A 68985-nucleotide genomic window follows, 5' to 3' on the forward strand; every position below is an offset into this window, starting at 1 on the left:
TACAGAGATTTTTTTTTAAAGATTACTTTCCTAGTCCTAACAAGTAGCCCCACTACCCAGGACTTTGTGTCTCAAGTGATTAAATCCTGTTCCTTCTTTGCTTTGTCTCCAGGAGGCCTCCCGCTTTCTGGTTGGTTGGGAAAACTGGCCAGTCTGGTCCGGGTCCAACCCCTCCCAACCCCAACGCCCAGGGGGCTGGCCGAGGACTGCTGACGCCAGCAGTCGCTCACGTGACCACCACAGCTCTCAGTTCCGCTCCCTGTCCCAGACCTCTGGGTGGGCACTTCCAGGGACTCCTTCTGTTGGGGGGGCACCAGGTAGGCACCCCTACCCTGCCTGTCCACCGCTGGAACAGTGAGGGGGCGACCACGCAGGCGCAGGTGAACAGACGTGGGCAGATCAGATGTCAGGCCCTCTGTGCCTGCCCAGCGCTCTGTAGGCAGCGGGGACTGAATGTGGCTGGCCTCAAGACGTCTCACAGCATTCCTATTTGTCCGCCCCACCCCCGGCTCCCTTCCTCCCGGAAAACGACTCTGCCCTTCCTTCCTCTGTTCTTTGGCCTTGCTTTCACCTCAGCTACAGATCTTTTTCCCTTCTCTCTGCTGATTTAGCAGCATCCTGCTGGGGGTGTGGAGGGATTAATCAGTGACAGGAAGCTGCCTCTTTCAGAGCAGTGACCAGCTGTGCAAGACCAGCCCTAGGAGTCTGTGGTGCTTCCTACCCGCTGCTCACCCATCCGCTCCTGCCATGGGGCACCTTGGGGCCCTCCTCTTCCTCCTTGGGGGCCTGGGGGCTCTCGCTGATATATGCGGTGAGTAACCAGATCTACCCTGTGCCTCTTTCCTCCTGGGGCCTTACGGGGGAGGACTGTCTTGTCCAAACCCCTCATTATGTAGCTGGAGAAACTGAGGCTCGAATGTTTGGGAGGGTACGATTTATCTGCCCCTTTGGACTTCCACAGCAGCTGGGACTTAGCTGGACCTCAGTGTTTGACACACTGTGTTGAGATTGACCCTGAGTTGACCCTCGAACAAGGTGGGTTAGGGCTGCCGGCCTTCCATACAGTCCAAAATCCATCTATAACTTTTGACTCCCCAGAAACTTAACTACTAATAGCCTACTGTTGACTGGAAGCCTTACTAATAAGATAAACAACACATATTTTGTATGTTATATGTATTATATACTGTATTCTTATGATAAAGTCAGCTAAAAAAAAGAAAATGTTATTGAGGAAATCACAAAGAAAAGAAAATAGATTTGGGACACCTGGGTGGATCAGTCTGTTCAGTGTCTGCCTTCGGCTCAGGTCATGATCCCCGGGTCCTGGGATCCAGCCCCGGAGCCTGGCGTCCGGGGAGAAGCAGGGAGTCTGCTTCTCCCTCTGCCCCTCGCCCTGCTTGTGCTCTCTCTCAAATAAATAAATAAAATCTTAAAAAAAAAATAGATTTAAAGTATTGTACTATATCAAGAAAAATTCACATATAAGCGGACCCACGTAGTTCGAACACACGTTGTTCAAGGGTCAACTGTATACATCTGACAGGCCACCAGACAGAAATGCTCCCATTAATCCAGTCATGGATTTATTTACTCATTCAACATGCATTGACTGAGGCTTCTCTGAGCCAGTGCAGTGTTGGGCTTTGGGCAAAGAACAAAGAGAAGACCGGTCCCATCCCTGTCCTCCGAATGCATCTGTTATAGTAAAGGGGACAGACAAAAAAGTCAAGACGCAAATCAGTGCTGTGTTTGGGGGCTGCAGGGAGTGCCAAAGGAAGCGAACCAGGCACGGAGGTAGAGAGCTGGGGGCCACTCTCCACAGGGAGAGAGTTCAGGGAAGGATTTCCAAGGACCAGGCATGACAGGGGGATTGAGACCCAGAGGAGGAAAAGGAGCTGACATGAAAAGGAGTGGGGGGCATCCCAGGCAGAGGGAAGTGAGTACGCGGGCACCCTTAACGGAGACGAGACGAGTCTGAGAGAAGCGTAGGTGGCAGGTCATGGCAAGGCATTTGTGGTATACTGCACGCACAGGAGCCTGGCTGCTTCGGCTCTGTGTCCCAGTGTCCCCAGGGGCCTCTTGGGACCGGTCTTGGAGTCTGAATGCAGCCTGGGGCTATTTGTGCACTGGAGATAGGCAGAAAGCAGGAGGCAGGCAGGGAAGCCTCTGTGCTCTGGGATTACCCACCTCTCTTCCCTCCTTGTATGGTCTCTTGTTATCTTTGGACAAACTGAGAGGCAGGTTCAGGTGACAGATGAGTCAGTCAAAGGTTGGAGAAGCCAGGTGACCTGCCAAGGCACTCCAGCTTTCCAGGGCTTTGATGGACTCGGTTCTCAGAACTCCAGGCCACGGTCTTCCCTGGGTACCAGGAGCTTCCAACCTGTGTTCCATAAGTGCAACCAGACCCCTCAGCCCTTGGCTCTTGGTTCCCGTCCAGACAGTCCCCAGGGGAGACCTGGGACCCAGACCTCACTGGGCATGAACCATTCAGTAGTTGGCCCATAGACCCGACAGAAGCCCTGGATCAGGTTTGGGGGTGCAGCCCCCTACAGCTGAGCCACTTAGCTGCTCAGGCCTCATTCCCTCCACTGCAAAATGGGCTAAGAATTCTTCCCTGCCTTCCTCCTTGGTGTGGTGCGGAGGATCCCACCGCTCAAACTTTACCAGCTCGAAGCTCTGTGTGGTTGTAAAATTGACAAGAATGCTGCACTAATGCTTTTGCCCAGGGTGGGCTCCTGTGCTTGGGAATGTCAAGGCCGGTCAGCTGGCAGAGCTGCGTGGCCCTGTGAGCAAGAGGCCCCATGGGAGGGAGCTCGCCCTGGGCCACTTTTATGACCAAGGTGAATTTGCCCGGCTCCTTCCTTTTAAGGAGGCTGAATTGTGGTTATGAGCCTCTCTTTATAGCTCTGGCTCTTCTTCTTATCACTTCTAATCCCAGGGCTGACTCACCTGCTAGAGGGCAGAGCCTGGGGTTGGGGTGAGGCTCCCCTACCAGTTTGAAGGAAAGGGAGAGGGAAAGAGAGGTACAGGGGGACAGATGACCAGAAGGATAGGCTGAAAGAGGTAGAGACTGAGACATACAGAGAGGGGGAAATGCCTATAGAAATGGGAGGCAGCCCCAGAAAGGCACTGAGGATGTGAAAGGAAAAGAAAAGCAACCCCTGTCCCTGACCCCCACCCCCTCTAGCCCCTTTAGCAACAGATACCTGTGACTTTTGGGAAAACGGGCATAAGATGGTGAGACCTATAGGGGCGCCTGGCTGGCTCAGTCTGCAGAGCATGCCGACTCTAGATCTCAGGGTCATGAGTTTGAACCCCACATTGGGCATAGAGATTACTTACAAAAAAAAAAAAAAATGATGGTGGGACCCAAACCAAGAGGGATGGGCCTGTTACGAGAGGAACCCTGGTCCTTGAGCAGGTGAAGAGCTCTAGCGGCAGTTCCTGGGCTCAGTTCCCTGGGAGGGGCAGCCTGCCCAGCATCCTGGGACGAGGCACAGCCACAGTGGAGGCAGCTGGAGCCCTGCAGATAACTGGGAGGCAGTAAATGGGGGAGAGTCCAAAGTGCCTCCCAGGCCACCCACTGAGCTCAGGTTCCTTCCCTAAAGGAAGCAGGCAGGGTCAGCTGGGGCTGGGAAATGCCCCTGAGACTTCAGCTTCCCCAGTTTTTCAGCATTTTCATGATTCAGTTTCAGGCAAACCCCAAAGCACACAGAGAAATGGTTGCCAACGATGATGGCTTTTTACGGATGCACCCTTCAGTCTCCTCTTCACCTACAAAGATGTGGCAAAAAAAGCTTTATTTTGAGATCTGCACAGAGGAAGCTCACCAGACAGCCCCAGTTAGCCATGGGCAGCCTACAGTGGGGTTTGTTTGTTTGTTTTGTTTTTTAAAGATTTATTTTATTTATTTTAGAGAGAGTTGGGGGAGAGGCAGAGGGAGAGAGAGAATCCTCAAGCAGACTCCCTGCTGAGTGGGGACAATCCCCACCCCCCACCCCCAGTGCGGGGCTCGATCCCAGGATCCTGAGATGATGACCTGAGCCGAAGGCAGAAACTTAACAGACTGAGCCACCCAGGTGTCCCAGCCTGCAGTATTTTAAAATTGGGTGTGTAACACGTTCTGTGTGGGTTGCAGTCTTGGTACATGGATTCGGCAGAGCACCAAAGAACAGGGGCTTTGCAGGCAGGTTCATCCCTGGCTCTGCAGCCTGTGGAAGACACAACATGACTTTGAACGTCTGCTTCCTCTTTTGCACAAGGCAGTGATGACAGTATCGATGCCACAGGGCTGGCGTGAGGGCCAGGTGAGGTCAGGTGCAGTGCCTGGGGCACATTGCGAGGCTGAGCTCCACTCTCTGTTACTCCTGGCGGCAGAGTGGTCGCCTGGTACTGGCTTCCTCTGCCCTCGGCCCACCACCTCTCCCTAGCCCACTCCAACTGCTCTTTTGGGATACCTGCTTTCCCCTATTCACCTGCCGCCTTTCATTACAGCCTTACTTTCCCATACAAGTAGGATATGTGCTAGGTGGAGACGGAGTAGAGATGTTTATTCCCTGGAGAAGGCTCCGGTAAGGTAAAAGCAGTTCCTTGCTGGTGGCCTGGCTCTGCAACCTCACTTGACCTATTGTTCTCTTTCCTAAGAAATACCAGAGGTGGATAGCAAGCTGGTGGAGAGGCTGGGCCAGCGCCTCTTGCCCTGGATGGACTGGCTCTCCGTGGAGTACCTGAACCCCAGTATCTACGTGGGCCTACGCCTCTCCAGCCTGCAGGCCGGGGCCAGGGAGGCCTTCTATCTGCACATCCTCAAGCTCAACTACCAGCAGAGCGTCCTGGGGTATCGCTGTTCCACTTTCTTCTCCTTTCTCTATGTCTTGCTCTACCTCCTAAGGGAAAGGAGACCTGTGTTCTGGTTTGGGCTGCCACTGCTTTGTTGGGGAGACTTTGGGCAAGTTTTGTCTCCTTTGGCACTTTCTCCATCTGTAGAATGGGGTTGGCTTGACTAGACTGGAGGCAGATATCACTGATCCATGATCACAGTCTACGCACCCCCCCCCCCCCCACTACTGAGCCCAGAAGCAGCATCTAGCAGCATCTAACTTTGTGCTCCCTTTCCAGGGGGCATTAAGGGGAGGCCTGTTCTGAGGCTCAGTGTGGGAGTTTGAATGAGAGGTAAAGGATCAGGACCACCCTGAAGCATCTCCTGCTTGGACTCCCTCTCAAGAAGCAGACACAGAGCAGGGAAAGGGAAGAAAGGGAGGGCTGTGTGGACAAAGGGTGATCAAAATCGTGGGGGCAAGCATAGGTCACGGACGTCAGAGCCCTTGGGACTTGTCCTTGAGTCTAATTTTTTTATCTTTATGAAATATGTATGGCATGCACCTTACAACATGCAAAGCTGACTCATCTACTTTTAGTAGTTCTAGCAAAGTTTCTAATTATTAGGATTCTTTTCACTTTATGATGTTGGGGGGAGGTGTCCCAACCCAGGCTTACCAAAGGTGGCATTTTCTTACAGAAGTGTTGTTTACTGGCTTTGTCCTAGGCTTGCCATCAATGATGACAACACTAACAACCAGGCCAAGCCCTCCATGGGTCAGGTGGCCCTCTACCTGCTGGCTCTCAGGGGTAACTGTGAGTTTGTTGGAGGCCACAAGGGGGACAGGCTGGTCTCACAGCTGAAGCGGTTCCTGGAGGACGAGAAGAGGGCCATTGGTGAGAGGACATGGTCTGCCAAGTGTGGGGGGGCCCTCATCAGATAACATTCTCTGGGGAAGCATCTAAGTCAGAACTTTGGGTTTTTCCCCCCCAGGCTTCTTTCCCACCCTCCACTCTGCCTGTCTCACTACCCACCTAGAGGCTTGGGCCTGCTGCAGTCACCATCCTTGACCAAGCCTTTCCTGTACCCCACATGCACTCTGTTGGCAAGTTCTGCTCAGCCACCACGACTGAACTGACTGTCTACCTCTGGGACAACTGCATGGCCTCCATACTGCTTACTCCTCAGCCTCTCTCTGCTAACTCTCCTGCTGCCTGATTTGCCCCAGCACATGACAGCCAGGGCAAGCATTTGAAATCTAAATTTGATCTGGTTAGCCCTGCTCAAACCCTGCACAGGCTACTCACTGCTGTGTCCACAGCCCCTCAGCCTTGTCTGTCTGCCCCTTTCTCCTCTTCAGGACCTGCTGGCCCACTCCCTGGCTCACCCATGCACCTGCCTTTCTGGCTCTGGCCACGCTGATTTCTCAGCTTGCAGATCAGGGTCTTTGTATATGTTCTCTCTATCTGGAAGGTTTCCTTCCCCTTCTAGCTTCCTGCTCCCCCTTAGCTCCTCCTCACCCCCACCTCCCCAGTATCACTGCCTTTTAGAGAATCCTGCCCTGATTCCCAGCTACTCAAAGACCTCTACTCTTTGGCCCCAGAGACCTTGGTCCACATTTCAGTTCTAATCATGCTGACGTGGGTGCAGGTTGTGTTACTGTTGGAGGGCTGGCCGATCACCACTCTGAGCACAGTACCTGACACGGAGTGGATCCTCAGCAAGAATGGGTTGAGGGAATGAAGGAATGAAGGATCCCATGACCCAGAGGAGGGTGTTGGGAAGTGTGGGCAGTGGGGTCCCATGTGCTGACTGGTCTGGTTGCTGGGAGGGGGGCAGAGAGGCAACCCCTCAGGCCCAGCATGAAGCCCCTGCCCCATGGTCTTCTTCCTCCCAGGGTCCAATCACAAGGGCCAGCCCCTCACCAGCTACTACCAGTATGGCCTGGGCATCCTGGCCCTGTGTGTCCACCAGAAGCGGCTCCATGACAGCGTGGTGGGCAAGCTCCTGTACGCCGTGGAACACGACCAACATCTGCCCCGGGGCCCCCTCTCTGTGGGTGAGTGGGCGAGGCCCTGCGAAAGCCAGGCTGGCACTCCGCCAGTCCCCAGCTCCAACTGAAGGCCTCCACCCCCTGCCCCATGCTCACCTTTCCTTGGGACCCCTTCCTTATGAGTTCCTTAGGAGTGAAATGGTGAGGGCTCGTGTGTGGGGTATGGTGGTCGTGAGCCAGTGTTGAAGCAGGCCTGGGACCCTGACCCCAGCTCTGTCACACAATTATTGTAGGCTACCCTGGGCAAGTCAGCTGGTCTTTTTGGCTCAGCTTCTGCTGTAAAATAACCTCCCAGCAGTATCTTGATAGAAGATACCTTATAAGTCAAGGGCTTGTCATGGTGCCTGGCATGGAGAAAGTTCTGGATACAAAGCTATGGTCTTGTCCTCATATGAGCTGGGAAGCCTGAGACCTGGATTCTGGAGCTGCTACCTCACTGTGTTACCTTGGGCCTCCAGTGCTCTTTCTTGTCGTCGTGATTCAGGGTCTCTTGTAGGTGGGCGTTCTGTGAGAGTGTGCCTCGCCTAGGGTGGGGGTAGGATGGAGTAGGTTGGGAGGGTGAGGAGATACTGCAGAGAGCTTGCTCTTGCCTGAGGCTTGTAGAAAAACCACTGTGGGCCCAGTAAATCACCTCTGGGCGGGGGCAGGGGCTGGTGGGGTTTAAAGCCTGAAGGGCCCAGGCAGCACCCGGGACCTATGATATCAGATCACCTTGGGGTGGACCCAGCTATCGGTCTGTTCCAAACTTCCCTGGTGATTATAAAGTGCAGGCAGATTTGGGAATGAGGGGTGTAGGATAAAGCCTCTTGGGCCTCCCTCCTCCAGGCTCTCTCCCTAATCTCTAACCCCTAAACAGTAGATAGGGGAAGGGTGACCAACCATTGTTTGCCTGGAACTAAGGGGCTTCCCAGGACAGCAGACTTACAGTGGCCAAACTGGGAAAGTTCTGGACAAACTGGGCTGAGTTGGTCCCCCTTGCTGGTGAAAACGTTCTAAAATGCTGATCTGACCATGCCCCTTCTTCAAGCCTCTGGTGGCAGCCCATTGCCCCAGGGCCCTGCCTAGACTGACCCCAATTGGCTCTGTCCCTTGCAGACACAGTGGCCATGGCGGGCTTGGCCTTCACCTGTCTGGAGCGCTCCAACCTCAACCCCAATCAGGGACACCGGATCACCCTGGCCATTAGGACAGTACAAGAGAAAATCCTGAAGGCCCAGACCCCTGAAGGCCACTTTGGGAATGTTTACAGCACACCTCTGGCGCTGCAGGTAGTAAAGAGAGCATGGGGCCAGAGTTCACCCCGGTGTTCGGTGGGCGGTGGCCTGGTCAGGGGCTGGAAGACCTGGCTCCTCCATGCCAGCCGACCCACCTCCTCCTTCTCTTCCCCATTCTGTCACCAGTTACTGATGAACTCCTTCATGCCTGAAAAGAAGCTGGGCACAGCATGCCTCAAGGCAAGAGCTGCTCTGTTGGCCAGTATGCAGGATGGGGCCTTCAAGAATGTTCTCATCATTTCCCAGCTGCTGCCTGTCCTGAACGGCAAGAGCTATGTGGATCTCATCTCCCCAGACTGTGAGGCACCAAGAGGTAGCTGGGCCTTTCAACGGGAGCCCTCTTCTTTTCAGTCTGCTCAGTGCTTCCTGAAGTCTGCATGTCCCAGGGAAGGGAGGTTGCCTCATCCTGATTTGCTGAGTCAACGGGGGTTTGCGGGTCCATGTGGGACACACTGGCAGTGAAGATGCAGTCAGAGCTTCCAGAAAGCCACGGTGTGGGGAGAGAGATACCAAAGAGAGAGCTCTGGGTGGGCCATGAGTCTGCAGCCCCTTGTGTGATACCCAGTCCAGAAATGTTTGAATGGATGAATGGGGAGAGACACATTTTGGGTAGCGCTGATATATCCTAATGAGTCCCAATTAGCAGCTGGAATCAGGGCTTCATCTGGGAGAAGGACTTGAGTTGGTGAGTGGGATTTTCCAGTGGCGAAGAGCAGTAGCAAGGGCAGGGCAGAGAGTGGGCAGCAGAAACAAAGGTGCCGAGGTGTAAAAGGGTCCTCCCAGGGTCCAATCACAAGGGCCACCCCCGCACCAGCTACTACCAGTATGGCCTGGGCATCCTGGTCCTGTGTGTCCACCAGAAGCGGCTCCATGACAGCGTGGTGGGCAAGCTGAAATTTGGGGGAAGTTTCCTACTAGAGAGTGGGGTCTGGGGGAATGAGCTTTCATTCAAGCAGGAGAATGAAAAGGAGGGGAGACCCTCAGAGGTAATGTGGGCAGGGATTCTAGTTGTAGAAAGAGCCCTCTGGGGTGCTATGTGGCAGATAGGTGGGAAGGGGTACTGGAGGCAAAAAAACCCAGTGAGGGACCCAACCTTGGGCAGCCAGGGGACTTGGGGGATAAAGGACAGGGGAGGCTGGGATCCTGTGGTGATCCTGGCTGAGATGGGCCACAGTGTCTTCAAGGGAAGAAAGGAGGGCTAACACCGGCTCCCTGCCCTCACACCAGCTACCCCTTCCTCTCTCCCTGGCTTAGTCCTGTTGCAACCAGCTGTGGAGACTCCTTCACAGACCCGAGCGCTCATCAGTGTCATGCTGAAGGTCCCCAGTGTCTTGCCACCATACAGACATGCCATATCTGTCCCTGCTGGGTCCTCCTTGGAAGATGTCCTTAAGAAGGCCCAGGAGCTCACAAGATTCACGTGAGACCCCCACCTCCCAGCCCTCACCCCGCCTGACCCGACATCCCTGAAACAGGGTGTGGATGGGATGGGGATGGAAGAGGAGGTTCCCCTGGGAGAGGTGTCTGGCCAGGCTCTGCTTCCTCCTTCTCCACCCCTGAATGGCCCGGGGTATAGTGGAAATTGGGAGCTGTGGGCCAGCATTGTCAGTGGCTCTGAGAACATGCTCTGGGGGCAGAGCATCCGCATTGGAATCCTAGCTCCACCACTCCCCCACTAGGGACCCGGAACCAGTTATTTACCTGTGATCCAGTGAGAACATGAGCTGTGCCCTGCTCCTTGCAGGGTCCATGCAAGGAGTCCGGGAATTAGTGCACAAAGAGGATGTGGCCCCCCCATACTTAGTAATCTCAATACAGCTTAGCTTTTTTTTTTTTTTTTTTTAAGATTTTATTTATTTATTTGACAGAGACACAGCGAGAGAGGGAACACAAGCAGGGGGCGTGGGAGAGGGAGAAGCAGGCTTCGTGTGGAGCAGGGAGCCCGATGCGGGGCTTGATCCCAAGATCCTGGGATCATGACCTGAGCCGAAGGCAGACGCTTAATGACTGAGCCACCCAGGTGCCCCACAGGTTAGCTTATATAAGAATCAGAATTTTTATCATCAGGTGATCTTGGCCTCATTCCTGTGATGAATTACCCTGGGCAAGTCCCCTGTAGAATGTGGAGGTTGGGCAACATCCTTAAACTTGCCTCTCACCCTGACAAGATTCGACAAGTCTGGGGCCAAGCATTTCTGCCCAGCCATGTCCATGCCTAAATAACATGGATGGGATTCTTGTGTTACCAATGGGGAATATGAACCAGAGGAGTTGAGTGCCTTCCACCGGGTCACCCAGACCCCAGACTTTTCTAGAAAGATATGCCTCAGTTTGAGAGAGCCCTAATTTCTGCATCCACCTGGAGTTCCCAAAGGACAGCACCCTGCAGTCAGGGAGGGCCCACAGCTGGTGCCTCGCATTTGTCCAGGTCAGGGAATTTCAGGCCAGAGATATACAAAGACCCCCTTTAAAGAACAAAAATTCTCCCAGACAGACCCCAGGATATTTCTTTTATACTATGACTTAGATGTGTGCTATTATGTTTACTATTAAAAGTTCCTTCTTTTTCTGGCTCCAGACATCTATAAATCCTAAACAACTCTGCAAATAGATATAAAGTGTAAAAAGAATAACATTCAAATAAGGACTATTTGCTGAGGAGCAGGTGTACATGGCCAGGCATGGGGTGAGCCCTATGCTCTCAGCTACTTGGGCCTGAGCTACTGTCAACCCTGAGTTTGTCCAGGCAGCTGTGACTTCATAGGCCCTTCCCTGGCCCTGAACACTCCATTCACTACTAAGCCCGCCTCAGCTCTCTTCCCAGTAGCCTGCAGCTTACGGGGGCCCACACAGCCCCAGAGGCCACACACACTGAGCACCTTGGCAGGCCGCCATCCAGCAGACATTGAGAATATGCAGACCCTGCTGGCGTTCATGTCTGAATAACATCATCAAAATGAAAAAAAAATAGTACTTAACGTTCTGATTCAGAACTCCAGGAGACATCAGGGAAACAATTCTGTCAGTGGAGGTGGGTGCCTGAACTGGGTGTGGAGGCCAGGCAGTAAGGTTATATGTCTGGAGGCAGAGAAAGCTGGACTGCAGAAAGAAAGATCCAGAGAGAAAGAGAGGGGAGAGAGAGAAACAGGGAGATGTGCTCTAAGCAGCCACATGGACCCACAGAGTTAGGGATGACAGGGCAATGGGGTCTGCTCCACGACACCCCCTCAAACAACACTTTTCCCTTGGACAAAGTCACCCTGAGTGGTTTTCTGTCTCTTAAAACTATAAAAACCTCCCTCTCTAAGACATAACCATTGATAAGCCTTTTGGAGAGAGAAAGAACATGACCCATGGGCTTTTAAGAGGACCCCTCTGGCAGCCACGTCCACATGGTTTGGAGAAATGCACAGTTGGCGGCAAGGAACTCAGGGAGGGGGTGGTGTGAATAAGGAGTCTCTAGGTCACAAAGGCCAGAAACCTAACTCCAACCCTCTCTGGTAACGGGGGGCATGGGGTGTGTAGAATCGGAGAGAAGACTGAGCCACCCAGCCATAAGAAGAGGGAAGTGTCACTGAGCCACAGAAACTTCCAGACGCAGAGACCCACTACCACCACCAGGTGTCTCTGTCTCGCACATCTGGGCTTCTCTGCATTCTTGCTTCGCCCTCTCTCATTGGGCACTGGCATCTTATATGTGGTGCTGGTGGCTTCTGCTCCTCACCCCTGCAACGTCAGCTCCCAGAGAGGGGGCAGCTGCTGAGCCAGTCATGTAACAGGTGTCCCTTCCTGTAGGCCATGGTCCGGGTCAGTGCGGAGAGGTGAAGTCCCATGTCAGGGCATGGCAGAAGAGGGACGGTGGTGAATGCCTGTGGCCTGGAAAGGATTTGGCCAGCGCCAGCCCTGAGGGAGAGGCCAGGACTTCCCTGGTGGGGGTAGTTCCGTTTTTGCCCTTGGGTCAGTGGAAGCAGAAGTCACTTCTTCTGCCTCTCTCTTTGGTAGGTATGGAACCCAGAACTCCTTGTCAGGACCCTACCTGACCTCCGTGATGGGGAAAGAAGTTGGGGAACGTGAGTTCTGGCAGCTCCTCCAAGCCCCTGACACCCCACTGCTAGAAGGTGAGTCTGGTGGCCAGCCACCTCTGGACACCTGCCCCAACCGGCCTTGTTGTGGCGAGGCTTCCCCGGCTCACCTTGGCTTTCCCCTGAGCCTTTCTGGGCCTCAGCCTCAGGTCATCACTGATGCTCTAGGTGGCTTCTGACTTACTGACCTGAGCGCTTAAGAACTTTTACATAAGTTATTGGGGCAACTCTAGGAAATCAGATAGGCAAAAAAGGAAAATTAAAATCACCTATCATTTGCTCCCCAGAAATTACTTCTTTTAACTGTTGGCGTATTTTCTTCCAGCTAATTTTTTAAATATGTAAGCTTTTTCATAAAAACGGAGCCGAGCTCTGTAGCGATGCTGTCTGACAGAAACGATATGCTAGTGTAATTCTAAATGTTCTAGATGGCGACACTAATATTAACGATATATCTTATTTAACCAAATACACAAGATACTATTATTCCGAGATATAATCAATGTAAAATTATGAATGACATTTTTGCATGCTTGTTTTGTTCTAAGACTTCAAATGCACAATAGCTATGTGTGGCTAATGTGAGCATACTGGGTGGCACAGCTCTGTATACTGTTTGGCAACTTTAAAAAAACAATTCTTGGGGCTCCTGGGTGGCTCATTCATTAAGCGTCTGCCTTCAGCTCGGGTCATGGTCCCAGGGTCCTGGGATCGAGCCCTGCATCGGGCTCTCTGCTCAGCGGGAGGCCTGCTTCTCCCTCTACCACCCACCCCCCAGACTTGTGTTCCCTCTCTCGCTGAGTCTTTCTCTGTCAAATAAATAAATAAAATCTTAAAAAATAAATAAATAAATAAAATTTAAAAATTCTCTTCTTTTTTTGAAAAACATTTTATTTCATTTATTTATTTGACAGAAAAAGAGAGATCACAAGTAGGCAGACAGGCAGGCAGTGGAAGAGGGAGAAGCAGGGTCCCTGCTGAGCACGGAACCCGATGTGGGACTCAATCCCAGGACGCTGGGATCATGACCTGAGCCGAAGGCAGATGCTTAACCAACTGAGCCACCCAGGCGCTCCTCATTTATTTATTTTTTAAAGTAAGCTCTGTGCCCACTGTGGGACTCGAACTCACGACCATGAGATCAAGAGTCGCCTGCTCTTCTGACTGAGCCAGCCAGGCGCCCTGCAACTTATTTTTTTCATTCTTAATGTATTGTGGACATCTTTCTATGTTGTTATATGTAGATCTTCCCCTTCCTTTGAAATAGCCACGTAGAATTTATCACTCATGAGGGTGTTTGGGGCTGCAAATAACAGGAAACACAGTGCCAACCAACTTCCACTATATGACATTCGTTGGGGTCGAGTGACCAGGGTCAAGAGGGAATGAGGACTTTGGGGCTGGTGTAACCTGGGCTCCAGCCCTGCTCCCCTGTGACTCCATACGCCTCTTTTTATTGGCTTCCTCACCCTTCTTGTGTCTTCCCAGGGCAGCTCCCTTTTAAAACTTTGCCCCAAGCAGACAGAGGTGGAATTGGGACACAGGCACATTCCTGGACCCATCCCCGTTGTTAGGAGATGGCCCAGGTTCTGCACCCACCGTCGGCTAGAGAACAAGGATTGCCACATGACTGGTGTGGGCCAGTCAGGGCCTGCCTCGGCACTTCGTGCTGCAGAGGGGCGTGGAGTGAGATGGCGAGGCTGCAGCTTCTTGATTCCTGCTAGATATTTAGGGTTTTAATGCCTACGCCTCAAGCTGTCATGAGCATCCTTGTGCATCAGCCCAGTCACCAGACAGACTCTGAAGGGTCCTCTGTCCCTGCTCTTGCTATCTGGAGCTTCTGTTGGGCACCTACCAAGTGCCAGGCATTGGGCCAAGTACTTTCCAGAAAGTGGGCCTTTCTGAGGGAGTCCAAGAAAAAGCATTCTTTTTCCCTGCCTGCTTCTGAACAGACTGAGAAGTAAAACAAAGAGGGGGCAGATGGAGACCCCAGATCTGGCCTCTATTACTGATAAAGCCCGGGCTGGAGGGTGTAGCCTGGGGCAAAAGCCCGATGGACTCAATCATGAGACAGATGTGGATCATTGTGTCCTCCACGCCCCCCACCCGCCCCATCCTGGTCCAGCAGGAAGCCCACTCTCATGGGGAAAAAAGGAGCACCTGGTTGTTGATACCATTATTGTCCTCATTTCAGAAGTGGGAATGCCAGCACTCACCATTGTGAAATAACTTGCCCAGAGTCACACCGCTGACGAGTGCAGAGCTGGGACTTGACTGTCTCTAGTGAGTGGAGGCTGGCTCCAGCAGACTTCACTTGTGGTCTTGGTTCTCCCTCCAGACCACACTGAGCAAATCCCCCTTCCTGATGGCCCCTCAAGGGACCCTGAAGACAGTGACCCTGCCCGTCAGGTGTTGTCAAGGGTCTCTGGTTCCTTTCACCCCATGTTGGTTATCCAGAATGCTGTCCCGGCCCCCCTCCCTGGGGGCCTCCCCCACTGTAAAATGAGCCTGTGGGCCTCAGGAGCCCTGAGGTCACAGCTGATTTCAGTTTCCAGACTGGTTCTGGACAGCGCCCACTTTCCCACCAGCAAGCCCTGAGTGGATCTGATAGACCCTGGCCTCAGGGTGCTTGTCCATAAGAAGAGGTGGTGGGGTGGGGGGTGGGATTTTCTCCCCTGCTAACCCCTCTGCTTACCTGTTTCTGCAGGTATTGCTGACTATATCCCCAAGGATGGAGAAACCATCGAGCTGAGGCTGGTTAGCTGGTAGCCCCTGGGCTCACCCACGCCAGCAGCCTGGCCCATTGCTGGGCCTCCGCCTTCCCTCCAGACATCGCTGTAACAGGCACATACATGCCCAATCCTGCTGCTACCTCATGTGTCCTTGGAGGAGTGTCCCCTGGATTACCCAGCTACTACCCTTGCAAAGGTCCTCAGCCACCATCCACCCTGGATCAGGGAACCACGCATCTTCCTGGGAGGGCTGTTGCTCGAGTCCGGCCCCGCCTGGCCACACAGGCATCCCTTGAAGGCCACTCATAGTCTGAAGGGTCTGAAGCATCTCAGACTCCTCAACACAAGGAGGAGAAGTCACGGCCATTGGTGTTGTGAGTACTGCCCCCTCTGGGATTGGGGTCCTGCAAGGAGACCTGTGTGGCCCAGGGGCTGCAGTCCTGACCCCAGCTCTCTACTCCGGCCTTCAGGGCGGTGGCCCCGGTGCTGGCCTTGGCAGAGTGGCTGGTGGGGGCTCTGCCGAGCTGCTCAAAGCCTGCCTCTGAAATGATTAAAGTGTTGATTGTGCACCTGCCCTGGTGTCCTGATGCCTCAAGCTCATGACTGAGTACAGGGGGCTGGAGGAGGAGGAGCTCCCCTGGGGGCGCAGAGGAAGGTGGCGGGTGGGGGGGTGGCCGCATTCTCCTGGGGGCTGGTAAGGAGCAGTGCTGCTGATGCCAACGCTGATTACTGTTTAGGGAACATAGCCTTGCTGGATGCTTTCTCGCACAACTCTTGAGCTTGTGGATATTTTTGTTTCATCTCTACTTTGTAGATAAGGAAACTGGTACTCAGCAAGGGCGTGTGACTCACCCACAATGTCAGGCAGGGGACGTGGCTGAGGAGACACAGGCCTGGCCTGGGGTGGCCTCCTGGCTTGTCCACGCAAACACTGAAAATTGGGGGGCTTCCATGGTTGTTGGGATTACATGACAGAACCCAAATGTAACTGGAGGCCCAGGAGCCTAGAGCTTTTTTTTTTTCCCCAACACACAGTCAGGGTACCACCCCAGGCCTCAGCGGCCAGGGGCCAGGGACCTTGCCTGTTAGTGGGAGGGCCCTGAACTCTGGGCTGACCTCTGGGAAGTGGGGTTCAGGCCAGGGAGGCACCTCACATGCCCCACCTCACCAAGGTGAGGAAGAGGGGGGCCTGCCCTCAGAGGGCCTCTGTGCTAGACAGTGTGTTACATAGATACCTCTTCCTAGAGCTCTGGTTTCACATATTTGGGGTCTGGACAGGGAGGGGAAGTAGATGATTTAAAAAATTCTTATATTGAAACAAACATCAGAGTATCAGAAAGCCACATGAAGACACAGCCTGTTTGGAAGGTGAAATGTCTGTGCCCAGAACCCCAGAGGACTTGTTCACCTGTCCCTCCTTGATCACCATCAGGGGCACTTCTCAGAGGATTCAGAACCTGCTCCCTGCTCTGTGGTTCTTCTACAGTCCTGTTGAAGAAGGGTGGAGACTCAGGGGTCTGAGGCTTGCCTCAGGTCACATAGCCTGGAGGTGGCCGAGTCCAGACCCTCCCCCACTGACCTCAGCCCCGAGGTACTTGCCACCACAGAACCCCCGCTGTCTCCTCACCTGTCGTGGAGACACCAAGTGAGGAAGCCACAGGCCCCTCCCACAGAGAGGAGACTGGCAGTGGCAGGTCTAGACCAGGCTAGAGAGAGAGGGTGGACATGAACGACAGGGATGCCCCTGCACTGGGCTTTCGAGGGCGCACAAACTGGGTGTTATCTACCCTCCAAAGGGACTATTTAGTCAGGGTGTGTTTGGCTCTGAGGAGCAGAAAACTACTGAATCCTACTCATATCAAGTCCACCAACTCAGGGGCAGCCAAGGGTGGTAGGGAAGCAGACGCTGGGGCTCAACTTTCCATCACCTCCATAATGATCACTAGTCTCTGTGTCTTTCCCCCGTCAGCTTCTTCAGAGTGTGGCCCCAGCAGTGACTCTGTCACCTTCCAGTTCAATTCCCCAGCCCCCTCTCACTTCCTCAGCCTGTGTCCCAAAGCCTAGAGAGGGGGTCTGCCCAGCCCAGCCTGCCTGTGGATTCTGGGCCAGGTGTCTAGCCTGCTGTGGGCTGCTCTGGGCTTTTGGATGGACCCCAAGGACAGCAAAGGAGCCCCCTGCCCCCATTTTTGCACAAGGGAAAATCCTATGGAGAGTCTTGCTGTCTACAAGTCAAGGCAGGTTAAAAACTGGGGCTCTGGACCCAGACAGACCTAGTCTGAATCCCCCACCAGCACTCAGGCTGCACAACCCCTGCTTTGAGCTGTGCCCTCAGCCTCTCCCTTCCCCCTCCACCGCAGTGTGGGCAGCTCTCTCCATCCCATCATGGCCCACTCAGGCCTCATCTTGAATAATCCTCTAACCCACCCCTTATCAGGCAGGGCAGGTAGGAGCTGTTTTGTGGCAGTCTTGGAGGAGTTGTAAACACTGCCTACCATTCCCTGCTAGCTCAGCTCTGAGAAAGTCAGGGTGTTTACTAGTTTTTAAAGTATTATTATTATTATTTTTAATTAAAGGAAATTTCCTGGAAAACTGACAACATCTCAAAAAGAATATAACCCTTAGGGGGCACTGATTCCTCTTCTTCAGGAAGTATGGGGGGAGGGAGGTTGCCCTCTTGGCTGGCTCAGCTTCTCTCCCACAACCCCTTTTGGAGAAACCCTGTCTAAATACCCCCTTATTTTAGTCCTTGACCTGAAAATCCTTTCGCCTACAATTTGGACTATTAAGCAGCTATTTGCAGGCTCCAGCAGGCATCGGAATCACCAGAGGCAAATGTAAAAATGCAGATTCCTGGGCCCACCAGAGAGCGTCTGATTCAGCAGGTCTCCGGTGAAGCTGGGGGCGGGTGTCGGGGGTGCGGGGGGTGGGGGTGGTGCGGTGGACACAGACGGTGCTAATCCTTGTCCAGTGATTATGATGGGGCTTGAGGGGCACTTGTCATTCCGAAGTCTTACCACGAGGGGGCGCCGCGGACCGAGCTAAGTGGTTACCCTTTGCGGTCTTGTTCCTCCCGACAGGCTGCTGTCCTCAGGACTTGCTGGTCAGACAACAGGCTAAGGGTGAGCCGTGTTCCAGTGGGCAGCTTCCGCAGGGAAGGAAGCCCGACGTTAGGAAAGAGGCTCGCAGTTGGCTGTGGGCACCTACCTGCGCCAGGCATTGCACCTTGGTTCTTGCGCACTTGGGTTCCGGAGCTCAGAGAGTCCAGTGTCCAGCCTGGAATCCGAATCAGCTTGTTCTGCTCTGGGATGCGCGGTTTCCCCAACCCTGAGCAAAGAGAGCATCCGTCGTTTAGATGGGAAAGCAGAGACCCAGACAGGGGCAAGGGCTTAGTGGCAGCTGCTCTGGCTGCCAGCCCACCCAGGGCTCTTTGTCCTGCTAGGGCTGGGGGCAGAGGGTGGACCCCAGGAAGTCCAGCTATGAGTCAGTTCTGAGTGCCCAGGGGACGGGACAGAGGCTGCTGGCCAGGGATAGATGCTGGCTGGTACCCCGCTTCCACAAATGTGGGTGGCCTTGGTGATTCAGTTTCCCTGTGTCTGCCTAGAGGGGGCCGGCCCTGGGCTGGGAGAGGGAGGAAGTGCTGGGAGTTAGGGAGGGACTATGGAGGGGCCTTAAGGGGCTCGGTGGTCCAACTCGTCTGGATGCTGAGGTCCCACGGAATAACTGTGGCCAGAGATCGGGTGGCCCCGAGACTGGTCCTGGGATGAGGGTCCCTGGGTGGGGGTCTTTGAAGATGCAGTCCCCGGTGAGGCTGGGGGTTTTATCGGGCTCCCTCAGAAAGGCACCTCATTGTCCCCGCACTGAATAGGTCTCTACGGGGGGCTTGCCTTGGCGCTGGATGTGGAGGGGCCTGATTCCCCACTGCTAGGGGAGAGGGGACAGGCAGCCTGGCCACTCCAGCTGGGGGGCTCTGCTGATGGAGGGACTGCTAGGCGGATGGAGGAGGGGCCGTGAGCGGGCGGCTTGGGGGAGGAGCGAGACATCCCTCCCGGCTCCGGGGGCGGGGCCTAGCCAGGGGCGGTGCTGGGGGCTCAGCTCAACTTTCCGGGTGGGGCGCGGGCGGTGGCGGTGGAGGCGGGGCCTAAGAGCGCGGGGCCTCGCCCGCGGGGCCGGCCGGGGCTGAAGCCTGGCTGGAGCTGCTGCGGGAGCCGGAGCCGCAGCCGCAGCCGCAGCCCGAGCCGCCGGGAGCCGGAGCCGCCGGGAGCCGGAGCCGCCGGGAGCCGGAGCCGGAGCTGGAGCGCAGGCCCCTGCCGGAGCCTAGTCTAGCCGAGCTCGTCGCGGAGCATCGGCCTGAACGCGGGCCGGTGTGTCAGCTAGCCGCTGGGCCTGGGCGCACTGTCGGAGGAAGCGAGCCGCGACCACCGGGCACCACCGGGAGTCGGTGCCCGGATCGCCCCTGCCAGGCCTGGGCCCGGCCTGAACGAGCAGTAGGTCGCGGGGTCTGGACCGAAGAGGAAAAGGAACGAGGATTCCATCTAATCGTGGAGTGGGCTTAAAAGCGGGAAGAAGAGTGGAGACTTCACGTGGGACCGCGCAGAGGTGCCTGCAGCTTACTAGGCCAGGCTTGAGCACCGGACAGCCTGGCATGCCAGCCGCTCGGCCGGGGTTCTGCCCTGCCTGAGCCAGGAGCACCGCATAGCTCCTGGACCTTGGCTGGCACAGGCCTAGCACAAGAAGCAGTGCTCTCACCTGTCTGAGGAACTGTGCTTGGGCCTGGCCCAGAGTGGGACTCTTCGGTGGCCCAGAGCTGGTCACTGGGGAGCCGTCCTCCTGCCCCGGACCCACTGGTACGGATGTGTCGCTGCCCGCTGGAGCACCATGACGGCAGGATGACCTCAGCGGAGGCAGTGGCTAGTGGTGCTCGGGGGGCTGGGTCCCCCGAGTGGCCGCCCGACACCCCCCAGGCCCTCGGGCGGCCTGGCCGGGCCCGGGTGGCCGTGGCAGCACTGGTGTGGCTGCTGGCAGGGGCCAGCATGTCAAGCCTCAACAAGTGGATCTTCACTGTGCACGGCTTCGGACGGCCCCTGCTGCTCTCCTCGCTACACATGCTGGCAGCGGCCTTGGCGTGCCGCTGGGGGGCACAGCGCCCCATGCCCCACCGCACTCGCCTCCAAGTGCTGCTGCTCAGCCTCACCTTCGGCACCTCGATGGCCTGTGGCAACGTGGGCCTGAGCGCTGTGCCCCTGGACCTGGCACAGCTGGCCACCACCACCACGCCACTGATCACGCTGGCCCTGTCCGCGCTGCTGCTCGGCCGGCGCCACCACCCGCTGCAGTTTGCCGCCATGGGCCCACTCTGCCTGGGGGCCGCCTGCAGCCTGGCCGGGGAGCTCCGGACACTGCCCGCTGGCTGTGGCTTCCTGCTGGCTGCCACCTGCCTCCGCGGCCTCAAGTCCATCCAGCAGAGTGAGTGCCTGGGTCACGGGCTGAGAAGGTGGGGATTGGGGTGGGGGTGTGGCCTGGATGGCCCTGTGAGGGGTATGGCTGTTATCCCATCTTCCAGATGAAGAAACTGAGGTTCGTGACTTTGGAGGAGGCAGTAACTGAGGCTCGGTAAAGGACCGACAGCTCAGAGAATTCCAGGCCCCAAACTTAGCTCTAGACCCCAGCCGATATTTAATAATAGTTGCCATTGATCCGTGTCTCATGTTTTGTCAAGCCTTTTATCTCATTGGATCTCCATACTGCCCTGATGAAGGAAGTCACTCAGTTGTCCCCGTTGACAGGTAGAGACTTGCCCTGGGTCATGTGGCTAGTGAGCAGCAGAGGCAAGATCTGAACCCAGGCAGTCGGACTCCGTGCTGTCCAAGTGATGTGGCGTAAGGTTGTGGACCCTGAAGGAGAACTGATAGTGGGGACTCAGGAGAGAGAAAGAGGGCGAGACCTTGAGCTGGGATTTGGAAGCTGAGGGGTTTGGCTAAGTCTGGGAAGGACTGATGTTTACTGGGAGCTGCAGTGTAACAGTCCCCATGCTCCGTGTTGACCTTGAATCGCCATGGCAACCACCACCTTCATTCTCATTTGATAGCCCATGGAACTGAGACCTAGAGGTTCATGATTTGTCCCAGGTGACCTCACTTCTGAAGAAAGGAGACAGGGGGCCCTGGGCAGAAGGTGAGGTGGAGGCTCCAGGCCTAGACCCTGCTAAATCACTGGGTCTGAGGGTAGAGGATGCCTTCCCCTCTGTCTCCTCAAGGGGCATCTGAGTCACTGTCCCCACCCTCTCTCTGCCTCAACCTAAGGGAGATGTGGGGGAAGGCAGGGTGCCCACTTGGGGTGGGGAGGCCTGGGATCCAACCACGTGTTTGCTCATACTTGCTGGTCAACCTTGGGCAGATCTGGGTCTTATCTGGGCCTCAGTCTCCCTATCTGTTCAGAGGAGGAGGGTTGGAGTTGATGGAGTCCCAGGGGCCCCGTGCTCTCTCCCCCTTCCAGCTCTGAGATCTGTGACCTAGGCCTGGGAGAATGAGGAGGGGTCTTCAAGGGTGCTAGGCTGGGGTTGGGGGCAGCCTGCAGGCAAGGGAAGGTAGATGTCAGAGCTCAGCCCTGCCCTGGCATCTTCCCCATCCTCCTGGGCCCTGAGGCATGGTCAAAGCTCCGTGCTATTTTTGCCCTTGGGTTACATGAGAGCTGGTGACTGAGCTTGGGCCTGAGCTCTGGGCATGAGGCGGTAGTGGGAAACCTGACCTCTTTCCCCCCGACCCCCACCCCACCTCACCCCACCCCAGCAGGGTCACAGGGCTGGGAAGACCCCAGCCTTCAGGCCCACAGCACACCTGCTTCTCACCCAGCCCTCAGGCGCGAAACAGCAGGTGCCTGGCATTGATCTGTTTCTTGGCTTCTGCCAGCTTCCTCCTTCTCTCCCGAGTGTCAACCGCCTGGCCCTCAAGGTGGGTTGGGTGCTTCCTCCAGGCTCCCACAGTACCCTCTGTTTCCCCTGTCACAGCTCTGATGTCCTGTATTGTAGATACTTGGTTACCTGTCTGCATCCCATCAGACAGGAGGGCTGAGAGGGCATGGACTGGCTTTGGGCATCTCCATGTCCCCCAGCACCTGGCCTGAGGCCTGGCACAGGCAAGTACTCCTTCAGTGGGTGGGTTATTAATGGCTCTGATAGCAGAATTGGCAGGCTGGTTAAGGTACATGGCTCAGGGTGCTAAGCAGGGAGCTTAGGAGGCTGGAGGCCCCACCAACCGAGATGGGAGCCTGGCAGAGATGGGGAGGAACAGACCGGAGCCAGGAAGTGAGGTGAGTTTTGGATAAGAGGAGGTTTCTACTTCCAGGGGTTCCAGATTCAGACTAGAGTGTAAATGGTAGGCTGAGAGCAGACTGCATGGAGTAAGGGTAAGAGTCCAGGAAGAGGAGCACCCAGGCAGCCATGGGCAGGGCCAGTCTCTTCCTTCCTATCTGGGCCACTTGCAGGCCCAGGGTGGGGCTACGCTCCCAGAGAGGCTGGGAAGAGGGGTGCCAGCTTGCTGAACTTGCTTTCAGCTGTACCCACCTGCATCAGAGAGCAGCCTGACCTGATCCCTGCCTGAGTTCTCAGGCTGGTGGGGAGATGCACTCAGAGGCAGAGACTACAAGGGCAGAAGAAAAGTTCTAGAGCCAAGGTGGGCACAGGTGTGGTCGGGGCCAGTTTTCTTCTTCCTGGGGAGACCAGAGGAGAGAGCATTCTGGGAGTGGGAGGCACGCCTTGCCAGGGCCCGGGTGGCAGCCGGCAGGAGCAGCGTGGGGGATCATGACAGCTGCCGTGGCGAGCAGTCACTGCCGGGCACCAGACCCTGAGCTCAGCACCTCGCACGCTCCTGTGAGGGCGGTGTTGTTACACACGAGGAGATGAGACCTAGAGTGACTTGTGTGATATCACACAGCTGGTGACAGAGCAAAGATGGGCTAAGCCAGCAGCCATAGGAACAGAGGGTCTAGAGAACGTTTGTCTGTCTGTGGCGGAAGCCTAGGTGTGTTCAGATGCTGAAACAAAATTGCCTTTAGAGAAGGAGAGGTTGAAATGGAGGGTTTGGTGGGGCTAGCCGGGGAGGGGTCATTAAGGAGGCAGGACCATAGGCTGGCATTTGGGGGCCCTGAGTGGGGCGAGTGGCCTGAGGCAGAGGATCACTGCTCTTTCCCTGGGCTGCACGGAGGGCAGGCAGAGGGCTGGGTCGGGATGCAGAATGGGCACAAGGGGCTGGGGGTGGTGGGGAGGTTAGGACCTTCCTGCCTGGCTACCTCACGGCAGCCACTGGGGCCATGGGAGAGAGAGAGGGGCCTTCTGGAAGGGTCACCTTAGAGGCAGTGAAGTTCACCTAAACACCTTCCAATGATGGGACCTTTAACGTACAAGCCACACGCCGCTTGTAATAGTGCTAAATTTGGAGTGAAGGAGCAGGAAGCATTCCAATTATCTGTTCATTTCTAGAAATGCTTGAGCTGGAGGGACTGTTGCCTAGAGAACAAAGCCAAAACATCAAAATGAAACTGAGAGAGAAATACGGTTTTCCTATTCTGGCCTATGAGTAAGCACCCCTGTGGCTCTTTGGAAAGCGTGTGTCAGAAAATGCACAGAGGCTCCCAGAGCCCTGGGAGGGGGCCTCCATCGGTTACTCATCTCTCTCCACTAAAGCTAGGAGAAGGCCCCAGAACATCGTCACCAGCGTGCACACACTGTCATTTGACCCGAGCGGTGTCTGACTTTGATGATGGGCACTGCTTCCTTTGTGAACAGCTGGGTGGTAACATGTATAAGCATAGACTCACACACACACACACACAGACACACGCACACATTCACACATATGCAAGCTGGTAGGATCCTCTCTTTCCTTGCAAAACTAAAAGCTTTCCTCTTCGTCCTGGATTCATCTCGACAAGCCTTAGTGTTGGTAGCAAAAGATGCTGATGATCAGTTATGAACAGTGAGTGACAGCCAAGTGCAAACAATGACTTTCTTGTTGTCTTCCCGTCATCCCAGGGTCATAAGTGAATGAAGCAATGAATGAACTCGCCACTTGACTCCAATTTATTATTGTAAAACTCTTTTTTTTTTTTTTTTTTGCTAGGAGGTGGCAGAGCTGGGACCTTCTGTTGGCCCGTCTGTTGCTATGGTGGTGGGCACTGCAGTGTGGGGTAGTGGGTGGGTGGGTAAGGACTGAAATCAAGAAAGGTGGATCAGGGTCACTTGGCACAGGGCCTTCCAAGCTGGTTAAGAACCTAGGATATTTTTCTCCGGGGCCTGGGGAGCCCCCGAAGACTTTTTGTTTTTTGGTTTTTTTTTTGAGCCACATTTCATGTTTATTGATCGTTTGGCTATCACAAGCAGCTTATTGTTTGAGGCTGCGGAAGGCAGTTTGAAGTGGATGATAACAGACTTATTTATTTACCTTTTTACATTTAGTGAGTACTTACCTTACAAAGTCTTGATAAGTGTCATCTATTTTAATATTTACAACAACGCTGCGAATGAGGTGTTATCACCCAATTCTGCAGGTGATACGGAGGGTAAGTGCCAGGTCATAGCCGGTCAGGAGCGGACGCAGGTCGCAGGCTAGGTGGTGTGCCTGGATTCTTGACTGTCATGTTACAGAGCAGGAGCCACTAATTCTGCCTGAGGGACTGGGCCAGGCTTCCGGGGTGATGGGCCCCCGAGCCCCTGCCAGGTCGGCCAGTGGGGTGGGGGTCGTCTCCCTCGGGGTGCTGATGGCTGCCGTCCTGCTTGCAGGTGCCCTGTTGCAGGAGGAGAGTCTGGACGCGGTGACCCTGCTGTATGCCACCTCGCTGCCCAGCTTCTGCCTGCTGGCGGGTGCGGCCCTGGTGCTGGAGGCCGGTGTGGCCCCGCCGCCCGCCCCCGCCAGCTCCCAGCTCTGGGCCTGCATCCTGCTCAGCTGCCTGCTGTCCGTGCTCTACAACTTGGCCAGCTTCTCCCTGCTGGCTCTCACCTCCGCCCTCACCGTCCACGTCCTGGGCAACCTCACTGTTGTGGGCAACCTCGTCCTGTCCCGACTCCTGTTTGGCAGCCACCTCAGTGCCCTCAGCTACGTGGGCATTGCACTCACCCTTTCAGGAATGTTCCTTTACCACAACTGCGAGCTCGTGGCCTCCTGGGCTGCCCGCCGGGGCTTCTGGAGGAGGGGTCGGACTGGCAAAGGTCTTTGAGACCTAGGGGAACACTTGGGCTCTCTGGGACAGCCCCAGCCTGAATCCAACCTTGGCCAGTGGCCATGGGAAAAGCAGAGAGCAGGCAGCCACTGGGGCCATGGGAGAAAGAGAGGGGCCTTCTGGAAGGGCCACCTTGGAGGCTGGAATGGGGATTCCTGGAGAGAACCACCTCCTGTCCCTTGCCTGCCTCTAACCACAGACCTCACTCACCACTGGATGGTGGGTCTAGACCTAGCACAGGCACTGTGCTTCTTGGACTGATTGTTAGGATGAGCATCAACTACTTCTCCAAAAATTGCTGGCCAAACTTTGAAAACCTCACCATGTTCTGATGACGACGATGATGATTCTTGGCGATTGCACAATCCTTCCTCCAGGAAGTGGGGGAGGCAGCTAGGGGGCCCAGGGAAAGGCCTCTTTGTTGCTGGGATCCCCTGGGGATTGGGGTCATCTGTGCCAACTCTAGGCAGCTGCTGTAGCCTCACCCCTGGGCCCCCCAATTTTGGGTCTTCCATCCTCAAATAAACTATTTTTGCTTGTATACCTGTGTCATTCCTCAGAGTGACAGCCGAGGAGATATAGGGAGAGCTCTGGGCCCACTGGCTGCTAGCTGCCCACCCAGAAATGAGGACATCCTCCCTTACCCATCATGGCCTGTCTGGGTCCCCTTCTCTAACTGGCCAGGCCACCATTGCTCACATTCTGCATGGTGGCAATGGCTTCCTCCCTGCTCTGCTCTGGCTTCTCTACTCCACCTTCCACATAGCCCCCGAAGGTTCTTTCTAAAACACACACCTTCTGGGGCTCTATACTGCTCCTGGGACAAAGTCAGAACTAACTGCCCCAGACCACAAGACCATCAGGATCTGGCCCCTGCGGCCTCACCAGGTTCCTGTCTCGCTTCTCTCCTTGGGCTCCACCTTCCATCCTCACCGACTTCTTTCAGGCACCTGGCCCAGGAAGGACAGGCGCAGAGTTTCCTGGCCCTGGCCTCCATCTAGGCTGGCCTTTTGAAGGGGAAGTGGGCCCAGGCTGAGTCACTCACTACCCACCCTGCCCGTGACTCAGAGATGCCGCTGGCCCAGCCCTGTCCCTGTACAGCCTGGGCATTTCCAGCCTCCACTCTGAGGCTTGGCCAGACAAGACAGATTAGATGTCTTTGGGTGGGCAGAGCCGCACCAGTATTCAGGACCCTTTCTCTTTCCAGGGAGTCCCCCTGCCAGAGTAGGAGCCTCCCTGCAGCACCCTCACTGTGGCTCCTGGAACCCCATGGAATGCTTGGCTGAAGGGTGAGCCTACCCCAGCCCCCAAACCCTATCAGATCAGAGCCAGCCCTTGGTGGTTGTGGGGGCAGAGGGCAGGGGTGAATCGGAGCTGGGCTTGACCTTGGGGCTGGCTTGTCACCAGACTCAGGACTCTCCAGCATTGAGGAGATTCCCTCAAGGTCATGTTTAAAGCCCTCCCTATCAGAAAACCCGGGTTTGTATCCTGGCCTCCTTTCTCACAGTGTGACCTGTTTGGTCTCTCTTGGTGTCACAGTGTCATTGGGAGTGGGCAGTAAGGATTGCTGGAATAACCGGTAGGAAGGGCTTGGTGGGTGATTTCCATCACAGGCCACTGCCCCTCTAGGCTCTCCCTCTTACTAGTTGATTGCCTCAGGCAAGTCGCTCCACCTCTCCAGGCCTCAATCTTTGTACCCAGTCCCTGCAGGGAGAATAGATGTCACCTTCCTTGGGAAGCTCTTTCCTACCCCTACCTCTGCCCTGCTCCATGCAAAGCTGAGTCGAGAGCCACAGCTAAAGGTCACCCCAGTTCCTTGCACTCAGGCTAGGCACTGAGCACATCCCACTGTCAGAACTAGTGTATCACTTCTCTTCCCCACCAGCCTGGCCTCTGGCAAGGGCCAAGACAGCTGTCCTGCTCACCACTGTCTCCCCAGCACCAGCACGGGGCCTGCTATGGACAGAGTAGGTAGAAGAGAATACTAGTCAAGAACAGGGGTCAGACCTGGGTCCAAACCCCAGCTCTGGCGTTGTCTAAGCTGTGTGACTCCCGGCAACGGCCTTCTCCTCCTGTGCCTCTGTGTGTTAAGTGGGGGCAGCAGTAGAACGGAACCCTGGCTAGCTTGGGGAGGGGGCTGCAGTGGGCTAATGTGTGGCAAGTGCTTAGCAATAGTGCCTGAAACCTAATAGGTCCTCAAGAAATGTTAGCAGACTGACTCACAACAGAACTAACAGAATTCCTAGTTCCTTCCCAAGGCTTTTCATACTAGCCACTTCCCTCCCCCCCAACCTTCCACTGCACGGTGAGCCCCTTCCCCCGCCCCCCACCCTGGGGGCTTGCTCTTAGAGCACAGTGGGAGGGCTGCCCCAGCTCCCACCCCCTTGCCCTGCTTTGGAGGAAGCTGGGGATCTGGGTCTGTGCTGGGCATCCTGCCATTGTGGATTCAGAACAAAGCCCCTGCCTTGTCTCAGCCCCAGCTGCGAGGGGGCCCCTCCCAGCCACCCCAGGGGGCCCTTGGATTGTCATTCCAGGGGCCAGAGCAAACAAGGGCTCTTCTTCCTCTCTGCTCTGTTCCCAAATCAGCTCAGGGATGCCAGAAACTCCACCATCGCACTGCCCCAGCTCACTTGCCAGTACTTCCTGGAAAGAACACACTATACAATGGAGAGCCATGGGAGAGGCTTTGAGCAGGCAAGAGCCGTGATGTTGAACACACATTTCTTGAGAGTGGCCCTTTAGTTTGGTCTGGATCCTATGTGGAGGGGAAATGGAAGGGACAATTGACAGGAGGTAGAGAGATCAGGGAAGAGGTATTGTGGTCCAGAGGACAGTGGGGACAGTGTTGTGGGCACAGTGCAGAGTACCATCAGCTGTATAGATTTGGGGTAACAAATTATCCCCAAACATTACGGCTTAAAGCAACACACATGAATTATCTGACAGTTTCTGTGGATTGGGTATTTGGGAGTGGCTTAGTGGAATAGTTCTGGATGTCGCCCAGGGCTGCGGGCTGAAGGCTTGACTGGGGCGGGAGGGTCCACTTCCAAGATGAGTCATCCACACGGCTGTTGGCAGGAGGCCTCGCTTCCTTGCCACGTGGGCCTCTCCACAGTGTCCTTATGACATGGTAGTTGGCTTCTCTCAAAATGAGTGATAAAGAGAGCAAAAAGCCATAATATCCTTTGTGACCCAATTTCAAAAGTCACACTCATTTCTCTAATATCTTCATTTATTATTTAACTCTAATACTGTCATTTCTCTGATATCTTAGGTCAACCCTATCCAGTATGGGCCCTCCCACCTTGGCTACCCTAAGGACATGAATACCAAGAAGAGGGGACCTTTGAGGTCAGCTCAGGCTGGCTACCACATCAGTGAGTGTTTGTTGAGTGAGAGATTGAGGAGGACACAGCTTGGGGCCACGGGGAATGAGTCCGGGAGTCTCCTGCTCCAGATGGGATTTTGTTGGCTGCACCTCTGTGTCCTCCCGGATACAGTACTATAGGATCCTGCCCACAGTGGGCACTTGGCAAGTGGCAAGTGGAGGCCGCTTTCTTTGCTCCCCACTCACAGACAAGAGAAGGCCTGGGCTCCTTGGTCTGGTATTTAAAGCCCTGGATGCTCTGCTATCTCCAAGCCCACTCCCCGTGATTCTTCCAGCTAGATGAGGCCACCCCTGCTCCCTGTGCCTGATGGAACCTTCCAGTATCTAGTCATCCTTCTGCCCACTCATCATGTGCCCCTCCCTCCTTCTCTAAGCACTGCCAGCATCCCAGCTGGGTAGATTCTGGTGCAGCAGTGCCTGCTGCCTCGACGGGGCATTGCTCTTTGTACGTAAATTTTCTTTGGCGTAAGAACCCTGTCTGTGCATCTTGTGCTGGAGCCCAATATCAAACAAGCCAAAGCTGAGGCACCTTAGCTGAATGAGGAAACCCCTTACCCCTGAGACACCTCTGCCAAATTTCCCATGAACCCTGTTTGAAAGCCACAAATCTAGTTCAATCCTTGTCATACGTATGAGGCAACTGAAGCCCAAAGAGGAGGAAGAACCAAGATGATTCGCTTCATCTGTTCAGGCTGCTGTAACAAGATGCCACAGGCTGGGTGGCTTATAAACAGAAATTTATTTCTCACAGTGCTGGAGGCTGGATGTCTGAGGTCAGGGTCCCAGCACAGTTGGGTGCAGGGCCTCTTCTGGGTCACTTTTTGTATCCTTACATGGCAGATGGGGCAACTAGCTCTCTGGGGCCTCTTTTACAAGGACATGAATCCCATTCATGATGGGTACACTCTCATGACCTCATGACCCCCCAAAGCCCCTACCTCTGAATACCATCATCTTGGGCATTAGGTTTTCAACATATGAATTTCAAATATTCAGACCATAGCAAAAATCTGATGCAAAGGGGGAACAGCAGGGCTAGGGCTTTATCTGCGAATTTTGGGGATTCTGCCATTTCCTGCTCCGACCTCTGCTCTAGAGAACAGAGCCAGGGTGTGAAGTTATAGAGGTATGTATGGGCTGGCCCAGGTTCATAGGGAGTGTCTGCCACAGAAGTTGCCAGGCGGGTATCTCCCAGCTCAGGCAGCAAAACATTTTTTTTTTGTCTTCAGGGGAAAAGCATTACAAATGTTTTGCCACGGGGAAGTCTAGAAACATTTGCGGCAAGAGGCTTTTATAGATGTTGAAAGCTTTCTGCTTTGGGGTGTCTCCTGGCACCTCTGAGAGGTGGACAGGATGGTGATTTACTCCGGGTCCTCTGAGAAGCAGACACCAAGGTGGAAAGAAAAGTGCAAGGGTTTTATGAGGGCAAACGTCTGTGAGAGAAAATGGGAAGGGAGCTGGGAAGGCTAGGAGACCTGTCAGACCATGATGTAAGACTCTGAGTGGAGAGAGGGGAGGAAGGTTGGGTGGACACATTTCTGACCATGCTGCGGTCTAAGGAAGGTTCAGCATGGCCATCAGAGCTCTTGAGGCAAAGAAGGCAACCAGAAGAGCCCCACGTCTCCCAGGAATGGGTCTGCCTTAGTATCCCTGCTGTGCTCAGGGAAGTCTAGCCTCAGCATAAACATGGTGATAGATTTCACACTGCCGTTGGTCAGTTTTACTTTCTGTAATTGGAGGTCTGTGGGACACATCCTTAGGGTCACCACAGATGCCACTGTGACTCCCATTTTACGGAATCGGCAGAATTCCAGAAAAATTCCAGGGTCTGCCTGAAGTCGCAAGGCAGGATGAAAATCCACCTTTTGACTCTCTTTCAGGCTTCTTAAGTGATACAGATCCTAAATCCAGAGGTGAAGGTGGATGGATTCTTAGGGCATTTGGATGTAACATCCCAGGATACAGGTAAGCAGGGTCAAGAGCTACCTGTCCTTGGGGTCTGTAATGAGATCACCCTTTTAACAGAGGTTGTTCAGGGAAATCTCCAGGGCCACTAGCGTGTCACTATTTCTCTGACAGGGTATTATGAACTTCACAGAAACTTCTTAAACCAAATTGAATTTTTTCATTTATCATAAAGAAAGAAATTCTGGACTTTTAAAGTGGGAAAGTTAAAGGTTCATAAAATCACAGAGACCTGGAATCCCTGCTCCAAGCCAGGAGGTTGGGCTGTGAGAATCATTTCATTCTTCCCTATTACAGGATTATGGTAAAGCTCCAATATGACCTTTGCCTAGGTTGTTTGAGTAAAGGGCTACCGAGTCTGAAGGAACAGAGTGAACTATTTGGGAAAAGGGGACCCTCTCAAGAGCCCTCAATCTCAGCCTCTTCCACTTAGTATATGAAATCTTGATCCTACCACAACCAATTCAGAAAATTAAAAAGAATAATTTTAAAAAGGAGGATCCAAAATTAGATTTCAACTATGAAAAAAAATGCATGAAAGGAAATAGACCACTATACCAAAATATTGACTTGGTTATCAAGATAGTCTTGTAGATGGACCATATTTGTTTTCCTTTTTCCACAAACGGGCATGTATCTTTAAAAATAAATTTCTTGGGGTTCCAGTTCTGAGTAAGATAGAGTAAGCATCATCTGTCCTTCCCCCAAATGCAACTAAAAACGCTGGACCGAATGGAGCAGCTCTCTGAGGACTCGGAAAACGAAATGGTAGCAGGTGGTTTGGGGAAGGGAATCAGAACTTGAAGTATAAACAATCTGGCGGTGAGCTTCCTGTTTTGTTTTTTTGTTCCTGTATCTCCTGGCCTGGTCTCAAAGTGTGCCTCCTGGAACTGTGCACTGGGCATGGAAGAAAAAACTCCAAGAAGCCCTGTCTTCCTGGTCTGAGGAGTAGAAAGGAGGGCCCCTTAAGGACAAAGTAAGGGAAATCTTTTTTTTTTTTTTTCCCCTTTTCTCTTCTTTTGCCCTGCCTGCAGGCAAACCTCATGCTCAAGTTAAAACTCAGGGCAGCAGCAAAGTCAATGGCAATGGCAGCTGGGAAATCACCTAAAATTCTGAGGGGAATCCTCTCAGACCAAAAGAACTGTGGCCTGAAAAGAGTGTATGGAGGGAGGGAGTGTGGGGCAGGGGATGGAATTCCTAATGCCTTTTCTCTCTTCATCCTGTCACTTGGCTCCAGAGCAGACCCAGTCGCAGAATGTGTGCAGCAGAGCAGGGAGACCAAAAGCCCTGATTTCCAGCTGGAGGACCTGGGAATGGGTGGCCTTGAACACTCGAAAATGTGGGGGAGATCACGGAGAGGAGGGAGCTGGAGAAATGGATCCTATAAAGTTGCATACAAACTGCTAGGCTCCATGCATGGATCTGACTCTAAACAGTAGTCCAATGACTTTCAGAACTAAACTAGGTAGACCACCCATTTCTGCCTGCCCCCTGGGTGGCACAGACTTAGGACAGATCTAAAATACATTGCCAAAGTTTTGAAAATTGAACTGACGTTGGAACTATGGCCCTTTTAAAGACTTTTTTTTTTGAAGATTTTATTTATTTATTCATGAGAGACAGAGATTGAGAGTGAGAGGCAGGCAGAGGGAGAAGCAGGCTCCGCACAGAGAAGGGAGCCCGATTCGGGACTTGATCCCAGGACCCCAGGATTACGACCAGAGCCAAAGGCAGAAGCTTAACTGACTGAGCCACCCAGGTGCCAGGAACCATGGTCCTTTCAAAACACAAAATTCAGCTGTGTAGCTTTTATTTAATTTAAAATTTTTTTTTATTTTTAAAGATTTTATTTATTTGAGAGCGAGCACAAGAAGCACAAGCAGGGGGAGTGGGAGAGGGAGAAGTAGGCTTCCCGAAGAGCAGGGAGCCTGATGCGGGGCTCGATCCCAGGACCCTAGGATCATGACCTGAGCCGAAGGCAGACTCCCAAAGACTGAGCTACCCAGGTGCCCCTGAGGTTATGGACTTTAAAATCAGGATTATTTGGATTATTGGGCAGGCCTAATCTAATCACATGAATCCTTATAAGCAAGAATTTTCTCTGGCTGGATTCAGAGAGATGCAACAGAAGGAAAAGTCAGAGGTATTCAAAGTGTGAGAGGGACTCAACCCCCTGGATAGCATTTGAAGGAATGTAGGCAGTTTCTAAGAGAAAAGACCAGCCTTCAGCTGATAGTAAGGAAATGGGGTCCTTTGTCCTATAACTACAAGGAACTGAATTCAGTCAACAACCTCAATAAGCTTGGAAGCAGAATCCTCCCGAGAGCCTCCAGTAAAAAAAAAAACAAAACCAAAAAAAACCGCATGTGATTTCAGTCTTATGAAACATTTGATTTTGGCCTGTGAGAACCTAAGCAAAAGATTCAGTCAAGCCCAACCAGACTTCTGCCCTACAGAAATTGTGAAATATTAATAGGTATTGTTTTTAGCCACTGAGTTTATAGTAATTTGTTATAGCAGCAAAAGAAAACTAATACATTATCCATTGAACATCAGAGGGAAGTGGTTAAGATGTTAATTCTAAATAGATTCTGAAAAGTTAAGTATGTATATTCTCTAGTGTAACCTCTAAAAAAACTATATAAAATTAAAATGGAATACTTTAAAAATATTCAATAATCCAAAAGAAGGCAGGAAAAGGGAAACAAATGGAAAACAGAGGACAAACAGAAAACAAATTGGTAGACCTAAATCCAAATACTGATAATTTTGGTCTAAACACACTAGTTAAAAAACAGATTAGATATGTAAAAAAAGCCCCAACTATATGGTGTCTACAAGAAACCCATTTTCTTTTTTTTTTTTTTTAAAGATTTTATTTATTTATTTATTTATTTATTTATTTATTTATTTATTTGAGAGAGAGAAAGAGACAGTGAGAGAGCACACAAGCAGGGTGGAGTGGCAGAGGCAGAGGGAGAAGCAGGCTCAGCAGGGAGCCTGATGTGGGGCTCTATTCCAGGACCCTGGGGTCATGACCCAGGCCAAAGACAGATACTTAACCGACTGAGCCACCCAGGGGCCCCAAGAAACCCATTTTCAATCTAACAATATAGTAGGTTCAAAGTAAAAGGATTTAAAAAGATATATCATGCAAATACTACTTAAAACAAAGCTAGAGTGGCTATAGTCATATCAGACAAAGTAGACTTCAAAAAATTAAGAAGGGTAAAGAGACATTGCATATTGAAAAAAAGGTCAATTTACCATAAAGACACAACAATCCTAAATATGTATGTACCTAACAACAAAGCTTCAAAATACATGTAACAAAAATTAATAGAATTGAAAGGAGGTGTAGGCAAATCCACAATTTTAGTTAAATACTTCCAACACTCTTCTCTTTGGGACGCCTCGGTGGCTCAGTAGGTTAAGCGTCTGCCTTTGGCTCAGGTCGTGATCCCAGGGTCCTGGGATCGAGTCCCATGTTAGGTTCCATGCTCAGGAGGGAGCCTGCTTCTCCCTCTGCCTGCCGCTCCCCCTGCTTGTGCTCTCTCTCTCTCTGGAAAAAAAAAAAATCCAACACTCTTCTCTTAGTAATCAATAGAACAAGTAAACAGAAAATCAGGGTGAGTAGAATTGAAATCACCATCAATCATCATCAATCAATAAGCTGACATTTATTGACCACTCTATCCAAAATAATGTTTTTTTCCTCAAGTGCACATGAAACGTTCACCAAGATAAGCCACATCCTACATGGTAAAGTAAACATTAACTAATTTAAAAGAAGTAAAATCATACAACTTATGTCCTCTGATCATGATGGAATTAAATAGAAACCAATAACAGAGAAATGGTGGTAAAATTGCCAATACTTAGAAATTAAACCACACACTTCTAAACAATACATGGGTAAAGGAGAACATTTCAAGAGAAATTAGAAAATATTTTGAAGTGAACAAAAATGAAAATGCAGCATATCAAAATTGGTGGGATGCAGGTCTGAAATAAAGTTTCTACCTTATGAAATTAGAAAAGACAAGATAAATTTCAAACAAGCAGAACTGCAGAAATAATAAAGAATAGAAATCAATGAAGTAGGAAAGGGAAGAACAATAGAGAAAATAAAAAACAAGGGAGGTAGTTGTTTAAAAAGATTTTAAATATTGATAAACCTCTAGCTAAACTAACAAAGAATTAAAGAGAGAAGACAAATTATCAGCATGAGGAATGAAAAGGTGATATCTCTGTGGACCCTGCAGATAATAAAGATAATAAGGAATACTATAAATAAGTCTATGTGCATAAATTTGACAACTTGGATGAAATGGAGCTATTCCTGAAAAATCACAAACTACCAAAACTCACCCAAGATGAAATAGATAACTTGAACAGTCCTTTAACTATTAAAAGAATTGAATTCATTGTTAAATTCTTCTGAAAAAGAAGTCTCCAGGTCCTGATGGTTTCACTGGTGAATTCTACCAAACATTTAAAGAAGAAATAACACCAATTCACACATCTCTTTCAGTAAATAGAAGGGGAGAAAATACTTTTCTACTCTTCCCTAACTTCCTTAACTTAATACAGGGCTTCCTTAACTACAAAAAGCCTATAGCTAACATCATAATTAATGGTAAAAGACAACACTTTCTAAGATCAGGAATAAAGCAAGAATGTCTATTTTCATCCCTCATATTCATCATCATACTGGAAGTCATAGCCAGTGAAATAAAATAATAAATCAAAGATATTCAGATTGGAAAGGAAGAAATAAAACTATTTTTATTCGCACATGACAAGATTGTCTATATGTAGATTGCCAAGGAATCTACAAAAATGCTCTTAGCAAGGTCACAGGATACAAAGTCAACACACAAAAATCAATTGTATTTCTATATAGTACCAACAATGCACAATTGGAAACCAACATTAAAAAAAATTTTTTTTCACAATGCTCTCCCTCAAATGAAATACTTAGGTATAAATACAGTAAAATATGTAAGATTTGTATGCTGAAAACCACAAAACACTGATGAAAGACATCAAAGACCTAACTCAATGGGGAGACATACTATATTCATGGATTGGAAGATTCAACAAAGTAGAGATGGCAATTCTTCCCCAAATTGGCCAAAAGATTTAATACACTTTGAATTGAAATCCTAGTAGGAGTTTGTTGATACAGACAAGTTGGTTCTAAAATTTATATGAAAGGCAAAGAAAGTAGAATAACCCAAACAATTTTTTAAAAAAGAAAACTGGAGGACTCACTATCTGACTTTAAAACTTACTACAAAGCTACAGTAATCAAGATAGTGTGGTATTGGTGAAGAGAAAGACGCATATATCACACAGAATAAAGAGTCCAAAACAGACCTACACAAAGGAGCAAAGACAGCTCAATAAAGGACAGTCTTCAACAAATGTAGTTGAAACCATTAGACATTGATATGAAAAAATATGAACCTCAAACTAATCCTCATACCTTATACCAAAGGATCATAAAAATAAGTGAAAAATTTAGACCCTCAAACTTTAACATTGGAGAAAATCTTTGTGATCTGGGGTTAGGCAAAGAGTTCTTAGACATGACACCAAAACAACAGTCCATAAGAGGAAAAACTGGCAAGTAGCACTTCATCAAAATTAAAAACTTTGCTCTGTAAAAGATACTTCTAAGAGAAATGAAAAGACAAGCTAGACTGGGAAAAAATATTTACAAATCCTTATCTGACAAAGGACTTGTATCCAGAATATATGAAGTATTCTCAACACTCAAGAGTGAGAAAACAGCCCACTTTTAAGATGGGCAAAAGAGTTGAATAGACATTTCACCAAAGAGGGTATGCGGAAGGCAATGAAGCACACAAAAGATGCTCAACATCATTAACCATTAGGAAAATGCAAATTAAAACCACAATGAGCTAATACCACACACCTATCAGAATGGTTAAAATAAAAAATATTGGCAGTACCAAATACTAGTGAGAAAGGGGATCTCTCATAGTGGAATGCAAAACAGTATAGCCACTCTGGAAGTCTGGTAGTTTTTTTAATAAAGTTAAACATAACCTTTACCATATAACCGACCGATCCCACTTTCTAGGTATACACCCTAGATAAATGAAAACTTATGTTCACATAAAAACCTATATACAAATGTTTGTAGCAGTTTTTTTTTTTTTTTTAAGATTTTATTTATTTATTTGAGAGAGAGGGAATGAGAGAGAGCACATGAGCGGGGTTAGGGTCAGAGGGAGAAGCAGACTCCCTGCTGAGCAGGGAGCCCGATGCGGGACTTGATCCCAGGACTCCAGGATCATGACCTGAGCTGAAGGCAGTCGCTTAACCAACTGAGCCACCCAGGCGCCCCTGTTTGTAGCAGTTTTATTCAAAATTGCCCCAAACTGGAAACAACCCAAATATCCTTCAATGGGTGAATATTAAAACAAACTGTGGTCATCCATACAATGGAACACTACTTAGCTATAAAAAGTAACACATAATGAATCTCAAAGACATACTGAAAGAAGCGAGTCTCCAGAGGTTACATCCTCTATGATGCTATGTATGTGACATTCTAGAAAAGGCAAATCAAAGGAACAGTGAACAGATTGGTATGTGCCAGAGGCTGGGGTGGGGCAAAGGTCTGAATACAAAGGGGTGGCATGAGAGAATTTTGTGGGTGATAGAACTGCTCTGTGTCCCGATTGCAGAGGTAGTTACACAAATGTGTTAAAACATAACTGTACACACAAAAAATTAATTTTGTGGTATGTTAATTCAAAATTTTTAAAAATGAAGATAAAATATGTCCCAATCAATTTCTCTTTAAAAAGGTTATGAAAGAAATTTTCCATCTGGGTTTCTTCCAGAAAGGCTGCTTTGTGGGGGCTCTGCTACACCAGCCCTGGTGTTTGTGGGTCTGTTTATCCCATCTGTAAAATGAGAAGTCAGTCTAAAGCAGGGCTTTTCCTTCTCCCCTGCACCCTAAAATTACACCCCTGGGCATGCCCTTTATGGAAGTGGGGGTAGGGTAGTTTGGAGGGAGAAGGCATTTGGCTTCCACTGGGCTCTGAACTCACAGAGCAGTTGTGCTTTTGTCTGTCTCATATATTGTTCTTCTGACAACCTCTGGATTAGAACAGTTGGTCTTGAGTCAGATCCTCAGGCCCCTGGGGGGTTTGAACAATCCTGGATTTCAGGGCCTATAGGTGGGGCCCACTCATTTGTCCCTGTGGACCCCAGTGGTTAGCATTGGCGTTAATGGTCAGCAATCTAAACAAGGCCTTTTGGGGGGAAGCTGGAAGTGTGCTCCTTGCTTTAGGACCCCCAGTCACACGTGGATTCAACACAATGGAAACTCTGAAAAGGCTACAAAGTCTAGGCCTCTTCTAAGGTAGGGTCTAAAAGGCCTCAAACTACTTTTTTCCCCACAGGATGACATTTTGGAAGAGCACTTTGTAAACAGTGAAGGGCTATGCACAGATGCGGGAAATGTCATCATGAGGATGACCACGCTGACCCAGACCAGCAGGGTCAAAGCATCATTCAGGACGAAAGTTGCTACCATAAGCACCTACCACGTGCCAGGCGCCGTGTTAAGGGATCGTTGACTCTCCATGACAATGCTGTGAGGAAGGGGCTGTCATTGCTTGGACAGATGAGAAAGCTGAGGTGCCAAGAGGTCCCGATCACATGCGGGAGGAGGTGACAAGGCTAGGTTCTGGTCTATAGCTCTGGCCTTTCAAATCGAGACCTGTGAGAGGAACCTCTGAAGCCTGATATCAGGCCTGCTCTCCACATGTGCCCCTAAGAAGGAAACTCATGCCACCTTTCGTCAAGGCTGGCGGGGGGCTGCCAAGGGTTCTTTGAGACCTTGCCATTTACAAAGGCACTCAAAATCAAAAATATCTTTAAAAAATTTTATACTGTGGAATGCTTTCTTTGAAAACGATGCCATGTGTAAATCAAATGCAGAAAACCAGAGATGGGCCCCCGTGGGTCGAAGATGGAAGCAGGGTTGGCCTGGGCCCCCAGGACTCCCGAGGCACCACCTGAAGGCCACTTACCTAGTGGGTCAGCGCACTTACTGTGAACAGCACAGGAGGTGCCATGATGCTTAAGGCTCTGGCTTCAGGTTTGAAAGAATTGAGTGGAACTGTGGCTGACTCATTCCTAGGTTAGTTGATCTAGGGGAGGGCAGCAGGATTGCAGGCTTGCCAAACGCTTTAGGTGCTAGTCCATTTGACCTGGGCACTGGCCTCACTCTCCCCACTGGCCAGCAGCCATGACCTGTCACTTAGAAGGGTAGGAAATTTTTCTGTACCATTGTACAGTTAGTGAATTTAATCTTTGAAGATACGGATAATAAGGTTAAAAGCTACAGCACCTTTCCTTTTTCTCTGACCCTTATAAAAGGCATCATCTGTTTTTTCTGTATCAGCAAAAGTGGAACGTTTTAAGTTCAGATCTTGGTGGAGGGTCACCAGCAGATCTGCACCTCTGACCTGGGTGCAGGGGTGCGGGGGGTGCTGGCAGGCTCACAGTGGAATCATCAAATGGACCTCCTTCTCGTAGATGTCAGGGATCACTCCCATAGGGGAGTTGACCATGTGCACGGTGTTCTTGCCAAACAGCTGGAATTCATAGTGGATGAGCTGCTCCCAAAAGCCATTGTTGGGTCGGATGATGGGCCGGCATGACTTGGTCCACGTGTGGGCGTCCAGCAGGGACATGGCATGGTACTTCATGAGGTAGGCCAGGCAGAGGGCAGCTGAGCGGCTCACCCCAGCAGCGCAGTGCAGCAGCGTGCGGCCCTGCTTCAGCTCTACACTGTGGATGTGGTCCGCAATGGGGTCAAAGAAGTCACAGAGACGCGAGATGGGTGTGTCGGCCACAGGCACCTGTACGTACTGGATGTCCTCGTATAAGGTATTTACCACTTCCACCGACACGTTGATGACCGTGGTGATCTGGTTGCTGGAGAGCATGAGCTTGTTGTTGGCGGCCACCCCATTGCTGACATACAGGCTGCTGGTGATCTGTGAGAGGCCACTGACCGAGGGCTGCCGGAACTGAACCGGAAACGTACACAGGGGTGCTGTCATCAGGCCAGTGGGTCAGCGGCCAGTGAGGCACAAGGGCTACATCTTTCTGTTGGGCTGTGCCATGGAAAACTGCAAGGAGGAAGAGAATGCTTAGAGAGCAGGAGCCCAGCTGGGCCAGAGAGCCAACCCCAGGGGATTTCTGGGAAGTGGATGGGTGGGTCTATAACAGGATCCCCAGGGCGGTCCTCTGACCATCACAGCAGAACTACCCAGAGAACTTATCTCCAACTCTGGAAGTCAAGGCCTCCCTTGGGGGGCTCCACATCTCTAGCTGGGCAGGCGGACTTGTGTCCATCAGCTGCGCCCTGGCCTCTCTGTCTAGGTTCACACAGCCACTTGCCCAGTCTTGCTTCTGTTCCGACTTTATGCTCAAATCATGAGACTCTGAAGCAGCGACATGAGGAGTCACTGGTGGTATAAGAGAGAGGAGGGTCTCAGCTTCCCCCCTCCAAGAAACCCTCTAAAGAGACAGAATGTGCCCCTGTGAAAGTGACATCAATTACAGAGTCCTACATCATTAACCAAGCTCCTGCAATTGGCCTCTAAGGAGGGCACCTAGGGAAGAAGGCAGCTGGAAGCTTCCTGGAGGCCAGGATGGGGGGCACTACAGCAGCTCCCAGAGAAGCAGAGGGGCCTCAGGTAGACAAGCTATACCAGCATGATGCTGTGCGCAGCAGGGTTGTGGCAAGCACCCCAGCAAGGGCCACGCCCCTGCTTTGTCCTAAGAAATCCCAGGTCCTTCACTCTCTCAGTCTTGCACAAAGCTGCAAAAGTAGCACATTTTCACATGTTCCACTGAAACAGGAGTATTCGGATTTAGAGCACACTTCTCAAGGCCAAATGGCAGTTGTCATCAGGCAGAGACAAATGAGGAGCAGAGTTCTGTTCCCCTGCTTAATATATTTCACTGGCTGCCCACTGTCAGGATGAGATGGAGCCCCTTAGCTTGACTGTCAAGGCCATTTGTGGTCTGGCTCCTGCCCATCTCTAGCCTCTTTTGCTCCATCCTGAAAGGCCTTGGCTAGGCTGAGCCATTGCAGTGCCATATGGATACCTGGTCCTCCCTGGCCCAGGGCCTTTGCCTTTGCTGTTCTCTTGGCCCAGAACCCTCTTTCCCTACAAGCCTATCAGATCCTGATCTGTTCCATTCAGCAGAGGACTTGGGATCTTAGCTAAGGGTCACTTCCTGAGGGAAACCCCTTGGAACCATACCCTTCCCCCAGGTTTAATCAAGTCCCTGCTCCAGGCTTTCTAAGCCCTATGTGATCTTCTTCCTACCACTTCCTAAAGATGTGGTTTTGTTTTGATTTGTCCGTGGTTCTACTGGGATTCACTGTAACTATCTTTACTCCTACTGTATCACCAATGCTAAGTTCTCTGTCCATATAAGTAAGTGCTTGATAAATATTTGTTGAATGAGGAATGGCTCCAACAGCCACAACTCTGTCATCTCAGAGATCTTCTGGAAAGGATGAGTTTTCTGGCCTTGTTTGTCTAGAATTGGGGGGATGAACTTGGTGGAGGTGAGGGTGGTTCCTAAGTTACTGGAGAGGAAGGACAAAGGCTACCTAGGAAATCCTGCCAGCTAATGCCCCAGAGTCAAATGCATCAGGCTCACCCCAGGAAGGCCAGATGGGGCTGTCTGTTCTAAAGGTCATGCGGGGGCAGAGAGAAAGCTCCCCAAAACTCAGTTGAAAGCCTAAATGCTAAGGGATGTTCCATCACCCAAACTGATGGATCCTTATCACCCGAAAACCCAGAGAAAAGTGAACTGAGGGTCTCCAAAATTAGTGCCCAGTGGGCAACAGGAATAGAGGAAACTGCTATTCATCACAGTGACAATGAGTGTGCAGAGAAGACTTCTCTTGATGGTGAGGGTAGGGATGGGAGGAGAGACTTTTTCATGCTAGTCAAGAGATATTTATCAGGCTTTGTATTAGGTGCTCGGGGTATTGAAACGTACAAGACAGTCATGGTCCCTTCTCTCACAGAGCTCAAAGTCTAGTGGGGGAGACAGACATTAAATAGGCAATTATAGGCACAACAGGGCTGGAAAATAGGGATAACAATGCCTGTCTTATAAGGATCTTCTGAGGATGAAATGAGGTAACCCCAGGTAAAGTGTTTAACACGGAGCCTGACACAGAGTAAGCCCTCTATAAATGGTAACTATTCTTGCCGCTGTTAGGGACGGTGAAAGGTAGGGCTTTATGGGAGTGAAGAATAAAGAGGTTTATTTCAGGCTCGGGGCGAGGGAGTTGCAAAGATCGCCTCAAGAAATGACACAAAGATCTGAAGAACATTTAGCGTGAGGGCGAGCGTGGTGGTGATTTAGTTTCACCATTTTATGGCCTACAAAGCCTTAGGCTTCCTTCATCTGGTTCGGTCTTCAAGCCAACATAATAGGTGTCTGTAGTTAATATCTCCATTTTACACACGGAAAAGTGAAGTAGAGAGGAGAAAAGGACCTGCCTAGGGTCACGAAGCAAGGTCCGAAAGCTGGTCTTTCTGGTCTCATCACGTGTGGGAAAAGTCGGCAAACACCGGGGGCGTTTATTAATACTGGTTTATAAGCGTGGGACGAAGTCCACGGCTTGACAAGAGCAAAGAGCCACTTTCAGGGGTGAGCCTCCTAGGTTTTCTGGGGAGTTGACGTTGGAATGGGCTCCCTCGCCTCCTGGATGTTAAGAGCCCCCACAGTCTTACCTCTCTCCCGTGGGCGGGAGGGCAGGTTCGTTCAGGAAGCAATCGCGCCCGAAGCCTCGGGTGAGGGTCTCGGGGAGAGAGAAGATCCGTCACCATCCGGGAGCCACAATCCCCCGCTGCCCCGCGCTCTGGTTTCCATAGCAATGGTCCCTCCTCGCGGTGAGGAATCCGCAGCGCCGGGTCTTCGGAGAAACCCCGGGCTCGCTTCGGTTCCCTAGAGCTGCCCCGCCCGGCCCTACCCGGTTACCCGCCCCGCGATCACGCGGGGGCCACATGAGTCCTAGCGGAGAGGTAGTGTCAGCTCAGCGCGCCGCAGCCCGCTCCATCTCGCCCGGCTCGTCTCCACGGCAACGCGGCGGGCTGCACCACGGCGGCCGACGAGGGACAATCCTGCCGCGTCCTCAGCCTCCTAGACTCCGCGCATACGTCCCGCCCCAAGGTCCCACCTTCCGTCACGCGTCGCCCGGGCAACGCGCTTTGCTCTGCGCGCCGCGTCGGCGCAGGGATTCACTCGGCCTCCGCGCGCTCGCCCTCCTCTGCCTCCCGCTGCCGAGTCGTTCTGGAGCATGGTAGACTCGGCTGCCCAGCAGTCCAGGCCCTCGGTCACATGGGACCTGGGCTCGCCATCGGTTTTTTCGGCCTCCCAGGCGACTACCAGTTCCGGCACCAACCGGACCCGGGCCTCCCCGCACGTTAGATTCGGCAGCCAACCCGAAATCCACGTAGGGACCCACCCGCAGATCTGCTTCCTGCGGCCGCGGACCGCGCAGCCCCTGGTGCTCTTCAGGTGCAGCCCGGATGCCCAGGGTTATTCTCAGACCCCCGCTCCTCCAGCGACCCTTGGGACCTCGGCCGTGGCTCTCCCAGAGCCCCGAGCCCGTCAAACCCCAAGAGAGCCTGGATTTCTCACAGATGCGAGCCCCACCCAGCTCGTTCCCAGGCCAGCACCTCGCATCCCCAGGAGCTCGGGAGTCCAAACGCCCTCAGCCTGGACTCCCAGGAGAAGCTGGAATTCCCATCTCCCACCTGCGTGTCTTCCGAATCTCCTCGGCTCTTTAGTCTCCCAGGCTTGAGATCGTATAGCCCCGGGGTCCCCAGCGCCCTTTGGCCCAGCCTTGAACTTCCTTAGAGCCTAGCGAGGCTCAGGTCCCTTCAGGCCTGACACCTCTCTCCTCAGCCTCTACGTTCCCCAGTAGTCCTGGGAAAGCCCCTCAGCTCAGCCCGAGCCGCACAGACCCCAACTTCCCCTCCCTCCCTTCCATTCCACAGCCCTGGCAGCATCCTCTAGGCCCCCACAGAGGCCTTGCGTTGGAAAACAATTTGGTTCAAAATGACCGTTTATTACTTGAAAGGGGATATTTACAGTCTCTGTTCCCCCCACCTTTTTAAACTTTTCCAGGAAATATTGGTAAATTTGGCACACCACTGAGTAGGCGAAGAGCGTTTTATGTGTCTTTAAATATTTTACTTTTTTTTTTTTTAACAGGATATGGGAGACGTTTTTATGTGAGCATCTCCTTTTTTGTATGTCAGCCTTTTTATTTTCATGCCTTTGTTGTCAGAAAAATGTAAACGGGAGACTGGGAACATTTGTTTATACTAGTCTATAAATGTAAAAACATTCATAAAACCATAGTTCCAGACTGGCTGAAAATGAATTAGAATTTTTTTTTTTAGTCCTTCAAAATGCTTTAACCTTTAAATATTGTCTTTTTTGTCCTATCAAAGTAGTGTACACTTATAGGAAAATCAGACAAGCAAGCAAAATGAATGGCCACAGACAATTACTGTTAACATTTTGGTGTATATTCTTCCAGATCCATTCATATATAAGTACTACAACATGGTGATTCAATTTTGGGGGGAAAAATTTATCACAAGAAATTTCACTATTGTGTTACCTACTCCCCCCACCCCCCCACCTAATACACTATGGATATCTGTTTTATTCATGACTGCATAGTATTTTATTGTATGGCCTAATCAGAATTTATTCCATTGCTTCTCTATTGTACACTTAATTTACACATTTTAGGAAGAAAATATGAACAATTATTTTGAAATGGGCAAAAACATTTAGAGGTACATATTTGCAAAACCACTTCATAGTGTAAGTAAATTATCAAAAAGCAAAAACCTGGCATTATGCATTCTTGACCAATTCTTCATTTTGGCCAAATTTTTATCTCTAGTTTCACCTGGAGCACCTGGCTCCAGTCCATAACCCCCAACCACCAACCCCTCCCATCCCATCTTCTTCCTCTCATCTTAGGAAGTCTCCTCAAATCTTTTTCCACCACAAACTTCCTTCACTTTTCTAGACTTTTTCCAAACCCTCTTCCCTTAGAATTCCTTCTTCCCTTAGAAGTCCCCTGTTAACCAGCCTAACCTCCAGTCCTCTTTTTCCCTGCTTCCTCTGATCCCTCCCCCTGCCAATCTTTCTTAGACCTAGGCTCTGGAGCAAGTTCTCCCCACTTCACCCGCCTCAAATTCATCCCTCTGAACCCTACCCTACAACTTTTGCTCTTCTCTAAGACCCCCACCTCCCATCTCATCCTATTTTTTCTCCTTAAGATGGTTGCTTCTGAGGACAGTTTTGAGTCCTATTCACACTTTGGGCCTTTCCACATCTTTCTCAGGATGACTTTTCTTTTCAGCATCCAGAAAATACCCATTTAGTGCACATTTTCTGCAAGAGGAAGCCTGGGCCTACTCCCTTGCTCCTCCGAAAATTATGGCAGCTGTGCCTCTCCTAAGAATCCTGGGGAAGCCTCAGTCACTCCCCTAGGACCCCATCAAATCAGTCCCTGTCCTAGCCCTGGCCCCAGCCATCTCACCCTGTGCCACTTTTCCCTCCCACTTCCAGCTTAATGAATTCCAGTGAAGCAGTGGCGAAAAAATTTTTACCCAAGAGCAACTTATCCCGGGTGATTATTCGTGACAATCTCAGTGCACAACGGATCTATGAGATGGAGGTAAAGTCATCAAAAGCTTTTGCATTAGAGGGTGTTAGTGGCTTGACCCATGTTCACTTCACCCTCACCAATAGCCTGGGTGGGGGCGGGTGGGGGGGAATCACAGATTTTAGAGGTGATCAAGGTGCTCTAAAGCAAGTCTCATTTTACAGAGGAGGCAACTGAGATTTGAGGTTACTGGTTTGCCCCAGATGTCACAGCTATTGCTGGGCCGAGGGAGCCAAGGAGAAGGATTCCATATTTTTTGGTTCTTGTGGCATTTTTCCCCCTCCAGTCATGTTATTTCTCTAGAGGATCCATGAATGGATTCCTACTGTCTCCTGTAGAAAGAAATCTTGGGTCTTGGAGTTTGAAATGGCATCAATACTCTTTGGTCTGTTTTTCCCTTTACCTGGAGGAGCACTGAGGCCCTTCCCCTTTCTGCTTATGGACAAGTAGGGTTGGACCTGCTTCCCCAAAATCCATAGAAGAAGGGGAGGGAAAACAGTGTTGTCACCACACAGACTCAATTTAATTCATTAAATGCATCATTAGGGGCTGCTTAGGATAGGCACTGTATTGGGCACTAGGAAGAGGCTGGTGAACACGATGGACTGTGATAATGTATTCATTTCTTCAAGTGGAGCAGAAATCCCAGAGTTGAATTGCTGTCCCCTTCTTTTTTTTTTTTTTTAAGATTTCATTTATTTATTTGACAGAGAGAGATAGCGAGAGCAGGAACACAAGCAGGGGAAGTGGGAGAGGGAGAAGCAGGCTTCCTGCTGAGCAGGGAGCCCGATGCGGGGCTCGATCCCAGGACCCTGGGATCATGACCTGAGCCGAAGGCAGACGCTTAACGACTGAGCCACCCAGGCGCCTGAATTGCTGTCCCCTTCTTGACTCTGTTGACTTCCCTCCATGTTCCAGGGCCAAATCTAGACGGGCCTATGAGATTCTGACATTAAAAAGAGTAGGAGAGGTTCAAGAGATGAAGCTAAATCCTCTTAAAGGCCAAAGAGACCAAAAGAAGAGCAGGGGTCTGGGTGTTTCTCTCTCTGCTAAACTTCAGCGGCACAGTGTAGTGGAAAGAGGGTGGACTTGGCAATGGACAAGCCAGCTTTTTGTGACCTCAGGGAATGACATTTCCTCCATGACTCCCTTTTCTCATTTGTAAAATAGGATCTATTAGGATCCTCTCAGTTGCTGGTGACTCAAACTGAACTTGAACTAGTACAAGTAAAATAAAGAACAATCTGTTTACATAATCAAGGATGGGTAGGGCAGGGTCACCAATGTTTGGGATGAGAGGAGTCAGGGACTCCAGTACCATTGGATGTGTCTTCCGCTTTACTTTTTCATCTCTTTTCTGTGTCTTTGTGCATGTTGGCATAATCATCAGGCTGGCTGTCCCTGGTGAGCATGGCCAAGGAAAGCCTGGCCCGTAGCCTACAAAGGAAATGGGGTGCTTCCACTGTTGCTCACATTAGACAAATCCTGGGGAAACTCCGGTTGGCCCAGGGTGTGTCACTGGCCCATCCTTGCCTTAGTCAGTGTGACCAGGTGGTGTGGGCTGTTTTGACTGGCCCAGGATGGGTTGGGGGCCAATTTCTATCACCAGCAGGGGGAGGGGATGTTCTATCTCTGGCAAGCAAGGTGAGGATCCGTGAGATGCTGTAACTGGAGACTCTCCTGAGGTGCTTTATATGTATCAGAGGGCTGTGCCACCCTCCAGACATCCAGAAGTTTTCCTTTTAAAGCTGTATTGAGCCCTTATGTGCTTTAGGTATTGAACATCCATTATGTATTATGTATTATTAATAGTTCAGGAAATTGAGGCTCAGAGAGACAGAGTAACTTCACTAAGGTCATCCAGTGCATCATCGTAGAGTTGTAAACCTGGGTCTGACTGGCATCTTCCCTTCAGGATGAAGACTGTCTTCTCCTTATTTGTAGACCTGGTGACTTGCTAAGGTCCCAGCTTGTAGGAGCTCAGTGGATGTGAGGCCTGAGTGGCAGCATGGAGGTGTTTCTCTCTCCCCCTCCACCCCGCCCCTTCCCCCAAAGTGCTCACGTGAAGAGAAGAGGCAGCTTTGGCTAGCCACTGGTTTCTCAGGACCTTGACAAGAACAGCTAAGACCTTGTGTCTTGGGAATCATCTGAGCACACTCTGAGAACACACCCACCCTCCCGCTTCATCCCTTGTTCCCAGGATCCACTTAGGTTCTTGGCTCATCCCTTGTTCCCCTTGCACAATGATCATGGCAACACTGGCCTTAAATGGAGCTCTCCTTTGCCTACGTTGTGCTGGGTTTTGAGACACTGTCAGGGCTTAGAATCCCCAGGAGGGTTTGCAAAAATGTCAGCTCCCAGGATCACCCCCCACCTGGTTCTGTTTTCACATGCCCAACACTTCCCCATCCTCCAAAACCCAATCCCAATTTATAAGTCACCCCTCCATGAGGCTTTTCTTGGTATTTTCCTTCTTTGAGCTCTGTACTTCTTTGTAGAGATGTGTCACTCTCTGCTTCACTTAGAAACATTTGGGCATGTGCCCCAGCTTCCTGATGATGTTGTAGTTGCTCTGAAGACCTGTGGCTGATTTTTGTTAGTGTCCACTTCACAGCTAGCTGACTGGAATAAGCAAATGAGTGAGTAAGATAAAGGATGTGCCTTTCTAGGGCTTACAGTCTTGTTGGGGACAGGACAGAAATGGTACGCTAGACAAAATAAGTAGAGGTCAGTGTGATGTAGGGGATGTCAGAGACAGTATGTGGGAAGCACTAAGTGAGTACTAGGGACAGGGTGATAGGATTTATGGAGGGGAAGGAACCGGATGCACCTTTTCTCCACCCTCCCCACCACACACCTCCTTCTGACCAGTTTTCCAATAGAGATGTTGAGGTCCAAATCAGGCTTCTGGGCTGCAGACTGTCAGAGGTACCATAGGGGTTATGTGGCTCAATGCCCACATTTTACAAATAGGGAGACTGAGGCTTACTATGAATCAATCTATTTAGGGACTATTGAGTCCAGCTGGCTCATTTTCCACCTACCCCCCCCCCCCCATCAGCAGCACAGATGTCTCACTTTCTGTGAAGTAGCTTCTTCATCCTAACATCAGCTCTGTTTTTTTGTTTGTTTGTTTGTTTGTTTGTTTGTTTGTTTGTTTTAAGATAAGAGCCTCAGACAGGACCAAGAGAAAGATGAGCCACTTATACGACCACCTGAAGAAAAAGTTCATGACAGACCAGCTCAGGAAGCTGGGGCGCTGGAGACGGGAATCCATGAACATCCAGCAGTACCTGGATAGCATCCGCGTGTACAACGTCCACTTCAAACTCCAGCATAACAGGAAAAGCCAGCCACCCTAGTCAAGGCGGAATAATCTGCCCCTGGGCCATGACGACACTAGGCTACAGGCGGAGGAGAGGCAGAAGCTAGCCCTCCCACACCATCGTAGAACAACAATAAACTGAGACCAGCGGACAGCGGAGCACAAAAGCTCTCAGCAACTGTAATATTCCTTGCCCTGCCCCACCATCCTGTCTGTTCTGGTGAAGGTGATCCTGATGGACCCGTAGCTGCCTGATTGGGAGGAGGCTGAATCAAGCCGGTTTATGGTTAAGGCCAAGATCCACCTTTGGTACCCACCTGTCTGAAGTGAAATGCCAGGCCAAGTGTCCTGGGACAGTGAGTGGTACCTTAGATGGGAAGGATTCAGTAGTGCCACTGTCTAGTGGTGAGGGGGTCAAGGTGAGGCATGGGACAGACCTAGGTGAAGCGCTATATCTGCCACCCACCAGCTGTGTGAGTCTGTAACCTCTCTGAGCCTCTGGTTCCTTATCCGAAAGAATGGGGTGGTAGTGAGGGAACCTGCCTCCAAGAACTGGTGTGAGGATGTGGAATGCTTGGCCCAGGGCCCATCATTGCTGATGGCTCTTATCATGATGGCTCCCTGACGGCTTCCGGCCTTGCCAGTCTCCAGTCCCTGGCCTTGCCTGCTGTCCTGACTATACCCTGACAGTCCCCACATTGTACCTTTACATGCACAGGCCCCTCATCCAGAATACCCCTTCAGCGCCCCCAGGGCTCTCTTCATCCTCCAGAGCTTATCTCAATGCCATTTTCTACAAAACTTTTCTGACCTCTTTCTGCTTCCTGCCTGCCCTTCCCCCCCCACCCCCTTTGTCACATGGGTTTCCTCTACCCTCCAAACTTGGATTACCCAAGGTGGCTTAATTCTGCCTTGTGTGGTAGCTATTTGGGCATTTGTCCTAACCCCTGATTAGATGGTCCAGTCTTTGAGAGCAGGGACCAAGGATCCTCCAAGATCCAGTCCAGGCCTCTCCCGTGACACTTCCCCCCATCTGGCCCCAGTAGAAAAGGCCACTCCTTCCAGTGCCCACACCTCTGTCTGCACTGAGCGTGTGGTTGGCCATTTCTTGTTTGCTCACCGTCTCCCTGACCAGATTGTGAACGTCTTAATGGCGGAGATGCTGACTTACTCATCTGTAACCACAATGCCTAGTAAACGCCTAGTCGTCACTCAGTGTTTTCTGACTAAATGACTATTCCTCTTTGTAGTATAGCTTTAGCAGTGCACAGAGCAAGGGCCTAGTATATATGTTTTTTAAGTTAACCAAGTCCCCTCATTTTACAGATGAGGAAACTGAGTCACCAAAGAGGTGACTTGATTTGCCTAGGGTCCTGCAGCAAGTTAATGGCAGAGAACCAGAAGCAGGTTTCCTGTCTGCCATGGAGTGGTCATTCTGCATCACAGCACCTGCTAGGTAAGGACATCAGTCCTCTTGGTGGCTTTTGGAAGTCTTCCCCAGGAAGTCCTCCTTACTTGTCCTCATCCTCATCCTCATCCTCATCATGCCCCTCTCCAGGCTTAGTGCCTGGTCGCAGGCCTTCCTCTGAACGGAATATCCAGGAGCCTGATCTGGTTCATGATGTTTTTCTTTTCCTCCTTCATGGTCTTCCCTTGAGAACTAGAGCGTGTTACTTTTTAGTGGGGATGAAAACAGTCTTTTTTCCAAGCTCTTATCTGTTTTCTTGGCTGATCACGACTGTTTAGAATAATTGATTTTAAATATTTAGAGTTTATCACACAAGAAATATGACCACGTCTGCCAAAAACCTTTTAGATCAACCTCTGCTAGCACTTTGGTGTCTTTCCTTTATTTGGTGTGTTTGTTTCCTTTCAACAAATATTTTTCCTTGGCCATCAGCAGTGTGCCTGGAAAGGGGAAAGGCTTTGGGGATCTTGGAGTCTTCAGAGGGCCCACAGAGCAGCCCCAGCCCCTCTTTCTCTAAGCTGTCCCCAGGGTCTCCCTACCTCCAGGATCTTGCTTAATGCAGCCTCCCTGAGCCTGACTCCAGTCTAGCCTCCAGCCACATGCACCCTCCTGGATGGCTGGCCTTGGCTGAGAGTCTTTGTATCCTCATGCTGTGGCCCAAAGGACTGCAGGATTCCCTGGGAGTGAGATGTCAACCTAACGAGTCAATTTTATAAGTCACTAACTCACCTCTAATTGTGTGGACTCAGTCTTCCCATTTTTGTTTTAAAAACCAGGGGATGTTGCATTTAAGCAGGGGACAAGCAGTGATGGAATTCTGGAGAGGCCACTTAATTGTTGGGAAGGAAAAAGGTTAAAGGGAAGAAAAATCAGCAAGGGAAGAATGGAGGGGTGTTGGATGGGAAGATATTGTTCGAGAAACAGAATCTTGAAGCTAAGGAGAGGTTTATAGAGTCTTTAGTTCAGTGGCCACACATACACATGTGCTCATGTGCACAACTCTCAGTTCAAATGAAATCTCACCTGGAAGCCCATTCCAGTAGTCAAGACTATCGCCATATTAACATTTATTCAGCACTCCTGTGCCGGGCACAAGGCTCAGCTCTTTTCAAACATGATTCATTGAATCCTCCCAACAACAAAGTAAGTAATTTTATTAGCCCCCTTTTGTAGGTGAGAAATCAAGGCTCAGAGAGTAAGAATTCCACCTAAGGTTGGGCAGCTAGTAAGTGACAAAGGCCACCCTATGCCTGTCTCACTCTGGAGACCATCTCCTAACCATCATGTGTTAAGTTCCCCATCTTTATTATTCTAGTTGGAAGTGGAGAGCCTGAGACCTAGAGCCTTCTGGAGCGTGATTTCACAGATGGTGTTGCAAGGGCCTCAGCTGTAATGTCAGCTGGGCTAAAACCCAAGTCTCCCTTCTACCAGGTGGCTAAGAAGACCTTGCCGTGATCCTGGGTTGGATATAGGCTGTTGAGGGAGAGTTAGGCTGGGTTAGAGAGATCTAGATGATGGGGATGAAGTTGGGCACAGGAGTCCCTCCTACTGCCCATTGGCTGTGAAAAGATGTTCCCAGTGTCACCCTTAGGGAATCTCGTGGAATATCCTTTGTGTCTGAAGAACTATGCTGAGGGCAGGGGACAGATGAATGATACTCTTTTTAAAAGAATTTTAAATTCAATTAACTAACATATAATGTATTATTCGTTTCAGAGGTAGAGGTCAGTGATTCATCAGTCTTATATAACACCCAGTGCTCATTACATCACGTGCCCTCCTTAATGTCTATCACCCAATTGCCGCATCCTCCCATCCACCTCCCCTCCAGCAACCCTCAGTTTGTTTCCTATGATTAAGAGTCTCTTGTGGTTTTTCTCCCTCTCTGATATCATCTGGTTTTATTTTTTCCTCTCCTCCCCTATGATCCTCTGTTTTGCTTCTTACATTCCACATATGAGTGAGATCATGTGATAATTTTCATTCTCTGATTGACTTATTTTACTTAGCACAATATCCTCTAGTTCCATCTACATTGTTGCAAATGGCAAGATTTCATATATATTTTTGTTGATGGTTGAGTAGTTTCCATTGTGTATATATACCACATCTTCTTTATCCATTAGATGAAGATACTCCCTTTTAAAGGGATCAAGTCTGCTTGAGCATACCTTTAATTCTTGCTGAAAATACATTTCATTCCCTCCTCCTCTATCACCACATGCTTTAGAGTACTTGGAAAAACCTCCCAGGGTAGAAAACTTGCTGGGGGCACAGTGGACCTTGTTTTCCTTCCCTCTGCAGAATTTTTCCACGACCTGGAACAGAAGGAGGGAAGTTCTATTTACCGAGCACCTGTTATATGCAAGGCATTTCCTATCTTACCTCATTCAGTCCTTACAACACTTGTCAGGTATTATGCCCATCTTACAGGTGAGAAAACCAAGGCACAGAGAGGCTAAGGAACTTGCTCAGAGTCAGTGGGTTTGAGCCAGGCTGTGAGATGCCTAGGGCATACCCTTTCCATATCATCCAGTCACTCTGGTGATCTTCAGCCCCTTTGTGAGCACCAAACTCGATTTCCGCCATTGTTGGCAGCAGAAACAGCTCTGTGAGGGATACCCGTGCTGTGGGCCTATTCATGGCCCTGGCCCCTGACTCTCCTCCACAGAGGTCAGTGACGTGGCAGGGAGGAAGTCTTGGATGATTACTCATTCTCCTCATGGAAGGTCCCAGCTCCAGACTGTCAGGGGCAGTGGCTTTGAAACCCCAGCAGGAGAGTGTGGAGTAGGCTGCCAAGGGGCTAGGCAGCTGGAATTCTAGCCACAGCTTGTCAGGAAGCAGGGGAGGCATCTGGCTACTCCAGCTGCAGTGAAGAGGAAACGCAGAGTTCTTACATATCCATCCCATTAGTCCGTCTGTCCATCCATCCATCCATCCATCCGTCCGTCCATCCACTCAACTCTCCCTGTGGCCCTTCAGCACAAAATCAGAACACAAAGGTGGAGGAACTAGTTTTCTTGTCTGCTGTGATCCTCTCAGTTTTCCTGATCAGTGTGAGGACATGGGGTGACCTGCTCACTGGGAGTGCCTCTGCTTGGATTCACTCTGACTTTGGTCAAGTCACCTCTCCACTCTGAAAGTTTGTGGGGCTGAAAAAACCTTAGAGTTGCCTTGTGCAGGTCACTTGTGCAGGTAAGGAATTCATGGTGGATTTGGGACTGGATCGCAGGATGCTGCCACTCATTTGTAAAGTGGGAGTGGGAATCCTGTCTCTCCTTGACACCTGGGATTTTAGGGAGGAGCCCCCGGGGTAAAAGGTGGGAAAGCGCTTTGAGGCCAGAAAGTCCCAGAGGAGCACCCGGGGCCCTGGCGGCTGGGCCAGGACAGATCCCACAGTGACCACAAGGGGCCAGCAGACACTTGTGCGCTCAGCTAGGATCTCCTGGAAGGCACAGGCTTGTGTGCTGGGGTCTGGAAGGGAGGCCAAGTCATTTCATTCCTGGAGACCCATAACACAAAGAGGTGGGGGCATAGCTCAGTCCAGCCCCTTGTGGAATCGAGAAGTGTTACTCTGGGTGTGACAGTACAGAGCCTGGTCCAGCTGCTGACTTTGGAACTCTGCCGGGCTCAGAGAGCTGACGGGGCAGAGCCAGGAGCAGGCCTGGGACTCCCCACCTCCCCAAGTAACCTTTCTTTGGGCTTTAGCTTTCCCACCTGCAACCTGGTGGCTGATCTCTGCACTTCCTTCTAGTTCTCAGATCCTGAGATGTGGCAAAGGGCTTTGCACACATCATGCTCCATAAATACCTGCATTTGAATGGATGGGAGAGACTCCTGCTCTGAGCAAAGCCAGGCTTATACAAAATGATAATTCAGGGTGAGTTTTGCTTTACTAATGTATTTATCACTTGGCAGAATGATTCCTGATGAGATCATTTTAGCCAGTTGGCTCCTCTGGGAGCACTTTCAGGGTTCTGTCACCAAGTCACTCTCAGCTTCTGGAATGACCCCCACTGAGAAGCTTTGTGTGCCAGTCTTTCTCAGTTCTTCCTATGGCTCACCAACATTCACTTTCCGCTTCATTCAGGGTGTGTTTCTCGAGCTCCTTGTATGGCACTCTCGTAAGTGCTGGAACAAAACGGACTCAAATTCCCTGCCCACATGGAGCTTACATTTGAACAGTCCCTAGGGGGAAAAATCAATCAGATGAAAACCCTGGCTGTTGGTGGCTGGTGCCTCCTTTGGGTTCTACAGGGAGAACTATTTGGGCTACATTGCCCTGTTCAACCCATTGGCCACTGGAAATGCTGCCCACAAGCCTGGAAGGCTGCATGTGTCCTCATTCCTCGCTGCTGCAGAAAGGTCTCATTCATCTGATGTATGTGGGCTCTATAGTTAGATGACTCTAAATCAGAATCTCAGCTCTATCTCTCAGGAGAAAGTTATTTTACACCCCCCACCCACCCTTGGAGGTTCAGTTCCTCATCTGAAAATGGGAATAATTGTGGTACCTACCTTATAGGCTTGTTCTGAGAACTCAGTGAGCTAATGCTCACATCAGGAACCTGGTATGAGGCCTGGCCCCTCATAGCGTAAATGTGAAGGGGGTTGTGGTGTAATTGTAATTGTTGTGATGTACTTGGAGCTGACATGTAAACCTTGAGAGGCAGCCTGGTGCAGGAGAGTGAGCCCCTCAATTTGCTCTGAGACCCTGGGCAGCATACATCCCATCTCTGGGCTTTGCTGGACTTCTCTCTTCCTTCAGATTTCAGTTAATCCCTCAGGAGGAAGAAGTTGGACTGAGATACATCCATAACCCATTAGTCAGTGAGTGCCTGGTGGGAACGGGGTCATGGAGCAGTGGTCAGTCATTGGGACCCCAGCCAAACCTTCCTCTGGTAGTTCTACAGGGCTGAGTACACGGGCTCTGCAGGATGAAATGGTCACAGGGAAAAATGGTTCCTTCGCTTTGTTCAAAAGGCAAATTAGAGGACTGGGAGCACCTGATCCTGTGGAATCTAGCTTTCCAAACTTATTTCCTGTACTTCTTCCCACAAGCCAAACCTCATGAATTCTCTCTCTTCTCCAAGGAGGCCTCTTGATTTTCTACTTGCAACCTTTGATCCTACTGTTTACCCTGTGAGGAATACAGCCCTCCCTCCTCTCCATTTGAAATTCAGCTCAGACCCTTTAAGGGCCTGGTTTCTGGTCCACCTTCATGAAGCCCGCCCTGATGTGAGCTCTCTCTTCCTGGACTAGATGCACCCCATCCGTCTTTCATACCTGGTGTTATCATCGTTCACCATATTCCTTCATTCTCTAATGGGACTGGGAGCTCCTACCGGGCAGTTGCTGGACAAGGGGAGGTTTGGCTCCCCCTTTCTTTGGGAAATTTGCATCATGTACCACCAACCATATTCTCTGGAACTCCTGGGTCATTTCCAAGATGTTTTCTATGTTCTTTTTCCTTCTACTGCTTCAGAGATTCTGTGTGCTCTGTCACTGAGGAATCATTGACTATCCAGAAAGATTTTCAAACACAACCTAGGATTTCTATCACTCTAAGCAGAGGGCAAAACAGAGGCTGCTAACCAATAGTCCTCCTGGGGTTGACAGTGCGGGTGTTGAGTTGGTCAACACCATGTTTTCCATGGTCTTGAGGTTAAGCATTTTGGGTGGGGGGAGAGGTTATGCAAGGTCTGATTAGCAACAGCTTTTACCAGGACTATTGACCTAAAGCCAAGTGCACTTACCTTCCTAGCCCCTGAAGGCATTTGAGTTTGTGATCACCCCAAAGTGTGAGAACATGGGTTCCTTTAAAATATTTAACTAGTTTCTACACTTTAAACTTGCACTTTATACAAAAGTGAAATGTACAGTGTATATAACAAAATGGGAACTCCCCTCTTGCTCCTCTCTGGGACCACCAAGTTAACAGTTTCTATGCATCTTTCTAGAAATGTTCTAAGATCACAGGTCCTTAAGATGAAGTTCATGGTCTTCATAAATTATACGTAAAATTTTAGATGTAAATGCTGATTTGTATATTCTGTAGGTTCCATCATCATCTTATGGGGGTCCACGATACCCGTCCCCCCACTCCCCACACACGTTAAGAACCACTGACTTTTGAGGGTTCTAGAGGGGAGTTGGGGTGGGAGGATGGGTTAGCCTGGTGGTGGGTATTGAGGAGGGCACGTTCTGCATGGAGCACTGGGTGTTGTGCACAAACAATGAATCATGGAACACTACATCTAAAACTAATGATGTAATGTATGGGGATTAACATAAGAATAAAATTAAAAAAAAAAAAAAAAGAACCACTGACTTTGAGACTTCAAGTTCAGGATGTTCGACTAACACCCATGCTGGCCTCTCATCTTTCTTGAGACCCCACTGAAATAGAAGTATAGAAAATTCAAAAAGTACTAAACACTCAACAGCAAAGAGAACTAGAAGGAAGACTTATGCCACAAATATACCTTGAATTCCTACTATATGCCAAGTCTTCTTCTAGGCCCTGATGGTAGAGCAGTGAAAGGAATCTGACAAAAATTCCTGCCATCCTGGAGCTTACATTCTAATAAGAGGAGACAGAAATAAACCAAATAAATCATTTAGAAGGTGAAAAATTCTGTGGGAGAAAAAGAAAACAGCTGTGGGTGCTTGGGAAGGCCATGTTGGGGGGGGTTTAAAGAAAGATGGATCACTGGTGAATGAGAGATTTCAACAAGTGCTTGGAATATGGCAGAAGATGAGAGCTCTTGATGAATGAAACAGGTGGAAGGAGCAGCCAAGAACATTCTCTTAGCCAACTAAGGAGGAGGTGGAGTCAGTTGGCTTGAAAGAACCCAGGGAGGGCTTTGGGCTCAAAGTCAACAGGTTATAGAAGAAGGGAGGAGGGAGGAAAGAGAATGAAAATAGGGGATTTTATTTTATTTTATTTATTTATTTTTAAGATTTTATTTATTTATTCATGAGAGAGAGAGAGAGAGGCAGAGGGAGAAGCAGGCTCCCAAGGAGCAGGGAGCCTGATGTGGGACTCGATCCCAGGACCCTGGGATCATGACCTGAGCCGAAGGCAGACGCTTAACCATCTGAGCCACCCAGGCGCCCGAAAATAGGGGATTTTATTCCTTAAGCTAGTTAGTAAGCTCATGGGTGTCACTTGTATTGTTATTTGTAGGCCTACACATATTTTTACAATATTCTTTTGTATCTACTTAGTATATAATAAACTCACACACAACCTGGGGCAGATGGGCCTGTGGGGTGGTGGATACCTGCTCCAACCCACTGTCCTACCCTTCTCTACACTCAAGTTTCCAAAGTGCAGGTAACATTTCTCCCAGGCAGAAAACAGTATAGCTTTTCTCTTAAGAAATTGAATTCAATATCTCAGGTCAGCTAGAGTTTGCAGTGTGGATGTTGGTACCACAGAATGGAGGCCTCCTGACTCTGCTATTTATGATTCTGCTCCACACTGGGCTTCTAGCCAGGTATTCTCATTTAGCGAAAGGACCAGAGGTAAGCCAGACCTAATTGTGTAATAGCAGAAGAAACCTACATCAACTCATTTTTACAAGGTACTCACTAATGGGCATACAGCCAGAAAGCGGCCAACCTGGGATCTGAACAGAGGCCGTCCTTCCAAACTTGTGCCCTTAGCTCTTAGCTCATACATATCCTTTCCTGGGTAAAATAAGGCACAAACTAGTCAGCATTTCTATCTGTGCCCACAAGCTTATAAGAGAATCTGTCTGGATTTTGAACGAAGACCAATGGGAACAGAGAGGCCTGGGTTTGTTTTGTTTTATTTTTGTTTTTTTTAAACAGGCTCCACACCCAATGTGGGACTTGAACTCACAACCCTGAGATCAAGAGTTGCATGCTCTACCAACTGAGCCAGCCAGGTGCCCTGAAAGGCCTGGGTTGTTATCCAGTTAGCAATGTGACCTTGGGCTGACCTCAGGTGGAAATGGTGGCTGTGACCAGCTCTGTGGCATGAGGTTGGATCAACTATCCCAGAGTCTTCCCACCCACAGGCCCTTCACTGATTATCACTCTTAAGCTTTTCCCGCTCCTAAGGTCTGCAGGGGCAGCCTGGCAAGGCTTCTTTTGGGGGCAGGAGGCAGCTGTCTGGGGACAAGTGTCTGGTGTCTCTGTTCTCTTATGACACAGGTGGACAGGCTTTGGGGCTAGAGAACCTTCTGTTTGAACCTGGCTCCCCATTTGTCCATGGTGTGACTCCAGGCAGGCCTTTAGCTCTGTGAACTTCGATTCCCTCTTAAGGAAACATGGGGGAATTTACAGGGTTGTTGGAAAGGTAGGAGGTGAGGTTTGTAAAAGGCCCAGCATTTGTAAAACAAAAGCGTTTTGTGGTAATTTTCAAACCTATACAAAAGTGAAAGCTGAGAAAACCATATAATATACTCATGTGTACCGATCACATTGCTTTAACACTGTCAACCCCTGGCCATTCGTTGTTCCTCTGCTCCCCACCCACTTCATTTTTTAAAAAGCCATATTATTTGAAAGCAAATCCAAATATATAATTTCACCCAGAAGGACATCAGAATATATCTCTACAGATAAATCCTTTTTAAAAAATCACAATACCATTATAACACATATAACAAATAATTTCTTAATATTCCCTAAAACCCACTCTTTGTTCAATATTACCCAATTGTCCCTGAAATATATTTTTTGCAGTTGGTTAGTTTGAATCAGGATCCAAACAAGGTTCACATACTGCATCTGGTTGATATGTCTCTTAAGTCTTTTTTTTTTTTTAAGATTTTATTTATTTATTTGACAGAGAGAGAGAGAGCACAAGCAGGGGGAGTGGCAGGCAGAGGCAGAGGGAGAAGCAGGCTCCCCGCAGAGCAGGGGGACCCTGACGTGGGACTCGATCCCAGGACCCTGGGATCATGACCTGAGCCGAAGGCAGACGCTTAACCAACTGAGCCACCCAGGCGCCCTTTCTTAAGTCTTTTTAAAATGGATAACATTTTCCTTTTCCCATCTTTTTTTCCTAGGCCATGTATTTATTGAATATAATAGGTCATTTGAATATAGATTTTCCTATTTTGTGAATTTGACTGATTGACTCCTTGGGTCACTCAGCATGTTCCTCTGTCCCCTGCATTTTTTTTACACCGATCAGGCTACAAGCTGGATTAGGTTCAGGTTTAGGGGCTTTTTTGGAGATAAGAGGAGGGGAGAAGTAAAATTACTTCATATCTGTTTCCTACTGGGTCACATCTAGAGGCACATAATGTCCTGTCATTGCATTTTTGGTGATGGAAGATCGATCTGTAGATTCAGCTGATGTCAGTCTGATCAGTTCTTTATGAAGTTACCCATTTACCCCATCACTTAGAAGTTTTGATAATCGTTGCCTGGACCCATTATTTCATTTAGGGTTGCCAAAAGATGACTTTTTCTTCTAATTTTATTATTCCTTCTGCATTCATTTAGTCAGTTCTTTTCTAAAGATTTTTCCCCCATAAACTCTTTGGTTACTATAGATAGAATTTGTATAAGAAAGGAAGGATACAGACTTAATATCAGTTTTCAGAATAATGAATTGGTCCTGGTCATCAAAGGCAACCAATGAAGTTTTGTTTTGTTTTGATTTATGCAACTTTAGGAATTTGTGGATCAAACTTATAGATCTTCATATATTTGATGTTTTGACCCATTGTAATCATTATTCTTGTGGATGTTCAAGTTGTCCCATCCTTGGCCTGTGAAAGCCCCTTTGAAGTTGGCTTCTAAGTCCTTAATGGCCTCTTTACTTTCTGGAGGTGACACAATGTCTCAGGCAGGCTCATCTTGCATATTTTTTTGCCCCAGACTTGGAGACATCCATTTCTCCAGCAGGTGGAATCTGGCATTTTAAATTTAAAAAATCTCCCAGGAGATCCCAGTGCCCAAGAGGCTCACTTTCTGTAGGATATAGGGTATTCCTGATTGTGTGGTGTCCACCTAGCTTCCTGTTTCATCTCCTGCCCTGCTCTTTCAAATATGTTGAGCTCTTTGTTACTTCTCAGACAAGGTGTTCTCTCCTGATTTGGGGCTTTGTGCATGCTGATTCCTTTGCCTTGAATGCCGCTCCACTCCCTGCCCCTCTGACTCAGTGCAAACCTTGCCCTTTCTGTGATACCTTCTTCACTCACTCTGGCAGCTGACTTAGATCCTATTATCCATTTATTGCAGCAGTCAAAACATATCATTAAACTTTTAATAGTTGGCTTCCTTCCTTGGGTTGCAAACACATCTGGCACATACCTAGCCAGCACTGAGCTTTTCCCATTGTTGTGGCTGTTTTCCAAGCCTATTAATCTTGGTCTCATCTCTTTCTGCTCTGGCCTCTGTTTAATTCATTTCACGAACATTTCACAGAGCACCCCTCTAGTTATATAACTAGAGAATACATACGGGAGCATCTACTATGCCAAATGTGCTTTACATACATGATTTTATTACTCTCAACTGGTGAGGTAGGGATTATTATCCTCATTTTACAGATGAGCAAGAGGAAGCTCAGTGAGGTGGCTGAAGGTCCCATAGCTAGGGAGTGGCTGGGCTGGGATTTCCATAGTGGATCTGACGCCAAAGCCCAAGATTTTCCCTTCACATCATTGTCCATCAAAGTGTGGTCAATGATCCACCCACATCAGAAACCCTGGGGAGGGTTTCTGAGGGAGCTCATTAAAATGCATGCTCCTGGATTCCACCCCAGATCTACTGACTCAGAATCCTAGGAAGATGCAGATGGAAAACTGAATTTCCAATAAGCTTCCTTGGGATGAACTGAAACAATTATTATTACTTTTTGAATAGGTGAAACACACACACTTAAAACATTCCAAAGGTTCAAAGGGTGTAAGTGAAGAGCAGGCACTGCAACTCCATCCCCCAGCTGCCCAGTTCTCAGAGACAACCACTTTTCCTTGACTCAAACTGAGACCATCTTTGTATTTACGTGATATACCAAGATAGGCAGGTCTCTGCACTCCCGAGCTCACAAAAATCTGCAGGTAAGACCACCATTCAGGGGCAAGTGCCCCAGGAAAGGGTCTCAGTCACCAGCAAGGATGGCAAGGAGTTCTGTTTGGGGAGTGCCTGCACCACCTGTTTCTAGGACATTCCAGCGTGCTGGGCTCAGGCTATCACTTTGTGTAGGAGGCTGGTCCCTGCACAGGCAGTCTTGTCACAAGCAAAGATCAGGAAAGAACAGTGGGCAAAGGGAGCGTAAGACTCGTTAGGATGAGTAGAGGGGAGCCTGCACAGAGGTCTAGAGATGAAAGGGTCTGGGTGGGAGGCCCAAAGCCAACATTTCCACTTGTATTTTCCATTATTTGTGGTAACCATCGACCTTTCCCTTTAGGATAGTCTTTAAAATATTTAACCTTTCTGGGATCACAGACTCCTTTGGGAATCTCATGAAAACCGTGGACTTTCTCCCTAGAAAATTGCACAGACACATAAAACTCAGCAGACGATTGCAGAAGCTTCATAGACTGCCAGCCAGGATTACCCAGGGATATCCAGGAGGTCCAAGTTAAGAACTCCGCTTTCAGATGTCCCTTGTTATACTTAAAACGCCCGGTTTACAAAAACTCCATATTCGTTTAGAGAGCCTGAACTATGTCGCCACTTGGCAGCGAAGTGCGGGGTCATGAACTAGAGGCCAGCCTGCTCAGGAGGTGGAGGCGTTGGTGACTTCGGCCACTGAGCTTGATCCTCGAGTAAGGACCCACAGACAGGTAATGGCTCCCATGGGGGGCGGTGGGCGTCCTCCTCAGCTTTTAGCGTCATCCGGCTGGGCCCCGGGGCTTCGGGAGCATTTCGTGGTTTCCGAACGCGGCACCTGCTCCCCCACACCGCGATCGCCTGGGTTTCGGAGAGGGAACCCACCCCGGACTGGGGAGCGCCGGCGCTGGGCTCGGCCGGCAGAGCTGCGCTGCGAGCCGGCGGGCTCCGCATTCGTCATTGTTCCCCCAGCGCCTGGCACGGGCTGGGAGGCAGGCAGCGAGGGTGGCCTAAAGCGCGCCGTCCCTTCCGCGTCGCCCGCCCACGAAGCTCTAGCGCCACAGGTGTTTCCAGGGCGCCTTCCAAGGGCCAGACCTGCCGGGCGCTGGCGACACACGGGAGGGACAGAGGTCCAGCTCCGGCCCGCTGCGCGCGGGAAGGACAACAGTCGGCTGGCGCTGGCGGCTCGGGGCGCCCGGGGCCGCGAGGGGACCTGCGCGCGCCCCCGCCCCGCGCCGCGCGCTCGTGACGGCGCCCCCGGCCCCGCCCCCGGCCTCCGCCTCCCGCTTCCCCCTCCCCGCGACTCGGCCGCGCTCGGGTCGGCGGGCTCTATGGGGAAAGCGGCCGCTCTGTGCCGAGGCGGCGGCTGTGGCGGCCGCACCCGCGGACTCTCGTCGCTGTTCACGGTTGTCCCCTGCCTGTCCTGCCACACGGCGGCGCCGAGCATGAGCGCTTCCACGCCTGGCCCCGGGCCGGAGCCCAAGCCCCAGCCCAAGCCCCAGCCTCAGCCCCAGCAAGTGCCGAAGCCCGAGCGGCAGCCGGTGTCGGAACAGGTGTCGGAGCCAGTTTCTGAGCCGGTGCCAAGACTGGAGCCTGAGAAGACGTCCGAGCCAAGGCCAGAGTCCAAACAGGGAACGGAACTGCTGCTGGGGTTGGGGCGGGGGTCAGGGCCCCGGCCAGAGTTGGGCTCCAGTGCGGGGGCTGGGCCCTGCCCCAAGGCCTCATCAGAGCAGCTGCCGGCCCTGGGGCCAGGCGTGGGGAGCGCGCCCTGGACCAAACCCGAGCCGGGGTCGCTGCCGGCGTCAAAGCCCCCGCCCCTGCTGCGACCCGGACAGGTGAGGGCGTCTCTTGGGGTTCCAATGTCAGGGACTGGCGCGACCTCCGCTGCGCCCAAGGTCTTACTGCCTCTGGACAGCTTCAAGGGCTGGCTGCTCAAATGGACCAACTACCTGAAAGGCTACCAGCGCCGTTGGTTCGTGCTCAGCAATGGTCTGCTGTCTTACTACAGGTATGGACGTGCACACTGGGGCATCTGAGGTTGGAGGGTGGTGATGTTGCAGTGATGGTGACAGAGGGTGTGTGGGGTTGGAGGACACTGCCACTAGCTTAGGGATGGTTGGGAACATGGACTCTAGCGGGAGAAATAGTATCTCTGACTAACCTCCAAGGGCTGGGGGCCCTGACCTCTGACAGGGGAGCCCCCAGTGGACAAGACCCCTGACCAGCTTGGGTTTCAGGAGTGAGTGGGGAGGTGGAGTGAGAGAGTGATCTGGGGCCTCAGGGCCCCTCTGGTCTTGGGGGTAGTGGAGCCTTGGGGCAGCCAACCAGTGTCAGTTCCCCAGTCTTTGATTCTGGTTCAGGAGCTAAGATCATTGTGTTAGGGATTGAGGGGAACAATCACCTTGTTCAGTCCTTGGAACCCACTGGCAGCAGTCCAGATGTATCAGATACAGCACCTGCGTTTTAGGGGCCCATCTTAGCATTCTGTGGAGAACCAGAAGCATCCCACTGTCACCTTCCTTATTGCAGAAGCAGCATGGGATTCAAAACTGAAGTCCGGTGGTGAGATAGCTAGTACTATCTGCCCGATGAAAGGGAGAAAGATACCAGAGGCTTCTCTCTTTTCTAACTGGCTAGTGCCTTAGTATGTTTCCTGGGGATGGTTGGTTTCAACTTTGAGATCTCAGGCCACCCTACGCCATTTGTTCTCAAACATGAGCCGGTATCAGAATTCCCTGAAGGACTTGTTGAAACATAAAGTACTTGCCTCTCTGCCGAGTTTCTGATGCGGTGGGTCTAGGAGGACCTGAGCTTTGACATTTCTCACAAGTTCCCAGATGCTGCTGCTGCGGACCACGGTCTGAGAAGCACTGCTCCATTGTCTTTGCAGACAGGAGGGCCCTGCCTTGCTGTTTGGTGAAACTCAGGTCACCTTGGTCACTTCACTTGGCCAGGCAGTATCCCTTCAGGTCGCTCACTATAGGGTTTGTAGGATCCTTCCTCGCCTTTTTGGAACACAGCTTCTGGAGGATGGTTGAGTCTATGATGCCCCTGACAATTGGGGAGCTCCACTGAACTTAAATGATGGTTCCCACTCCCAAATGGGGACCACTGTCATTAATTCCTGGCAGGGGAGAAAACTGACAAGTATTTCTCATGTGCCTTTCTCATGTGGTATCTTGGTGCCCCTCAGCCCACTCAGCTGCACCCTCCAGATCACACAGAACATAGCATTCTTATAGTTAGGCAACCAAACAAGAAATGATTCTTTTCCAAAGGGTGTTTTTATCCCACTTACCATTCTCTGTCAGGTGTGTAAACATTTCACCAAGACATGCAGTGGTAGGGATCATCTGTGATTTGTTATAAATATGTCACTGTTGGCTGTGGACCACACACTCTTTTTTATGTTACATTCACTTCATCCTCACAACCACACTGTGAGGTGGGCTCCAGGATTGTTGAGGGGTTCTGAGGTTTGACAGGAGGATGTAGCTTGTCGGAAGTCTCTGGCCCCATCGGCAATGGGGAGAGATTCTGACCTGGGCCTGTTGTATCCACAGTCTGTGCCTGTCCCAGATCTGTGTCCTAATGCCCACTTTCTCGAGTTCACATTGTTATCTGTATTTACCAGGTACGACTAACCTAGAGGGGTCAAGGTAATGTTTATGAGTATAGGGTCCCACAGTTCTAGCGGAAGTAAAACCTGATCTCATGCACTTTTCTTTTGTTTTATTCTAATAGAAAGAGCAAAGGTTTACCAATTTCTTTTCTCTAAAATAACTGTGTGTAGACAGTTGGCATTTCAAGGTTATCTCAAATGTGCAGATTCTCTGGGCAGCAAGAAAAATTCTTATTGCTTGCTGATAAGGTTGTGGGCACAGATACTGGTTTGGGGGGATGAAGGGGTTGGGAGCAAGTTTCTTGTGTGTGTGCTTGCACAATCCAGCTCGGTTGCTTTGTTTTTGGACATTTCTAGACTCCAAGGTGGGCAGAACTGTTGCTTGACTTGTCTGGGTGGAATGAATGATTCCCAACATTAGGACAGCCCTGTGCCATCATTTAGTCCTATGTGAGTCTTTCCATGAATATGTCCTCATTCCCATTTTAGAGGAAAGGAAACCGAGGCCAAACGAACAAACCTTCTGTGGCTCGCCCAGAGGCACCTCACTTGTGGGTGGCTCCCAGATGCCAGGGGAGATGGGTGAGTCTCCAAGTGCAGAAGAGGCCCCTCTGAGGTGGAGCCCAAACTGCCACTTCTTTCTTGTACCCCGTTGTGCCTTTTGGAGGACCCTTTGGTCTGCCCCTCCTTGTGCTTCTCAGTACTTCAGTTGTTTGACACTGCTCTCCTGTCCCTGCTTCTGGTCTGAATCCTGCCTTCTAGACAAGACAGGGCCATCCTGCCTGCTGGGGTCAAGGACGGAGTGCCCTCCAGCCCTGTGGCTCATAGTTCTGATGGCAGCAGGGTGGGTTATGTGGGCTCTGTCTGTTCCCGGTGCTGTACATATGTGTTTTCTTCTTACCCTGTCTGGAACCCCAGCTCTCAGTGGTTCTTTTTTTTTTTTTTAAGATTTTATTTATTTATTGGACACAGAGGGAGTGAACACAAGCAGGGAGAGTGGCAGGCAGAGGGAGAGGGAGAAGTAGGCTCCCCACTGAGTAGGAAGCCTGACATGGGGCTCAATCCTAGAACCCTGGGATTATGACCTGAGCCGAAGGCAGATGCTTAACCAACTGAGCTACCCAGGTGCCCCTCTCAGTGGTTCTCCAAGTGTGTGTGGCCAGAAGAGTGGCAAAATTCAAGTGCTTGTGAGCTGAAGACAGAGAGAATTTTTATTCATGATCTCTCTCCCTTAGGGGCCAGGTAGAGCCAGGTTTAACCTGGTAGGGTGATGCACCTGGTGGAGAAGAAATCAGAGCCATTTCCCTTGCAAGCTTCCCTTTTGGAAAGACCACTCTAATTTTATTTTATTATTCTTTTTTTTAACTAAGTGAAGCCTGGTGTTCAGAGAAATATCTTCAGAGAAAATGTGGGCACATATTTCTTGTGCTCTCTCCCCTCTCCCATTCTCCAGCCTGCCCCACTCCGGGGTAACCACCATCCCAAATTTATGTCACTGTCCTCTTTCTTTCCTTTTTATTCAGTTTTATCGCATCTATATGCAATTTTAAAAGCCCCATAGTTTTCATTTCAACCATTTTTAACTTTATAAAAAAGGGTATTGTACAATATATGATTTGGGGGGACTTATTCTGATGGCTTTATAACAGTCCAGGACGTGAGTGTGTCACTTTTTATTTATGCATTCTCCTCTTGATGGCTGACCATGACAGTTCTTGTACACATGCAGGAGATTCTCTTGGGTGAAATTGCTGGGTTGTAGGAATGTGAAGGTTCACCTTACATAATGCCAAACTGTTTTCCAAAGCAGTTGTACCAATGTATACTCCCACCGGCAGTTAATAGATTTTATGGATCTATATCCTTTGCAACACTTGCTATTGTCTGCATTGATGGGTGTACTATGGTGTCTCATAGTCTTGTCCTGAATTTCTATCCCCATTATTTGTACCTTAATGGAAACTCAGTGGAGGTTTAGATTAGAATTTCTCTGTTATGTGTGGCTTTCTCAGGTACTTCCGCCCTGGATTTTGCTTGAGAAACTCATTTGATCACTTAAGTTTATTCTAAAGGGGAAGGTACCTAGTGCCAACAGCTGGGCTTGGTAACAGTCCTATTATCAGGATTAAAAAAATGCTCTTTGTAAATATTGTCACATATAGAAACCATTTCGGGGAAGTATTGGTAACTGTTGGCAGGTTTTGACTTCTTTCCAACAATGTGCTAGGAATCTAAATAAATACAGGAGATGAGATTCTTATTCTATTGCTGACATGCTTAGTCATATGTCTCTTTGGACACAAAGAGAATGTGGTCTTTTGGTTATTAGTTCCCATTTTAAAAAATTTATCCCCAGTTCTTATCTCATAGAGAACATGTGATTACATGTTACATTAAGGAAAAATTCATAAGTGATGGGGAATTTTCAAAGGTATCGCTTCAGCAAGTTCTTAGGGCTAGAGTTTTCCACGCATGAGCTTTCTCCACATTAATGACAACATTGATTTGGTTAAGCAAAATTCTGTTTTGTTTATACCAGTTGCCTATTTGGTGACACTATAAATGATGTTTGTTTCCCAGCAAACGATTTCAAACAGAAGCATTTGTTTTAATTTATTTGTTGTTCAGACTGATCTATGGCAGGTAGGCATAGCTAGGCCAGTTAGCAAGGAAGTCTTCAAAGAAATTAGCCTGGGTCTGTAAGAAAGAAGACTTCGGTCAAGTAAGAGTAAATTTTGAAAGTCTTCTGGCTGAGGAAGACCACTGAACATGTGGTGAGCTGGGCCCATTGTGGGGTGGTACCAAGTCAGGTAAGAGAAGTTGGCACACCAAGACCTCTTTGACTCTAGGATGGATCTTCCGGTGAGACCATCTCTCAAAGGCAAATTCTCATGGAGACGGGCTGCCAGGAAATAGTAGTGTTCTCAACATCACTTTAGGTAATACTCAAAGGACGGGGATGGGAAAGACTCTCCAGTTGCAAAGTGTCCCTGAGGATGCAAGTCTGCAGGTTAAGCCACTGGGGTCTCCACTCTAGAAGATGGTGGCCTTATCATATTGGATTCAGCTTTACTTTAAAATATCATCCAGTGTTTCATACTATAAGACCATTAGGAGGCTGAAAAGGAATGCACAGGCTGAAAACGTGTCCACATTTGCTTGAAGTGTATTTTCTTAACATTTAGCAGAAGGGTGTGGCAAAGAGGTTGTGAGTGGATTGGCAGCATATTTTGGAGGAACCCAGTACACACCAATGTTCTTAGCAAGGTCTAGTGACACCGATTGTAATTTTCCGCACCAATCCTGTTCCTTCTGCTAACTTTTCTCTTTCTATGAATAGCTGAAAACCTCTGAGCCATGCTTGCTGCCTCCTCCTTCTCTATTCTGACATCAGATGGAATTGCGAGCCCTGCCTGTCTTTCTCCTTTAGTCCCTCCTCTCCGTTCCTAGGGCCACATTGTGGTTCAGGTCTGCCTTCCACTGGCGTCCCAGCTTCCAGCCCCTGTGCTGGACAGTGCATCCCCACTGTGGTGCTAGCTCCCCACCCAATGGCCCCGGACTTGCCTTGTCTTCTCCAGGCTTCTTTTTCAACAGTTGCGTCCCTTATGTTGTTCATACATCCCTCCCTGCATTGGTTTTCTCCTGTTTGAAATACCCACAGTGGCCCCTGACTGATCCAAGGGCCATTGTCTTCTTTCTCTGGGAGCCACACACGCACACGGTGCCCGTGTGGGCATCTCTGCAGACAGCTTTTGTACAAAAGGAACACCATGGCCAAGTTCAGCATCTTCTTTGTATTCCGCATGGAGCCTGGCAGGTGCTTTGCTGTTGATATGTTCTCAGTAGCTTGGCTAATCTGAATGGAAGAGTGAGTGAATGAATGAGAATTGCCTGCAATTTTATGAGATTTCAGGGAGCCAAGTAGGTTAATGCCAAACTTGGGTTTTTCTTAATTTGTTTTCAGTTTCAAAAACTTGTTTGCTCGAATGAGATTGGGATGATAAGTGGGAGATTGCCGGCTGAAGCCTTTAGTGCCAGAAAAGCTATGAAATGCAGATTATCTGGATATATTATGTTGACAGATTCGACTGTGTTGAAATAGGCTCTTCAGTGAAACAGTAGCCTCTTTCTGTGGTCCTACTTTCATATTTCCGTAGGGTTGCAAGTGTTTGTGCTTATGGTCTGTATATACCTAGGATGACTTTTCACTTTGT

At 50.3% G+C, this 68985-nt stretch overlaps 5 protein-coding genes across 7 annotated transcripts in view; 4 read left to right on the top strand and 1 right to left on the bottom strand.

The window, feature by feature from the left end:
- The first annotated feature begins 220 nt into the window (after positions 1–220).
- TCN2 (transcobalamin 2) lies at positions 221–15537 on the top strand. Of its 2 annotated transcripts, XM_035017375.1 has the most exons (10): positions 221–317; positions 670–811; positions 4648–4840; positions 5549–5718; positions 6720–6881; positions 7971–8143; positions 8276–8462; positions 9404–9569; positions 12152–12267; positions 14939–15537. In XM_035017375.1, exons 2-10 carry the CDS (start codon positions 748–750, stop codon positions 14998–15000), a joined length of 1293 nt encoding a protein of 430 aa, XP_034873266.1. In that variant the 5' UTR covers positions 221–317; positions 670–747; the 3' UTR covers positions 15001–15537. The 2 variants fall into 2 exon arrangements, with proteins under 2 accessions (XP_034873266.1, XP_034873265.1); XM_035017374.1 differs by lacking the exon at positions 221–317 and having other exon boundaries at positions 363–811.
- A 3673-nt stretch (positions 15538–19210) lies between these two features.
- SLC35E4 (solute carrier family 35 member E4) lies at positions 19211–25713 on the top strand. The gene is made up of 2 exons (XM_035017378.1): positions 19211–20426; positions 24736–25713. Exons 1-2 carry the CDS (start codon positions 19814–19816, stop codon positions 25167–25169), a joined length of 1047 nt encoding a protein of 348 aa, XP_034873269.1. The 5' UTR covers positions 19211–19813; the 3' UTR covers positions 25170–25713.
- Positions 25714–36937: 11224 nt separating this feature from the next.
- On the bottom strand, positions 36938–42510 carry DUSP18 (dual specificity phosphatase 18). Its single transcript, XM_035017379.1, has 2 exons — positions 42348–42510; positions 36938–39710 (listed from the first exon to the last, which is right to left on the bottom strand). The coding sequence occupies exon 2, from the start codon at positions 39639–39641 to the stop codon at positions 39075–39077; it is 567 nt and encodes a 188-aa protein (XP_034873270.1). The 5' UTR covers positions 39642–39710; positions 42348–42510; the 3' UTR covers positions 36938–39074.
- A 343-nt stretch (positions 42511–42853) lies between these two features.
- CUNH5orf52 (chromosome unknown C5orf52 homolog) lies at positions 42854–50422 on the top strand. Its single transcript, XM_035017380.1, has 3 exons — positions 42854–43134; positions 45214–45322; positions 48475–50422. The coding sequence occupies exons 1-3, from the start codon at positions 42914–42916 to the stop codon at positions 48670–48672; spliced, it is 528 nt and encodes a 175-aa protein (XP_034873271.1). The 5' UTR covers positions 42854–42913; the 3' UTR covers positions 48673–50422.
- Positions 50423–62480: 12058 nt separating this feature from the next.
- The window catches only part of OSBP2 (oxysterol binding protein 2), a 167563-nt gene continuing 161058 nt past the window's right edge, over positions 62481–68985 (top strand). For both annotated transcript variants that reach the window (XM_035017376.1, XM_035017377.1), the window contains exon 1: positions 62481–63157. In XM_035017376.1, the coding sequence (XP_034873267.1) occupies positions 62481–63157 (677 nt within the window). The remainder of the gene's footprint in view (positions 63158–68985) is intronic.

This window comes from Mirounga leonina, unplaced genomic scaffold (assembly GCF_011800145.1).
Source record: "Mirounga leonina isolate KUSES-001 unplaced genomic scaffold, KU_Mleo_1.0 Mir_171, whole genome shotgun sequence".
NCBI classification, from domain to species: Eukaryota; Metazoa; Chordata; class Mammalia; order Carnivora; family Phocidae; genus Mirounga; species Mirounga leonina.

Excerpts from the sequence above, each read along its gene's own strand:
- DUSP18 (XM_035017379.1), bottom strand. The coding sequence starts at position 39,641 with ATGACAGCACCCCTGTGTACGTTTCCGGTTCAGTTCCGGCAGCCCTCG.
- CUNH5orf52 (XM_035017380.1), top strand. The coding sequence starts at position 42,914 with ATGGTAGACTCGGCTGCCCAGCAGTCCAGGCCCTCGGTCACATGGGAC. Across the intron at positions 43,135-45,213 it reads CAGCCCCTGGTGCTCTTCAG|CTTAATGAATTCCAGTGAAG; the intron begins GTGCAGCCCGGA and ends TCCCACTTCCAG. Across the intron at positions 45,323-48,474 it reads AACGGATCTATGAGATGGAG|ATAAGAGCCTCAGACAGGAC; the intron begins GTAAAGTCATCA and ends GTTTGTTTTAAG.
- TCN2 (XM_035017375.1), top strand. The coding sequence starts at position 748 with ATGGGGCACCTTGGGGCCCTCCTCTTCCTCCTTGGGGGCCTGGGGGCT. Across the intron at positions 4,841-5,548 it reads TACCAGCAGAGCGTCCTGGG|GCTTGCCATCAATGATGACA; the intron begins GTATCGCTGTTC and ends GCTTTGTCCTAG. Across the intron at positions 12,268-14,938 it reads TGACACCCCACTGCTAGAAG|GTATTGCTGACTATATCCCC; the intron begins GTGAGTCTGGTG and ends CTGTTTCTGCAG.
- SLC35E4 (XM_035017378.1), top strand. The coding sequence starts at position 19,814 with ATGTGTCGCTGCCCGCTGGAGCACCATGACGGCAGGATGACCTCAGCG. Across the intron at positions 20,427-24,735 it reads CCTCAAGTCCATCCAGCAGA|GTGCCCTGTTGCAGGAGGAG; the intron begins GTGAGTGCCTGG and ends TCCTGCTTGCAG.